The sequence below is a fragment of the Oryctolagus cuniculus genome, chromosome 18 (genome assembly GCF_051225735.1).
Source record: "Oryctolagus cuniculus isolate XC-2025 breed Fujian yellow rabbit chromosome 18, ASM5122573v1, whole genome shotgun sequence".
Classification (NCBI taxonomy): Eukaryota; Metazoa; Chordata; class Mammalia; order Lagomorpha; family Leporidae; genus Oryctolagus; species Oryctolagus cuniculus.
Window position 1 is genome coordinate 3,875,835 of NC_142884.1, and position 67,205 is coordinate 3,943,039.

Below are 67,205 nucleotides of genomic sequence, written 5' to 3' on the forward strand. Positions count from 1 at the left end.
ATAGCATTGGAACGCCCACCTGCGGCCAGGAGTCACAGGGCCCACAGGGAACAGGGCCTGGGACTGCGCACTAGGGTGTGGCTCTGAGCTCCGGGTCCTGGCAGCCCAGGGCGCCCCCTCTTCTGTCAGAATGAACCTGTGGAATCCCAGCTGGGAGCGGCACTGGAGGGTCACATTGTCCCCTGAGGTCACCACGGGGCTGGGCAGGGCCGAGAGGCTGGGCTTGCTGTAGGCTCCTGGGAGAGGAGGAGCAGTCATGTGAAGCAGGGCTCACCCCCCACGGTACCCCCAGGGCTGCGTGATGAGAGGGGGACCCCTGGGAGCAGACCCCTCCCTGAGGGCACAGCCTGTGGGGCAGGGACCCTGCGTGACCCTCACCTGACACCCGCAGCTCCAGGGCATCACTGGGCTCTGACCAGCCAGCAGTGCTGAGGCAGACACAGCTGTAGCGCCCCGTGTACACCTCAGCCATGAGAGGGATGGAGAACTTGACCTTGTTTCTGCGCTCCAGGGGCATCACTCTGTCCCAGGGCTCTGGGATTCCCTCTTTATACAGACGGCACTCCTGGGCCTCCAGGGTCCCCTGACACCACAGGGTCCCAGGCCTGCCCAGGGCGATCACAGAGCCTGGCTCAGCCCAGAGGCTGGGTCTGGGGAGGGTCCCTGGAAGGCAACCAGAGGCTGGGTCCCAGGACCACGTCCCCTCGTAGGCCAGGACCCTCCCAGACGCCCTCCACACCAGACAGGGCTGCTGTCCCCACCCAGGCTGCCCGGGGTGGCCCTTGTCCCATGGGGGGGGAGGGGACCGGCACAGTGGGGGCACGCTCACCTGCCTGCACTCGGGTCCTGGGGCCTGCACACAGCCCTGGAGGAGAGCTCCCCGTGAGAGGTTTGCCCCTGTGCCCGTCCTCTCCTCCCTGGGGCTGCTGAGCTTGGGGTCTCCAGGGAGCAGGGCCTGGCACTGGGCAGGGGCGGGGTCCCTCCCAGAGCAGGGTCTCCTCACCCTGTCTTCCAGTCTCACCCAGGCAGAGCAGGACCATGAAGGACGGGTTCATGGCGTCTCCTGACCAGCCCCGGCACAGCGCCCACGGCACGGGCACACACCGGGTGTGGAAGCTCGGAGGCTGGGTCTTCCCAGCATCACAGGGCTGTTCCACCCGCAGCCCCACAGGAAGGGGAACCGCACCTCACCCCCAGCCAGGCCCTCAGTCCCCAGGATGGGGAGGGCACAGGCTCCCTGCAGGGATGGGGCCCCGCCCCCGCCCTGTCAGCCGGCTCCGCCCTCCTCTCCCCAGGGCAGGACCCAGCACCAAGGACACGGGGCCTCCCTAGTGGGCTGACTCATGCCCCGGGGTGTCTTGTCTCCGCCTTCAGTTGCTGTGCACACAGCATGCAGGAACCAAGCCCCAGGCACATTTCCCGCCAGATGTTTCGCAAGGGCCAACTTCCTTCCTGCCGTGTCCGGGCACCACGTCCCCAGCGGGCACAGGGCGCCTGCACGTGTAGCCGTGTGCCAGGTGTGACATTTCATGGCTGAAACTGACAGGATCCTTCCTGGAATTCCCGGGCCCAAGACTCCTGCAGGGAGCTGTGACAAATACTCGGGTGGTGGGGGCTGGCGCTGTGGCGTAGTGCGCTGGCATCCCATATGGGCACAGCTTCCTGGTCCAGAGCTGCTCTTCCGACCCCGCCCCCTGCCATGGCCGGGGAAGCAGTGGAAGGTGACCCCAGTGCTTGGGCCCTGCCCCAAAAGCGGCTCCAGGCTCCTGGCTTTGGATTGGCCCAGCTCCGGCCGTTGCAGCCATTTAGGGGGTGAACCAGCGGATGGAAGACCTCCCTCTCTGCCTCTCTCTAACTCTGCCTTCCAAACTCATCTGTAACAAAAAAGATTCAGATGGTGGAGAACCCTCCTACGGTTTTGTAGGTTGCTGTGTCGGAGAAAGAGGGGCCTGGATCCACAAGAACAGGTGAGTGTGGGGGAGGGGCTTCCTGGGGGGGGGGGGCGGCCACAGGAGCCCGGCCGCATCCAGGGCTGAGCTGCTCGGAGCCCCAGTGTCCCCGCCTGGCAGGCATCTCAGGCTCTCAGGGGCGCTGAGACAGGAGCAGGCAGTGGGCAGTGGGCGGGCTGGGACACAGTCAGCTTGAGGTGGGAGGAGGGTGGGCGGCTGGGGGAAGCAGCAGGGTCCCAGATCCCCAACCCAACTGCTGCTGGTCAGCTCCAAGCCATTGGCTGCCGCCTGGCCACTTGGGCTAAGCCTGCACAAACAGCTCCAGAGCCACCAGGCCCTGCCTTCCCATGAGGAAACCACAAATTCCACCATGTTGTACATGCATACCTGCGCCAGCTGGAAACACCCAAGAGGGCCGCCTAAAGACACTCCCGGGACGACCATGGGGTCATCCCACGAAATTTCCGTGAGGGGTCCTCCCACTCCCATCATGCACCTCCACTCCCTGACACTTCCCCTTTTTCCAAAACAGAGCCTGGAAATGAGTGGTGCTCAAGCCCCACCCAAACTCCACCCACTTTGAATATTCAATCAAGCCACACCCAGAATGAGCACTTTGCCTCTGGCTGGCAGATGAGGCGTGGGGAGGAGGATGGGGCTGGGGACGTTGTTTCTCCCAAGGGCCGTTTGGATGTTGGCAGCATCATTCCGGGCCCGTCCTGATCATCAGCTTAAAGAATTCCCTGAGTTTGAGTCGCCTGTGGCTGCCGTGGCAGGGCCTGACCACGGGACTTCCTGGTCTCCCGTGGCCTGTAGGTTGCGTGCTCCCCTCCCCTGGATGACCTGGATGGCTGAGGCCCCCATGGAGGGTTTTCTCTATGGCGTGTGTGTTGTGCCCCTGTACTCACCTCTTTCTCTCGCTCCAGCTGGCCTGATCCTGGGGTACACTCACGAACCCTGTGTTCCTGCACCCCTCGAGGCCTCCACGTGCATCCTTCTGTGCATAATGGAGGAAGAAGCCGTGAGTCCAGTCTGGTGACCCCGCTGCCCGCCCCGCACGGAGCCGCCCACGAGGGGGCCGCCAACACCCCCAGTGTTCACATGGGCCCTGGACGTGGCTGTGGTTGGGTTTGCTATGGGGGCAGGGGCACGTGTGTGGGGGCTGCATCACCAGCAACGAGGGGCAGAGACACTGGTGTTTGGTTGGAGGAAGGTGCAGACCAGCGGTGAGATTCAGATCCGGGAAGGGGGGGGGTGGATACGACGGGGGTGGGGTGTGATGAAATAAAGTATTCACAGGGAGTGAGCAGGTGCACGGGGACTGGGGTGGAGCTGTCTGGCGGGGTTCACGGGGTTCACAGGTGGTGAGTGAGGGGCCCCTGCCTGCCCTGCTTCCACGCAGGCATCACGGGACCCCGAGGAGGGGACCCTGGGCAGGGCTTCTGTGACAGCCACTGACTCAGAGGGAGTTCCCACAGTCTGGGCGTGTGGTTTTGTTTCTCCCAGCCTCCTCCCTCTGACCTCCTCAGCACCTCCTCCTCCCTCCATCGCCACCTCCCGGTCATTTCTGCCCCTCAGTGCTCAGTCCCCTCCCTGTCTCAGACCCTGCTCAGTGGGCTCTGGATGAACTGGCCTCTGGGTCACTGTCAGCCACCCTGTGCCCCGGGAACTCAGACCCGGGTCTGCCTCAGGACCAGAGTTGAGCTGGGACCCCAGGTCTCAGGCTGAGAGAGAAGATGGCCCAGGCCAGTGAGGGCGGAGCCGTGGGCACTGCCTGCTCAGCCTGGGACACAGCTCAGCCCCTGCCCTGCCGAGTCAGCCCTGACCAGGACTCAGCGCTGGGCTCCGGGCCCACAGCTGGGGGAAAGGTTGGCGTCGGGGCTCCCGAGTATCAGGAGCTAGAGGGGACACGTCGGGGCTGCCACCCTCCCTGCACCTCAGCCAGTGCACCTGCTGCTCCGCCTCCCTTTGTCTCTGGCTGGCGCACAGCTGTGTTAGAAACACAGGCAGCACACACAGGTGAGTCGCGCTCACAGTGCCCCTCAGCCGGCTGCTGCCCGTGATGCACAAAACTGTGTGTGTGGGGCCGGCGCTGTGGCGTAGCCGATTACGCTGCCGCCTGCAGCCCGGCATCCCATATGGGTGCCAGTTCATGTCCCGATTGCTCCACTTCCGTTCTAGCTCCCTACTGTTGCACCTGGGAAAGCAGTGAGGATGACCCAAGTGCTTGGGCCCTGCACCCACGTGGGAGACCTGGAAGAAGCTCCTGGCTCCAAACACGCCCAGACCTGGTCGTTGTGGCCATTTGGGAGGTGAAACAGCAAATGTAGGACCTCTCTCTGTGTCTCTCCTCTCTATCTGAAAGATTTATTTATCAGAGGCAGAGTGCGTGCACGCGCACACACGCACACACACACACACCAGCCATCAGAGGGAGACCACGTTAGAAACTCGGCACCAGGTTCGATCCTGACAGCCAGACCCACGCCCTCCTGGGAGCGGAGCTCTGACTTAGACACACAGGGACAGAGGACCAGGCCGGTCAGGTGTCGGGGCCATGACGATGCTGTGATGGGGGTGCACGACACACGTCACACACGCAAACACCAACACGCCCCCAGCTCGTGACAGCCTGGATCCCAAGCACACGGGACAGAAGACGGCGCCAGGCTTCCTCTGTAGTCACGCATAAACTACACCCGCCCCAGATACGGGAGAGGATTTCCCACACTGACGCACCCAGTGCCCCCGGTGACCTCTGCCCGTGAAACGACTGCTGGGAAAGTCAGGAGCAGGGCTCCCCAAGCACAGGGGTGCACGGAACACGCGGGCTGGAGAGAGAGGACCCACACCTGCGGGCAGAGGCCCAGCGACTCAGGCGAGCAGGTGCACGGCCCCTCCTGGGCTTCACATGTGCCCCCAGCATGGAGGCCGCCAGGGGAGCTCCGCAGGGGCGGGGCCACAGGGACCCACAGCCCGGCGAACTTCTCCCTACAGCAGCAGGTCTGGGACCCTCCCTGGGCAGGGCCAGGGTCCACTGAGCCCGAGCAGAATCTGTCCTGCTCTAGAAGCCCACCGAGCCCCCGGGGTGTGAGTGAGACCCGTCCTGGGTGGGGTCCTGTCTAGTGCTGCATCTGCTCCCCCGCTGTGGGAGCCCGGCCTGGAGCAGCTGGCCAGGGCGCTGGGCAGACCCCGAGTCCCTGTGTGACCCTGTCAGGGCCTCTGCAGGGATCAACCAGGGCACTGCTGGGTCAGGAGGGAAGAGGGGCGGGGCTGCACCCTGGCTCCGCCCACACCCTTCTCCCTCCTGCCCTGCAGTCCCACCACCCTCACTCTGGGTGTCTGGCCCAGGAGCCCAGGCCCCGCACCCAATTCCCATCTACACCTCCTCTCAGCGTCTCCGTGACCTACCCAGCTCCTGCTCAGGTGTGGCTTCCTCACTGTCACCCCAGCTCCAGGGCGGCACTGGGCTCTGAGCAGCCAGCAGCGCTGAGGCAGACACAGCGGTAGCGCCCCGTGTACACCTCAGCCATGAGAGGGTGGGGAACGTGGCCTTGTTTCCGGGCTCCAGTGGCATCTGTGTGTCCCAGGGCTCTGGGATTCCCTCTCTATACAGACGGCACTCCTGGGCCTCCAGGGTCCCCAACACCACAGGGCCCCAGGCCTGCCCAGGGCGATCACAGAGCCTGGCTCAGCCCGGAGGCTGGGTCTGGGGAGGGTCCCTGGAAGGAAACCAGAGGCTGGGTCCCAGGACCACGTCCCCTCGCAGGCCAGGACCCTCCCAGACGCCCTCCTCACCAGACAGGGCTGCTGCCCCACTCCAGCTGCCCGGGGTGGCCCTTGTCCTATGGGGGGGTACCCTGCACAGTGGGGGCACGCTCACCTGCCTGCACTCGGGTCCTGGGCCCGCACAGCCCTGGAGGAGAGCTCCCCGTGAGAGGTTGCCCTGCCCCTGCGCAGGTCCTCTCCTCCCCGGGACTCCTGAGCCTGGGGTCTCCAGGGAGCAGGGCCTGGCTGTGGGCGGGGGCGGGGTCCCTCCCAGAGCAGGGTCTCCCCTCCCCGTCTTCCCGTCTCCCCCAGGCAGAGCAGGACCACGAGGGCGGGGTCATGGCGTCCTCTCCGCCGGCCTCGGCACAGCGCCCGCGGCACGGACACACACCGGGTGTGGACGCTCGGAGGCCGGGTCCTCCCAGCATCGCAGGGCTGTTCCGTCCACACCCCACAGGAAGGGGCACCGCCCCCACCCCAGCCAGGCCCTCAGTCCCCAGGATGGGGGCACAGGCGCCCTGCAGGGATGGGGCCCCGCCCCGCCCTGTCAGCCGGCTCCGCCCTCCTCTCCCAGGGCCAGGACCCAGCACCAAGCACACGGGCCTCCCGGAGCCGCCCCTCAGGTGGGCTGATGCGCCCCGGGGTGGGGTCGTCCCCGCCCTCAGCCCCTCCTGTGGGGTCGCAGCCCGGCCACTTCCGGAGGACGCAGGTGGGCACAGCCCCGCTCCCGCCCGGCCCGGAGGTCCCGGGGCCCGACCCAGGGCGGGGGAGGCCCGGACGCCCCCTCCGCCGCGGACGCCGCTCCCACGCCCCTCAGCCACAGCTTCCCCTGACCCGACCACCCCGCTGCGGGGCCCTGAGGCCTCCCAGGACCTGCGCCGCCCCCTCCCTGCCGCCTGCCCTGACTCCCGGGGGAGGCGCCCTCACTGCGTCCCCTCACACACCCCTCTGCCCTGAGCCTCAGCTTCCCCGTGTGGGCGGACACGGACTCACCTGAGGCGGCCTCGCGCAGATGCACACCGACTCTGGACTGCGCATGCGCACGTCAACAAGGGATTGCGCAGGCGCACACCGCCACTGGCCTCGGGGACACAGCCCAACACGTGACTGTACATATGCACAAGACAGGACTGCGCATGCGCATGATGACACGCTACTGCGCATACGACGACAAGTGACTGCGCAGGCGCACGCCGACATGCTGCGCTCACACGTCACTGAGGGGAGTGCGCGCTGCTTTGCCGCTGTCTCCGTGGAGGAAGAGTGCGGGTCCTTGTAGGAAACGTGAACCCTGACTGCTGCTCTGCGCGGCCCTGCAAGTCCTCGCCAGAGCAGGTGGGCGAGAAGAAGCCTCAGAAGCGTCCGAATTGGGAAGGAAGAAGCCATGTCGTTTCTCTTGGCTGATGACGCCATCTTACCTAAGACTACCTCTCTTTGCTGATGACGTCATCCTACCTAAAGACAACCCAAGGTCTCAACCAGAAACTGCCCTCACTGGTCACCGTCAGGTCGCAGGATCGCAGTCAACACACGAACTCCCGTCAGCGCTCCAAGGGAGATCCACACAGCTCCACTTAGCAGAGCCCAGACCTCCAACAGCCTGGAGTGCATTCCTCTGCTGCAGGAGGTGAATGCAGGGACCCCGCGTGGGTTCACAGCGTATCTGCGGCTCGGGAACAGGGGGATCAGTCCGAGGGGCGCACTCGGGGGGCGGCCCTGGGAGGTCACCGTGCTGTCCACATGCAGGGGATTAGAGGAAGGGAACTCAACCATGCTCCAGCGTGTGCACCGCTCGTGGCTGCTGTGCTGTGCCCAAGCCCACCTGGCTCAGCTGACCCCTTGTCCCCAGGGATACTGACTGGGGGAGGGCAGAGGATGTGAGCTGAATGTGGTGGGGGGGGGCGAGAAGCCATTCTCGTCGCATCCTTGCCCGAGTCGTGGTGCCCTCTACTGCATTCCCACGCTCCCCTTCACACCCCTGCTGTGGACAGGGCCCTGGACAGCCAGCCGCGATTCTCTGCCAAGGACACAGCGGGTCTGAGAGACACCTACCTGTGAGTACTAGCTCCAGGGCACCACTGGGGGCCGCCACACCTGGGGGCTGCCACGGTGGCAACTACAGAGATACGGGGGTTCTAGGACCAGAGCCAAGGGTCCCCGGCACCCCTGGTGTCAGCGCTGTGGCAGGGAGCCATTTCCCTCTGGGCTCACTGGAACTTATCCAAGAGGACGCTGGAGAGGAAATCACAGGAAAATGTTCTGTGCTGGCCTCACCCCAGACCCTGTTCCACGGCCAGGCAGGGCTTGTCACAGGAGCCTTAGAGAAGGGGTGAGGGCAGCACACTTTCTCCTTTTAAAGAATAGTTACTTTGAAGCCAAAGGTTGTATTTGTGTCTATTTGTCACGTAAACATAAAACACGCGCACACACACACACACGTGGAAGAGCTAACCCAAGCTAGATAACGTGTGCATTACCTCACAGAGTTATTGTGTGCTGGGAGCATCTGACACAGTTTTAAGCAATTTCAGCTGCCCATGCCGTGAGCGTTATTAACTACAGTCGCCATGACGCACACTACACCTCTAGACCTCTCCTCCCACGTGATTCTGTAGCTCTGCTCTCTGACCTGCGGATCCCACGCCCTCCCCTGGTGACCACCATGCTGTTCCCCGAGTCCCTCACAGCCCACACCTGAGTGACTTCCCGCGTGGGTTCTCCTCTGTGCCTGGCTTGTCTCACTCCCACAGTGTCCGCAGTGCCTCGGTTTCCTGCCAACGTCCTGGTTTCACTCGTTCCATGGCCGAGTCTTATTCCACTGTGAGACGCCTTGCTTCGGGCCCCATTTGCCTCGGTTGATGATGACAGCGATGCGAGCTGCGCCGCAGGAACGCGGGCGCGCAGGTGTCTAAGGGTCTCCTCCCCGTTAGCTCCTCCCCTGTGCCCGACCTGCGCTAGGAGAAGGGAGCGGTGGGGGTCTGGGCCCCAGGATCCCCTCTCTGTCCCACACTGTTGCGGACAGGTGAGCCAAGGAGCCGCCCACGCGCTCAGGGAGTTGGCACCATCGAGAAGTAAACCAGGAAGCGGGCGTGGTACCAAGGGCTCCAGGGGCCAGGTGGGGCTGAAGGGGGAGCTGCGGTGTAGAGAGAAGGTTAATGGACCGGAAATGCCAGACGCGCTCTTCTGGAAACCCGGGATCCTCGGGCGTGCATATAAAGACCCCAGTCCCCTCTGCCGGATAGCTGCAGTATCAGACACGCTCTTCCGGAGACCCCCACACACTATCTTTAGGAACCACAAAAGTTCTCTTCCGGAAACCCGGGAATCTCGGGTGCTCTCTGGAGACCCCACACACCAACTTCATGAAATTAAGAGACCCTGCACTTCTCTTCCGGAAACCCCAGACGTGCTGCTCCGGAAAGCAGGGGGCCTAGACGCCCCCTCCAGATACAGCAGGTTGGGCCGCCCTGGTGGTAGAGCTAGAGTGAAGGCTGGGCCGGAGCAGGTACGTTGCGCTCCACTTCTCAGGCGTGGGTTGACGTAGACTTCCTTCCACACAGAATGTGCCGGGAGGAAGGGTGACGCTCCCTTGGGAACCAGGTGCCCCAGATCCACAGCAGCAGCCAGGCTCCTGGATCCTCTGGGTCCCTGCTGGGCTGTGCTTGGGGCAGCCCTTTTCTGGCATCTTCTGCATAGTGACCCATCACCCAGTCCTGTCACACAGCTTCCCAGGGCAGGGCGTCCTTGAGGTCTTGCACATGTTCTTCAAAATTGTCATCAAGGTCAACACCTACAAGGGCATTGAAGGGCCTAAAGAGACAGAGAGAACCAGAGGCAGTGTGAGATCCTGGAGAAGATAAAGGATTAGGTTCCAACACAGGAAATCTAAATAAACCATGGACTAGTTGAGCTAAGGGTGCTGGGAAATGTCCCATATTAACCTACAATGCTAATGGGGAGCTGGGTGAAGGGTCTATAGCAACTCCATGTGGTAACTTCTCATTTGTTCCCTAAAACCGATCTCGAAGTCTATTAAAAATCAGGTAAAATTCCCACATGAGGGCTGAAGACCCTGGATGTCTCTTTACCCAGCACCACCAACTCTAGGGCAATACTGGGGGCTACCCAGGTGACGCTCCCTCTGTCGATACTGGTAACACCCTGGGGTGTTGTATCCATGGGAGTCCTCCCTCTGTCTCACTAGTAACACCCTGCAGTGTTGTATCCATGGGAGTCCTCCCTATGTCTCACTAGTAACACCCTGCAGTGTTGTGTCCTGTGAATCCTCCCTCTGTCGGCACTGATAACACCATGTAGTGTTGTAATTGTGCGAGTCCTCCCTATGTCACACTGGGAACACCCTGCAGTATTGTATTCATGGGAATCCTCCATCTGTCGGTACTGGGAACACCCTGCATGGTTGTATCCGTGGGAATCCTTTCTATGTCCCATGGTAACACCCTGCAGTGCTGTATCTGAGGGAGTCCGGATGAATCAGCCTCCTTCTGCAACCCCAGTTCCTTCTCCACCACCTCGAGTGTGGCTTCCCAGGATCTCCAGTTGGTACAAGGAACATACAGGGGTTTCCTGGCACGGGATCTTCACACACCCACTCAAGGGAATTGGTGAACCTAGTATGGCAGATATGATAGGACTGGCAATATCCCTTGGAAAAAATGCAGCCTAGACTTCGATGGACTGTAGGAGAGACACCATTTTTCCCTGTTCTTGGGGGAGGGGCAGAAATAAATTAAGATGAAAGGCCTATCATTTTCTTTTGAAATACTTATAATTTTATTTGATAGGGGAAGAGAGAGGGAGAGATCTTTTGTTTGCTGGTTCACCCCCCAAATGCTGGCAATAGCCAGGGCTGCGCTACGCAGTCAGGAGCCTGGAGCTGCAGCCAATCTCCCTCCTGGGGCAGGAACGAGCACTGAGCCACTGCCTGTCTCCTAGGTGTGCAGTAATGGAAGCCACCTCAGAGGCAGATCTGGACCTAACCCAGGCACTCAGCTGTGGGATTCAGGCATCCAATCAGGGACTTAACTGCTGTACCAACTCCCACCCTATAATTCTGTTCTCAAAAAGTGTTAATGAAACCCAGTCATTTGTGGAGAAATGGCTGGGACTGGAGAACATTAAGTGAAATACGCCTTCCCAGGAATCCAGTGTAAGTTCTCCCTTCTACGCGGAAGTCGGAAAAGTTGGTCTCATAGTAGCAGAGTAGGATGGTGATCACTTTCGCTGAAAAGGGTCTGGGGGGAGAGATGAGGGAGGGTTGGTCCCCGGGTCCCAAGGTGGAGTCAGATAGAGGAACGGCTCTGTCTGCACAGCACAGGAGGCACCCATGGCTCACATAACCTGTTGAGTGTTTCTACAAAGAACTCGAGGAGAGGAGCTGGGCCCAAACACAAGACATGACGAGATGGGAACGCCCTGGTGTGATCAGCACACCCTCAAATCCCATGCTGCACCTCCCAAATCATTATGTGTTCATTTAAAGGGAAAAATAGGTGACAAATATGTTTTTAGTGTTTGTGTCTTCCTCCTTTGTTGAGCTGAAATTCACAGAGCACAGATTACAGACCTAACAGAAATTTAACTCACTGCTGTAGCTGCCTCTCACATTCACTGTGTCGTGTACCCACCAGCACCTGTCACAAACATCTTCATTAGCAGAGACAGAAACCCCAGACCCACTCAGCAGGCACCTGCACGCTCCCTCCCCACACCCGAGTCCACATTCTGCCCTCTGAATCTGCACCCCCGGGCACCTCTCAGAGCAGAATCAGACCATGGTCTCTTTGTGACACCGGCTGATTTCTCCACGATTATCCAGACCCTCCTTCTTTTCTAACAGGAGAGTGTCAGCCGTGTCTACAAACACCGCCTGTTGTGGACCACTCACCTGTTGTGCTTCTTCTGGTTGCTGGCATCTTTGGGCTCATGTGAATGAGGCTGCTATGAACCCGTGGATGCAAACACCTGCTTGGGTTGCTGCTTCAATCCCTGTGGTTATATGTGCAGGAGGGGAACTGTTGGACTGTCAGGCACTTATGAGAAACAATGTTTTCCTTCTTTAGTGTGCCGAAATTCAAATAACATTAAACCAGCCCTTTAAAGTACATACTGTGCTGACTTACTACATTAACAATGTTGTACACCATTAACTCTTTAAAAATATGTTTTATTTATTTGAAAGAGTTACGGAGCTAGATAGAGACGAGAGAGAGAGAGAGAGAGAGAGAGAGAGAGAGAGAGACAGGTCTTCCATCTGCTGGTTCACTCCCCAAGTGGCCACAAAGTGCAGAGCCAGGGCTATCTGGGGCCAGGAACCAGGATCTTCTCCCCATCCCCCCTGCGGGTGCAGGGACCAGGGACTTGGACCACCTTCTGCTGCTCTCCCAGGTGCATTAGCAGGGAGCGGGAGCGGATGTGGAGCAGCTGGGACTCCAACCCTGGCCCCTATGGGATGGCAGCCCTGCAGGCTGGGATTGAACCTGCACTGCCACAGTGCCGGCCCCACATGAACTCTTCTAGCTCCATGGTCATCCCCCCAAATGCCCCACACTCACTAAGCTGCTCCCAGTCCCTCCTCGTCCCTAAGGCACTGCTTGGCCTCCATGGAGTTTGGAGTTCTGCTTCCCCGGGAATCCCTCCCCATGCCCGACTCTGCTCTGCACTCTCAGAGGGCGGGGCTGGTGCTTGGAGAACCCACACCACTCGCTCAGTACCACAGCTGAGACCACGCAAGCCCGGGCTGGAAGCTGGGGACATCTCAGTCCAGACTCTGAGCTTTCTACTCCGCAAGGGGGGAGCGCCCAGTCCTGGCACAGTCAGAACCACTAACACAGGGCCTGCACAAGTGTGATTCGCGCTTTGGGACAGGACAGAGGGTGGGGCGTGGGGACGGCACAGTTCCAGGAGCAGGATTCAGCCCGGGCTGCGGGAGGCCAGGAGGCAAGCAAGCAGCCTGGATTGAGTCATTCAAGCCGCCAGCCCTGAACAGGGACTCCGCGTCTTGAAGCCCTCTGTTCTCAGCTGGACCCCGACCCAGGGGAGACACCCGCCTCACGCTGGCTCCCCTTATCCACGTGCTTCTCTGTTAGCCCCTTAGCACCGAGCCCGACTGAGCTCTGTGCAGAGACCGAGGGCAGTGTGCCACGTGCCCCAGGACGGTTGGGAGGCAGACACACCTGGTGCAGGTGGGCCGACGGAGCCGACTTTATCCATCCAAGCAGGGGAGGACTCCTTGTACTTGGTGCCGTCACCCTGACTAGGAAGTAGCACTGCCTTCACGCGGCAGGAACCCGAGGTGCACAGCGGGACCCTGACGGAGGAGCCCCGGCACCCGGCAGGCAGCTGGGGGCGTCTCTTCCCAGCCCGCATCACAGACCTCACAGGGGCTCCTGGAGGGTGGCCGTATGACGGCTAGCGGCACCCCACAGAAAGCATGCTTGTTTCAGAGCGGCCGCTAAGCAGTGCCCAGACACCCGCCCGTCAGACTCCCGGGCACCGGTTCCCGTGTGACCCTTCTGAGCCCCCACACGCAAGGCGTCCCAAGCCCAGGGAAGGACTCGGGGCCTGAGAGGCCGTGAGCGTCCCGTGTGGGATGGACCTCGCCCACCCTGAAATCCGATTTCGCTCGTTTCTTCTGTTACTTGGCGCAAGCTCCGTGTTCTTGGCTGGAAACGCGGATTCTCACGCATGCGCACTGGGAATTGCATTCACCAGAAAGAGAGCCAAAGGCTCCCTGAGGGCGGGGCAAGGCGGAGGCGGGTGCGGGTCCACATGCGGCCTGCAGGTGGCGCTGTCCCACCGGAGAGCCAGGCGGGACAGGGCACAGCCACAGGGCAGAAGTCCACAGCTGAATAGAGAGCCCCTGATGCCCCCAGACAGATCCCAGCACCCACACCGTGGGGGACGGTTCCCCACTGTGCACCCGACTCCCCCCTCCCCGCCCCCAGGGAGCAGCCTCTGACCCAGGCTGTCCTCTCTCCAGGTCACTGCTGGCCTGCAGCCCGGGTCCTCTTGTGGCTGTACCAAGCATCTGCCAGCAGAAGCCCAATGCCCAGCAGGACCAAGCCCGCCACGCCTATGCGGATGAGGTTCTCCAGGGTGTGGTCCTCGGGCGCTGGGGCTGGGGGCGTACACGGAGGGGTCACCTAGGCTGGCTCACCGGAGTCCACCTCCCTGCAGCAGCCTGAGGCCTGGGTCAGGCCTGTAGCTCACTCACCAGTGGGGGAGCCTGGCTGGGGGCGCGAGGGGCTGCTGGGCTCCGGTCCTCCTGAGAACAGGGATGGGACGGTGAGGAGGAGGAGACCCCACCCTCCCCATGGACTCAGCACTGAGGACCTGGGACCACCGCTGGTGGAGGCCATCAGGGGCTCCTGAGTGTCAGAGACACAGAAGGGCAACGTCCAGGGTAGCCTCCCCTCCCCCACACCTCAGCCTGTGCACCCGCTGCTCTGTCCTCTTTATCTGTGGTCAACTAAGTCTTCATTATCTTGACACAGCCACCATGCGACACACACACACACACACACACACACACACAGTGTTTCCTAAGCGGTGGTGCTCCACTGTGTTCCACAATCAGTATTCCTGAGTGAGAAGACCTGGAACAACCAGGGCACAGTGTAGAGGTCGGTGACTATCGGTAGTTACAAGCTCAGGGACACAACTCATAGCGAACATGGACACAGACAGCACACATCACAGCGGGCACTGTGCAGGGACGCAGCTACAGACGTGCGCATACTGAAACAGGCCAGGCTGCCCAGGGATCGGGAAGCCAGGAAGTGAGATTTCCCTTCCCTCTGGGCTGATGGGAACTTTGTCAGGAAATCAGAGCCCAACCAGGGCCAGGGGAAGGAGTCCCCACAGGAACAAACGCTCCACTGCTGCTCCTCCACTGAGCTGCTCTTCAGGAGAATAAGGGGCCCAGACCGCCCTGAGGGTTGTCACAGGGGGCGGGGCTTGGGAGCCATTGCACCTGCAGGTCCCCACCCCTCCCCGGATGAGGGCGCAGAACTAGCGCAGAACTGGGCCTGGCTCTGCCAGTTCTCTGACCTGAGGCGCAGGGCAGGGAGGGCGTCTCCTGTGTCCAGGTGCCCTTGTGAGTGGGAAACCACCGTGCACTGAGCACTGCTGTGCCCCAGGCACACGCTGGGTCTCTGCATTCACCCCCTGAGCTGCCACCACCTCACAGCCCACACGGCCACCCCTCCCCTCTCCCCAGGGACCTGGACCCGAAGGAGTCCCCATCCAGGCCTTCCCCATTCCTCAGTGAGCCCACAGCCTGGGGCAGCAGGCGGCCAGCTCCACACCTGGTTTGGAGCCCACAAACTGCAGCTCCTAAGGCCCGCGCTCCCAAAAGACCAGGGAGCTGCTGGCAGGAGGAGCTCCCCAGTGTGTGCCCCCTCCCCAGGTGCTCCAGGCTGCTCCTCCTCGGGTGAGTGGAGAAGCAGGTGCAGAGAGAGGCCTCCGCACCTCAAGGTCAGGCACAGCGGAGCCCCTCCTCCTAGGACAGCCCCCCACTCTCCGCTCAGTGGGGCGGGCTCCATGGTTGTGAGCGGCTGACCCTCAGGGCCTCCTGGGGTGGGGACAGGCGGTGAGGCCTGGGGCTGCCATGCTCCCCACTCAGCCTGCTGCCTCCTCTCCCAGGCTGGGCCCAGCACCCCCTCTGCCTCAGCCTGACCATTCAGGCTCAGGGGGAGGACCCCTACCAGCAGAACCATCCAGCCCCCAGCGCCACAGTGGGTGACTTGGTCCCTGTGTTTGGAGTCTTCTGCTGTTACCCACTCCCTGGTGACCACCCCCAGGTCCCCTCCCCCAGGCCAGCCCTCTCCTGGGGACAGCCCTACACTGACCAGGATGACCGGGAGGGCTGGGGTCCTCACCTGACACCTCGACCTGCAGGGGGTCACTGGGCCATGACCACAGGTAGGGGTTGGTGCTGTGGGCACCATAGCACCTGTAGGTCCCTCTGTGGGCTGAGGTCACAGGCCCCAGCGTGAACATGGACTGAGCAGCTATTTCCTGGCCTGGGACACGCAGATGCTGGGGAGGGGCGCCCGAGCCCTCCCTGTGCAGGAGAAAGGTGTCCATCGCCTCCTGGGAGCCACAGTGCAGGGCCACCATTGCTCCCCAGGGCACTGAGGGCCCCGGCTGGGCCTGCAGGGAGGGTTTCCTGTACATTCCTGGGAGAGAGGACGGAGTGTGGAGGGAGCAGCCCCTCCCTCCCCTCAGGGCAGCATGGGTCTCCTGGGGTCTGTGTCCCAGGGATAGGACGTGGTGGGCAGGGGCTCCCCACCTGCAACCAGCACGTCCAGGGGGTTGCTGGGGGCCGACCATGCGTAGGGGCCCTGGCGTCCACCGTAGCACCTGTACCGGCCCCCGTGGGAGCCGCTCACGGGGCCCAGGAGGAAGTCGGGGCTGGGCTGCCCGGCAAGGTGCTGGGGGGACGTGTCCCCCTCGGGCCTGGTCAGCGCGTATCTGTCACAGCTGGGCTCACAGTGACACCGCAGGGTCAGGGTCTGTCCCAGGAGCAGCAGTGAGGCCGGCAGGGCCGAGAGGGAGGGCTCCCTGTGCAGCCCTGAGAGGGGGTGGGGCGAGGAGGGCAGGGTCTGCAGCCTTTCACCGCCCCCACGGGGTCAGAGTTCCCAAATCCCCGAACCACCCAGGCTCCCTGGGCACTGGGCCCTTCACCTGTGACCTGGAGCTCCAGGGAATCACTGGGCAGGGACCACACGTGGGGGTAGTTGGTGTCAGCGCGGTAGCACCTGTAAATGCCCCCGTGGGTGCTGTCCACGGGGCCCAGGAGGAAGGTGGCCTGCCACACCCCAGCCCCACGGGAGAACCTGGCTTCTGGGCTATGCAGGGGGCCAGCTCCACCCTCCTTCAGCAGATGGGCAGTGCCCCCTCTATATGAGCGACAGAAGAGGGACACGTTCCCTCCTGACGCCACCACGGGGCTTGGCTCGGCTGACAGGGAGGGTGCCGGGAACATCCCTGCAGGAGAGAGCAGAGCCATTTAGGGTGGGTGGCTGCTGTCCCATGCACCCACTTGGCTTCCTTCTGTGACCTGGAGCCTCTCTGGGCAGGGACACCCCTTACCTGTCACCACCAGGGTCAGGGGGTCACTGGGCTGGGAGAGGCCGAGCGGGGTCCGATACACACACCAGTACTGCCCTGTGTGGTAGGAGCTCATGGACATGGTGATGGGGAAGTCAGCCTTGTGTCTGGAGTCCTGCTGGGCCCGCACTTCCCAGGGCTGAGGGCTGCCCTCTTTATACATACGATACACCTCAGCCTGCAGAGACCCCTGGCACCAGAGGGTCACAGGGCTCCCCACGGCGACCAGGGGGCCTGGGTCGGCCCAGATGGAGGGCTTGGGGAGGGCCCCTGGAAGGGAATCAGAGCTGCAGACCCCAGGGTGCCGCCCCTCCCCCATCCCATTCCCCAGCTCCACTCCCAGCCCCTCCCAGCCATCACCATCAGCCCAGCCCCCCTGGGCTCCTTAACCCTGAGCTGCCTGGGCCCCTGGGGCTGAGCCAGGTCAGGGGAGGACTCACCCGCCTGTGCCCCATCCCCTGGCACCCGGCACAGCCCTGGAAGAGAGGTCCCCGTGAGAGCTGCTCCCCACTCCCCACCCCTGCAGAGATGCCCAGGCCTTCCCTGGTCCTCTGAGCCCTGGGGTCCCAGCTGGGGCAAGGCACTGTCCCCCCCGACCTGTGAGGGGTCCCCGTGTCCCCGGCTCACCCAGGCAGAGGAGGGCAGTGAGGGCCGGGGTCTGCGCCCCGGCGCCCATGGTCCCTGTGGAGCAGAGCAGCTGTGAGGGGCGCAGGCCCAGAGTCCGGCTGGAGATGAGCGGGGAGACGTCACGGGTTCCTCATCTGCGGCCTCACAGGAAGGGAGCAGCCCCTCCCCTGCTGTCCCTGAGGACGGGGCCCAGGACAGAAAAGGCTTTGGGGACCATGGGACCAGGCCTCCGCCACCGCTGCCCCCTGCGCTGTGCCTGCCTGGCCTCCGCCCCCCCTGCCCACTCCAGTTCCACCCAGGGGGTGCCCCTCATGGGCGGGGCCCAGGAGCTGCCCGGTTAGGGTTCTGGTTCTCCCTGCACAGGCCGGGTGGCCAAGGCAGGCACTTCCCCTTCCTGAGCTGCTGAGTGCAGTTGTGGGGGCTGGGGTAGGGGGGAGGGGAGGGGAGGGGGAGGGCTGGATCCCGTGGGGAGGGTGACGGAATCTTCCAGGCCTTTGGCGCTGACAGGAGGGCATGAAGAAGGTACAGACGCTGCAGAGGTGTGGCTGAGCTGCAGCCCAGCTGTGGCTGTGGCAGGTGCAGGAGGGCCCACAAAGAGGACCCGGCCTTGGGGTGGGGTCCTGCTGAGGGCCGGCGGGCCCAGGGCCTGGGAAGCAGCTGTGAGGCGGGGAGGGTGTCTGGGGGCAGAGGCCCCAAGCTACCCGAGGAACTGAGAATATGGTGGTGCCCTGACCAGCCCAGCCGGGGTCCCGTGCCGCACACCCTGTGCTGCCTGCACTGTACCGGGTTTCTCAGTAGGTAGAGGGGACTGGGAGCAGGGCACTGGGCCCGTGTGCAGATACACACTCACGTGGGGCTGGGGATTCCCGGCACCTGCTTCCTGAGCCCCCCACGGCCTCTCCTCCCCTGATCTGAGCACCTGGGCTCTGTGCTCCTGGATGACATGGGGGTGCCGCTTCCTGAGCGACCTGAACAGGTGACGTCGTCCCCCAGCGTCTCTGTGGTGGGGGGATGCCCGAGACCTCCCCTCTGGGTGGCCGTGGCTGCAGCACTCCGGTCTCAGGGTCCTGCAGTGTCCCTTCCAGATTCAGACGTGGGGACAGCACCGTTCTGGTAGGGGCCGCTCCTCAGAAGTCCCTAGGAGCGCCCGCTGACCCCAGAGGTGAATCAGAAGCGGTCCCGGGTCCCAGACAGAATGGAAGACCCCATCCTCAGCCGTGTTTGGGGTGGAGGGCAGAGGGCAGGCTCTCAGCTGCCTGCTCTGGGGTGGGGACCCAGGAGAGAACTATGGCGGCTCATCACAGCCTCTGGTTACAAAGGCACCCGCAGGCATCTGTCCTTTCCTTAGCCTGCGTCTGGCTGAGAGGAAGTCCCCCTCCCAGAAACAGGAGCTGGCAAAGCGTGCACTCAGTGGCATTCACAATAAAGCTGCAGAAATGGAACGACCCACAGCTTCGCTTCAGGAGGAAGCTGGCACAATGCAGCCTCCAGCCCCGCCCAGCCCCATGGCTCTGTGGGCTCCCAGCCCTGGGTGTTTCTGGGAACAGTGCTATGTGGGGCCGTTTGTGTGTGGCTGCACCTCCTGCCACACGCATCCTCACTTCACAGCTTCCTGGGGCTCTGCAGAGTTCCCACGGAGCCAGGGACCCACCACCCCGAGCCCCGCATCCCCGGTGCACATCTGGCTCCTGTCCCTGGCCGGCCGTGCTTGGATGGATGCCTGTGTGCACAGTCCCTGGATGGTTGTCAGAGCCTCCCCCTGGGCCCTCGGTGGTGAGAACGCTCCACAGAGCCTGCACTCAGTACACTGGTGGGCGCTGCACCTGACCCTGACCCTTGCCAGGATGTGGGTCAATGGGAGTGCCTGACTCCATGCAGGGGGTGGGCTGCTCCGTGCTGTGCCAAGGCTGGGTGTGGTGCTTTGAGGAACTCTGAGCCTCTTGCCGCAGTGGCCGAACCCTGTACATTCCAGCCGCGTCTCAGGGCTGCGATTTCCCCACACCCTGACCACACTCTGCCTGCTTTGTCTTCGAGAATTGACCAGTGTGGTGGGCGTGGGGGTGCCTCTCTGTGGCATTATTTTCACTTCCCTTCTCTTCCACTGTGTTGCACCCTTGCTTTTCCTACTGTGGCTTCCAGATCTTTACACCATGTGTTCGTTGTCTTTCTGTTCCCTTGATAGCTGTCCATGGTGCACAGACTTCTGAAGTTTTGGGGATGATCAATTCAGCCATTTTCCCATTTGTTCCTTGTACTTTCGGAATCACAGCTTAGACGCTGTGATGAAGTCTGAGGTCATATTTACCCAGGTATTTCCTTCTAGGAGTGCTTAAAATTTTTTTTAAAGACTGATTTATTTATCTCAGAGGGAGAGATGGAGAGAGGAGAATCAGAGGCAGAGGTTTCCCATCCAATGGCTCGCTCCCCATATGGCTGGGCGAGGCTGAAGCCAGGAGCCAGGCAGGAGCTTCTGGGTCTCCCATGTGGGTGCAGGGACCCAAGCACTTGGGTCGTTCTCTACTGCTTTCCCAGGCGCATTAGCAGGGAGCTGGATCAGAAGCGGAGCAGCCGGGACTCCAACTTGGCCATACCATATGTGATGCCGGCACTGCTGGTGTTGGCTTTACCCCCTAAGCTATGCTGTGGTGGGGTGGAGTCCCCAGCCCATAACTGGAAACACGGGAGAAGTATCCAGGCGCACCCTGCACCCGCCTCACTGAACTCTGTGGGAAACGCAGACTTGCACCGCACAGACAAGCAGAGTAATCAGCCATCAGAGGAAGCCGGGCAGGCATCCGCTCTCTTCCAGAACACCGGGTGCTGCCGTCCACCAGAGCCAACCGTGTTGTGGGGTTTATGTTAGATGTGCACTGAGAAATCCAGGTGACCTTGAACGTTCCGTGCCGGAAGAAACCCTGCACACACTTTCAGTCTTTCTCTTCTGAGTCGTCCTCTTGGAGGGCGGAGTCCCATGGTCATCTGGGATTTTACCTTAGAGTTTGATGAGCCACAAGCTTTTTAAAATATTTATTTGAAAGTCAGAGTTACAGAGAGAAGGAGCGAGAGAGGTATCCATCTGCTGGTTCAGTCCCAATGGGCCCTCACAGCTGGAGCTCGGCTGATCCCCAGCCAGGAGCCCCGAGTTTCATCTGAGTGTCCCACATGGATGCAGGGGCTCAAGGACTTGGGCCATCTTCTGCTGCTTTCCCAGGCCATAGCAGAGAGCTGGATCAGAAGTGGAGCAGGTGAGTGTCGAACCGGTGCCCACAGGGGATGCCGGCACCGCAGGTGGCAGCTTTTACCCACTACGCCACAGAGCCAGCCCAGATCCATTAATTGTGACCTCCCATATCTGACCCCACGTGTCATCGCCTCCTTTTGGTGAGTGGAATGGTAAATCCATCTTGAGTGACAGGTGTCCCGCCCACGTCCTGCCCACTTGCTGAAGGTCAAGGGGAGCGAATCCCGGTGTCGCCCTATCGATGGGCCGTTCGACCCCGCTCCTGTGGACACTCAGGGCCACTGAGCTGTGTGCGGTCCCTGGAGAGGAACAGGACAGAACCCCACGGGAGCCTGCAGGGCAGTGGGCAGGGCTGCGGGAGGCCAGGGCCCCTTCCCAGAATGCGCGTGGGAGCCCGGGGAAGCAGCACCACCAGTGGCCCACCCGGGTTCCTGCCCCTGAGCAGGATTCCTGCAACCCCAGGTGAGCTCCGCCCACTTCCCAAGGCTTCTCACCACTCATGTCCGGCCTCCCGCCTCCCCCGCCCCCGAGGCACAGCCTCTCTGACCCAGGGCTGTCCTCTCTCCAGGTCATCACTGGCCTGCAGCCCGGGTCCTTCTCTTGCTGTACCAAGCCTCCGCCAGCAGAAGCCCGAGGCCCAGCAGGACCAAGCCGGCCACACACATGCTGATGAGGTTCTCCAGGGTGTGGTCCTGGGGCACTGGGGCTGGGGGTGTGCACAGAGGGGTCACCGAGGCCGGGACAGACCCAGTCACCCGAGCCCCACCTCCCTGCAGCTGCCTGAGCCCTGAGTCCAGCCTGTAGCTCACTCACCAGCGGGGGAGCCTGGCTGGGGGTGCGAAGGGCTGCTGGGCTCCGGTCCCCCTGAGAACAGGGACGGGATAGTGAGGAGAAGGAGACCGGCCTGGTCCATACTCAGTGCTTCACGGCCCCCATGTCTCGCGACACAGCTCAGCATGGCTCTTGGGTGAGCTGCCTCCGGGTCTGTCGGGCTGCCCTGTGCTCCGGGGCCGCAACGGAGCTCTGCAGGGGCCGGGCCGCACAGCACCCACAGCCTGGCGAGCTTCTCCCTATAGGAGCAGTTCCGGGGCCCACCCTGGGCCACGGCCAGGGCCCACTGCCCTGAGCAGTCTCTGTCCTGGTCTAGAGGCCCACAGCCCCCGGGGTGTGAGGCCCGTCCTGGGCGGGTCCTGTCCAGTGCTGCATCTACTCCAGCCCCTGTGGGATCCCGGCCCGGGGCTGCCGGCCAGGGTGCTGGGCCGACCCCGAGTCCCTGTGTGACCCCATCAGGCCCTCTGCAGGGACCACCGAGGGCCTGCTGGGTCAGGAGGGAAGAGGGGCGGGGATGCACCCTGGCTCCGCCCACACCCTTCTCCCTCCTGCCCTGCAGTCCCACCGCCCTCACTCTGGGTGTCTGGCCCAGGAGCCCAGGCCCCGCACCCAATTCCCATCTACGCCTCCTCTCAGTGTCTCCGTGACCTACCCAGCTCCTGCTCAGGTGTGGCTTCCTCACTGTCACCCCAGCTCCAGGGCGGCACTGGGCTCTGAGCAGCCAGCAGCGCTGAGGCAGACACAGCGGTAGCGCCCCGCGTACACCTCGGCCATGAGAGGGTGGAGAACTTGGCCTTGTTTCCTGGCTCCAGGGGCATCTGTCTGTCCCAGGGCTCTGGGATTCCCTCTCTATACAGAGGGCACTCCTGGGCCTCCAGGGTCCCCAACACCACAGGGCCCCAGGCCTGCCCAGGGCGATCACAGAGCCTGGCTCAGCCCGGAGGCTGGGTCTGGGGAGGGTCCCTGGAAGGAAACCAGAGGCTGGGTCCCAGGACCACGTCCCCTCTCAGGCCAGGACCCTCCCAGATGCCCTCCTCACCAGACAGGGCTGCTGTCCCCACCCCAGCTGCCCAGGGTGGCCCATGTCCCATGGGGGGGGGGACCCGGCACAGTGGGGGGCACGCTCACTTGCCTGCACTCGGGTCCTGGGGTCCGCACAGCCCTGGAGGAGAGCTCCCCGTGAGAGGGTTGCCCCTGCCCCTGCGCAGGTCCTCTCCACCCCGGGACTCCTGAGCCTGGGGTCTCCAGGGAGCAGGGCCTGGCTGTAGGTGGGGGCGGGGTCCCTCCCAGAGCAGGGTCTCCCCTCCCCGTCTTCCTGTCTCCCCCAGGCAGAGCAGGACCACGAGGGCGGGGTCATGGCGTCCTCTCCGCCAGCCCCGGCACAGCGCCCGCGGCAGGGACACACACCGGGTGTGGGCGCTTTGAGGCCGGGTCCTCCCAGCATCGCAGGGCTGTTCCGCCCGCAGCCCCACAGGAATGGGCACCGCCCCCACCCCATCCAGGCCCTCAGTCCCCAGGATGGGGAGGGCACAGGCTCCCTGCAGGGATGGGGGCCCCACCCCCACCCTGTCAGCCGGCTCCGCCCTCCTCTCCCCAGGGCAGGACCCAGCACCAAGGACACGGCCCTCCCTAGTGGCCCTCCTAGTGGGCTGACTCCTGCCCCGGGGTGTCTTGTCTCCGCCTTCAGTTGCTGTGCACACAGCATGCAGGATCCCAGCCCCAGGCACATTTCCCGCCAGATGTTTCCAAGGGCCAACTTCCTTCCTGTCCAGGCACGACATCCCCAGCGGGCACAGGGCGCCTGCACGTGTAGCCGTGTGCCAGGTGTGACATTTCATGGCTGAAACTGACAGGATCCTTCCTGGAATTCCCGGGCCCAAGACTCCTGCAGGGAGCTGTGACAAATACTCGGGTGGTGGGGGCTGGCGCTGTGGCGTAGTGCGCTGGCATCCCATATGGGCACAGCTTCCTGGTCCAGAGCTGCTCTTCCGACCCCGCCCCCTGCCATGGCCGGGGAAGCAGTGGAAGGTGACCCCAGTGCTTGGGCCCTGCCCCAAAAGCGGCTCCAGGCTCCTGGCTTTGGATCTGCCCAGCTCCGGCCGTTGCAGCCATTTAGGGGGTGAACCAGCGGATGGAAGACCTTCCTCTCTGCCTCTCTCTAACTCTGCCTTCCAAACACATCTTTAACAAAACAGATTCAGATGGTGGAGAACCCTCCTACGGTTTTGTAGGTTGCTGTGTCGGAGAAAGAGGGGCCTGGATCCACAAGAACAGGTGAGTGTGGGGGAGGGGTTTCCTGGGGGGGGGGGCGACCGCACAAGCCCAGCCGCATCCAGGGCTGAGCTGCTCGGAGCCCCAGTGTCCCCGCCCGGCAGGCATCTCTGGGCTCTCAGGGGCGCTGAGACAGGAGCAGGCAGTGGGCAGTGGGCAGTGGGTGGCCTGGGGCTGAAGCTGCCACAGTCAGTTATGGTTGGAGGTGGGTGGGCGGCTGGGGGAAGCAGCTGGGGTCCGAGGGCCCCAACCCAACCGCTGCTGGCCAGCTCCAAGCCACAGGCTGCCTGCCGCCTGGCCGCTCGGGCCAGGCCTGCACAAGCAGCTCCCGAGCCACCAGGCCCTGCCTTCCTACAGGGAAACCACAAGTTCCACAATGATGCACAGGCAGAACTGGGCCAGCTGGAAACAGCCAGGAGGGCCGCCTGAGGGGACCCCCGGGACGACCATGGGGTCCTCCCACGAAATTCCTGTGTGGGGGGATCCTCTCACTCCCATCATGCACCTGGGCTCCCTGACACTTCTGGCTTTTCCAAAAGAGGGCCTGGAAATGGGTGGTGCTCCAGCCCCGCCCCAAACTCCACCCCTCTTTGAATATTCAATCAAGCCACACCCCAGAATGAGCCCTATGCCTCTGACTGGGGGATGGGCGTGGGTGAGGACGCTTTTTCTCCCAAGGGCCATCTGGATTTTGGCAGCATCATTCCGGGCCCTACCTGATTATCAGCCTGCTGCAGACTCACTGGAATTTGAATCTTGACCCCATGTGGAGGCCGTGGCAGGGCCCGACCAAGGGACTTCCTGGGCTCCCGCGGCCTGTAGGTTGCGTGCTCCCCTCCCCTGGATGACCTGGATGGCTGAGGCCCCCATGGAGGGTTTTCTCTATGGCGTGTGTGTTGTGCCCCTGTACTCACCTCTTTCTCTCGCTCCAGCTGGCCTGATCCTGGGGTGCACTCACGAACCCTGCGTTCCTGCACCCCTCGAGGCCTCCACGTGCATCCTTCCGTGCATCAGGGGAGGAAGCAGCTGGGAGTCCAGTCCGGGGACCCTGCTGCCCACCCCGCACGAAGCCGCCCATGAGGGAGCCGCCAGCACCCCCAGTGTTCACGTGGGCCCTGGGCGTGGCTGTGGTTGGGTTTGCTAGGGGGGCGGGGACATGCGTGTGGGGGCTGCATCACCAGCAACGAGGGGCAGAGACACTGGTGTCTCCGCTGGGGTGGAGCTGTGTGGCGGGGTTCACGGTGAAGCAGGTGTGAGTGAGGGGCCCCTGCCTGCCTTGCTCCACGCAGGGGTCCACGGGGCCCCCGAGGAGGGGACCCTGGGCGGTGCTGCTATGACAGCCACAGACTCAGAGGGCGTGGCGTGTGGTTTGGTTTCTCCCAGCCCCCTCCCTCTGACCTCCTCATCGCCTCCTCCTCCTCCCTCCATCGCCACCTCCCAGTCTTTTCTGCCCCTCAGTGCCTCTCCTGCCCTGCCCACGGCTCTGCTCTGGCTCCCTGGGCTCCTTCTCCAGGTCTGGGTGATAACGTTCGAGGGGACACACAGGTTTGCAGTCGGCCGTGGGGGTGACGTTCCCAACTGCGAGCCTGAACAGGTGCAGGCCCTCCCCAGTGTCTTCAACACAAGGAGGCTGTGATTGTAGGACACAGAGCTCCCGGGGCTCAGTGAGTCACCAGCACTTTGGTTTTTTTAAGATTTATTTATTTACTTGAAAGTCAGAGCTACACAGAGAGAGGAGAGGTGGAGAGAGAGAGAGAGAGAGAGAGAGAGAGGTCTTCCATCTGCTGGTTCACTCCCCACATGGCTGCAATGGCTGGAGCTGTGCTGACCTGGAGCCAGGAGCCAGGAGCCAGGAGCTTCCTCCAGGTCTCCCCTGCAGGTGCAGGGGCCCAAGCACTTGGCCATCTTCCACTGCTTTCCCAGGCCATAGCAGAGAGCTGGATCGGAAGTAGAGCAGCTGGGTCTCCAGAGCCCACACGGGATGCCGGCACTGCGGGCGGCAGCTTTACCCACTAGCCACAGCGCCAGCCCCTGAAATTGAGATCTTTTAAGAAGAAGAATGGCGGAAACTTGATAAATCTGAAGAGCAAGGTGAATGTCGGATCCACGAAGGAGCGGAACTAGGAGATGAAAGGCGGGGTCTCCGCTGGGTGTCCCCAGAAGCAGACTCTGCAGAGTGACAGACAAATGGAGATGGGAAAGCAGAGAGCAGCAACTGGCGGCCCCTCCCCCCGTGGAGCCCCTGCGAGATGCAAACAAACTTCTTAGCAACGGGGGCGGGGCGGGGGGGGAGGAGAATTCTGTGCCCAGCAAGGTTGTCCATCAGGAATACACAAGCGATAAAGGTTTCCCAGGTGAAAGCCAGGGAGCGAGCACATCACACTAGACCTGGCCTGCGTGGGGAGTGAGCGGGAGTCGGGGCAGCAGGACGAGAGCGCTGGCTGGGGCTGGTGCACAGGTTAGGCTGCCGCTTCCACTGGCGGCGGCCCTCGTCACTTCCACTGGCGGCGGCCCACGTCACTTCCACTGGCGGCGGCCCACGTCACTTCCACTGGCGGCGGCCCACGTCACTTCCACTGGCAGCGGCCCTCGTCACTTCCACTGGCGGCGGCCCACGTCACTTCCACTGGCGGCTGCCCGCGTCAGAGGGCCGGTTTGAGTGTCCGTGCAACGGGACCGAATACATCCATCTTTTCCTTGCCGCATCCTGAGCCTCGCTGATGCTGATGTGTATAAACAGAGAAGGCCTGCTTGGGACTCCAGGATCCGGCCTGCAGAGAGCCGGCTGTGGAAGCTGCGGGATCTGGCCGTAGCTCCCGGTCAGCGAGGCCGCGGTCCCAACGTGTCGGACCAAAACGCAAAGGGGTGAGCCAGGAAGGGCTCCAGGCTGGGAGGGCTTCGTCCCCACAGCCGGAACCTGGGATCTCCTCACTCGGTTCTTTGCGTCTCTCTGCTCTCAGCCAAGCCCACAAGCAAGATTCCTGCAGCTGTGCTGGCGCCTGAGACGGCCCTGTGGTCAGCCCCAGCCCAGCCACGCAGGAAGGCATCAGTAAGACGTCAGTCTCCCGTCGCCCTCATCTGATGACAGATTAAACTCTTCTTCCTTTACCCTCAACTCTTGCTCATGATTTTGACTTAGCACAGCGGACAGGGACCAAGCCTTTGGGAACACCGGCTGCTCCATTTCCCACCCAGCTCCCTGCTAATGTGCCTGGGAAGGCGGCAGCAGACGGCCCAGTGCCTGGGTCCCTGTACCCTCGTGGGGCCCTTGCATGGGGCTCCAGGCTCGGCCGTTGCAGCCTCTGGGGCGTGAACCAGCAGATGGAAGATCTTTCTGTCTCTTTCTCCCTCTCTCTGTCACTCTGAATTCAAATGAAAAGAAATAAATAAATATTTTGTCATAAAAACAGAATACATGCAATATGAAAACTAGAAGGTATGGAGCGCACCGCAAAGGTGAAATGCAGTCAGCTTGGGAACACCCTGACCGTGCATCACGGTGCCGGTACCGCTCTTACCTGGAACTACAAGTAAACAGACGAAAGTGCTGAAAAGTGACTGTAGCTGTTGTGTTTGTTAATGGGACACAATATTTTCTTTAAACATCACAGCAACTGCCCTTTTTTCTATTTACTTATTTGTTTACTTGAAAGAGATACACAGAGAGAGAAAGAGAAGCGCAGAGAGAGAGAGAGAGAGAGAGAGAGAGAGAGAGAGGTCTTCTGTCTGATGGTTCACTCCCCAGTTGGCCGCAAGAGCTGGAGCCGCACCAATCTGAAGCCAGGAGCCAGAGCTTCCTCCAGGTCTCCCACGTGGGTGCAGGGGCCCAAGCACTTGGGCCATCTTCCACTGCTTTCCCAGGCCATAGCAGAGAGCTGGATGGGAAGTGGAGCAGCCGAGACTCAAACCGGCGCCCACATGGGATGTCGGTGCTGCAGGAAGCGGCTTTACCTGCTGAGCCACAGCGCTGACCCCAACACAATACATTAAACATTCAAGTTGTGACAGCAGTAGCGTAAGATGTGGAAGGAGGGGAAGCTGAGGAGTAGGGTTCACGTGGTGGAAATGTACTTACGTTTATGAGATGTTTCATGGAAGCCTCACCATAACCACACACACACACCGCCTTGCACTAAATACACAAAAGACAAAAAGAAAGAAATCAAAACTTACTGTTACAAAAAAAATCACCAAATCACAATAAGGCAGCAAGAGAGGCAACATGGAACAAAGGTACCATGAAAATCTAACAGTTATGTTAAATACAAATGGATTAAACTCTCCATCAAAAGACGCACAGAACAGCTGACTGGGTTCAGACAAGAAGACACCGCTAGGCCGTCTACAAGAGACTCAGTTTACCTTCAGGAACACGCTTAGGCTCAAAGTGAGTGGGTGAACATTTTATTTCATGCAAACGGAAACCAAAGAGAGCGAGGAAGGCTATACTTGTATCAGAGAACAGAAAAGCCATCACTTGATGACAGAGAGCTGCACTCTGGGGCCGCTCCGACAGGTGTCACTCAGGGCTCTGAGTCACAAGGCCCCCATTCCCAGCAGCTGCAAATGTCCAGTGCCAGGAGGAGCGAGAGACGGGCGAGATTCCAGCGCGGGCGTCGCCTGCACAGCTGGGACAGGGACGCCCCAAGTGCTGATGCCACAGAGACAGGCGTGAGGACTGGGCGGGGCAGAGGGTGTCCCCCATGGGATGGGGAGGAGGTGAGACCCAGGAAGGAGTGGGCAAGGGGCTGTGGCGATGCCGAGGCACACGCTTGCTCAGGAGAGGCTGGGAGGCGTCGCTGCTGCTCTCCGTCTGGACTTGGCAGGTTCCCCTGGGGCACCCTGTCCCTGGCCCCTGGCCCAGCCAGAGCCCTTGGCTGTCCTTCCTGGAGCCCTGGGAGCTAAACTCCTTGGAGGGCGCCCTGCTGTGTCCATCCCAGACACCCCTGCCGGGCCCTGCGCAAGCTGTGCCAAGCTTCTGCCAGGATTGCCGCCAGGATCAGCAAGACCAGCCCGGCCAGGCCCAGGCGGACGCCGTTCAACACCGGGTACTCCTGGGAAGTGGGGGCTGGAACAAAAGGCGGGTGTTACTGAGCAGTGGGCGGCATCCGGCCGCTCCCAGGACTCCTGGAATAGGAGCTGGCCCCTGCCTTCTTGACTAGACTGCCCCCCGGGGCACATCCCCTGGACAGGGTCCCCAGGTGGCTCACCAGTCGGGGGCCCGCTCCTGGGGAGGGAGACCCCTGGGAGCCGGGCGGGTGAGGGGCTGACAACGGCTCCCAAGGCCGCGTCTTCATCGGGAGCACGTGGCCCAGCATGGCCTGGCTCTCTCCGCACCCCACCCCAGCACCCAGAGATCCCTGGGTTCCCAGCCCCAGGCCCACAGCTCGGAGCCAGAGTGGTTCACCCCCTCTTGGATCTCAGATTCTTCAGGAGTAAAGCGGGGCTGGGGGACAAAAGGACAGAGTTCACGGGTGGGTGGCGCCCACCCCCTCCGCGGGAGGCAGAGTCCCTGCTCCCCTCAGCGAGGAGGCCAGGCTTGGCCAGGGCCCCTCATGGCTCGGAGCCCGCGGGCCTGGCTCCGGGGTGCGGGGCGGGGGCGCCCCTGCCCTGCTGGTGCACTTCTGTCCCTCCTCCATCTCCTTGCCCCTCCCCCGGCTTCAGCTGTCAGCTTCAGCTCCTGGTGAGACCCCTGCTCACCCTCCCCTCGGGGACTCTTCCCCGTCCCGACATCCGGGGTCTCCTGGGAACATGGAGCCCAGGGCTGCGGTGGGGGGCGGCTCCTGAGCAGGGTCCCAGCCCCAGGGATGGCCCAGGAAGCCGATCCCGTGGGGTGGAGACCGTCACGAATCAGTAGGTCCTGCTCTGGCCTGAGGCCCCCCAGGGTGGGGGTGGGGGTGGGGGTGGGGAAGGCTCCCTTCCAATGGCACAGACGGCTGGGTAGGCGGTCTAGACGGGGGCCACTCCACCGCCAGGACACGGATAGGGAGGCGGTGTTCCTGTCACCCCCGTTCATGGTCTCTCCCATCTCTCCAGCATTGCGGTCTTTGTGCGGCTCCTCGTGAACTAAAAACGCACCTGTGCATCTGTACAGATGCAGAGATAGAGACGCAGGACGCACAGGCGCAGGGACAGGCGGCCGCAGGGACAGAGCCCCCCACCGCCCTCACTTCCGGCCCCTTCTGCTTTCTCCCCATTCCCACGCTTCGCCCCTCCCTCCGGACCTCACCCCCTGCTTCTCCCCAAGCAGCAGCCCGTCACGGCCAGGGGCTGTCCACCCCGGCACCCGCCCCACGGCAGAGGGGACAGAGTGCCCGGGCCGCCAAGGGGAACCAAGGCCTCGGCAGTGGGAAGTGCCGTTGACACATGACCCTGAGCTCAAAGACACGCGCTTGCTTGTGAGTGGGTCAGTCCCCGCCCCGTATCTGGAGACCCAGCCCCCGGGACTGTGAGAAGGGCCGGCCACAAGCCCACGCCTCTGGGCTGTGTCCAGGCCACCGCTGTGAGCAGAGGAGGGCAGGGCTCCAGCGTGGGAGGCAGAGCAAACACACGCGTGTACAAGGAGGGGACGACAGGCTGTGGAGCGGGGGTGGGGCGGGGAGGCTGCAGACAGAGGTGGCTGCTAGGACAGCCCAGGGCCCAGGACTGGACAGAGACCTGAGGGCACAGCTGAGACGGGGCCGGGGTCGGAGGCCCGGGGGACGTCCTCACGGGTCACCGCCAGCTCCAGTTCTCCACTGCGCTCAGACCAGGTGCCTGATTTATAGCAGACACAGCGGTACCGCCCAGCCGTGTCTGCGTCCCAGGTGAGGAGGGGAAACCGCGCCTCCCTCTGGTTAGGCGACCTGCTCCTCTCAATCTTGACCTCACTTCCTTCTTTCTCCAGGCGGAAGGTGTCAAACTCAGCAGGGCTCCGACACACGATGGTCACGGGCTGCCCCAGGAGGACCGTGGGGCCTGGCTCAGCGGAGATGGAGGGACTGGGCCAGGTCTCTAGGAGGGAGCAGACGGGAGCTCAGCACCCCTTGGAGGAAGCTGCCCGTCCCGCTCGTGAGGGGTGGAAGGGAAGGAGTGCACCCCATTCCTGCCCAGGGCTTTCCCAGGCCATAGCAGACAGCTGGATCAGAAGTGGAGCAGCTGAGTGTCAAACCGGTGACCACAGGGGATGCCGGCACCGCAGGTGGCAGCTTTTACCCACTACACCACAGAGCCAGCCCAGATCCATTAATGGTGAGCTCCCATATCTGACCCCACATGTCATCGCCTCCTTTTGGTGAGTGGAATTGTAAATCCATCTTGAGTGACAGGTGTCCGGCCCACGTCCTGCCCACTTGCTGAAGGTCAAGGGGAGCGAATCCTGGCGTCGCCCTATCGATGGGCCGTTCGACCCCGCTCCTGTGGACACTCAGGGCCACTGAGCTGTGTGCGGTCCCTGGAGAGGAACAGCACAGAACCGCACGGGAGCCTGCAGGGCGGTGGGCAGGGCTGCGGGAGGCCAGAGCCCCTTCCCAGAATGCGCGTGGGAGCCCGGGGAAGCAGCACCGCCAGCAGCCCACCAGGGTCCCTGCCCCTGAGCAGGATTCCTGCAACCCCAGGTGAGCTCCGCCCGCTTCCCCACAGCTTCTCACCGCGCATGCCCGGCCTCACGCCTCCCCCGCCCCCAGGGCACAGCTTCTCTGACCCAGCTCTGTCCTCTCTCCAGGTCATCGCTGGCCTGTGGCTCCGGTCCTTCTCTGACTGTACCAAGCCTCTGCCAGCAGAAGCCCGAGGCCCAGCAGGACCAAGCCCGCCACGCCCATGCTGATGAGGTTCTCCAGGGTGTGGTCCTGGGGCGCTGGGGCTGGGGGTGTGCACGGAGGGGTCACCGAGCTCGGGACAGCCCCAGTCACCCGAGTCCCACCTCCCCGCAGCTGCCTGAGCCCTGAGTCCAGCCTGTAGCTCACTCACCAGTGGGGGAGCCTGGCTGGGGGTGCGAGGGGCTGCTGGGCTCCGGTCCCCCTGAGAACAGGGACGGGATAGTGAGGAGAAGGAGACCCCGGCCTGGTCCATACTCAGTGCTTCCCGGCCCCCATGTCTCGCGACGCAGCTCAGCATGGCTCTTGGGTGAGCTGCCTCCGGGTCTGTCGGGCTGCCCTGTGCTCCGGGGCCGCAACGGAGCTCTGCAGGGGCCGGGCCGCGCAGCACCCACAGCCTGGCAAGCTTCTCCCTACAGGAGCAGGTCTGGGGCCCACCCTGGGCCACGGCAAGGGCCCATTGCCCTGAGCAGTCTCAGTCCTGGTCTAGAGGCCCAATTTCCCCGGGGTGTGAGCCCGTCCTCGGCGGGTCCTGTCCAGTGCTGCATCTACCCTAGCCCCTGTGAGAGCCTGGCCTTGGGCAGCCGGCCAGGGTGCTGGGCAGACCCCGAGTCCCTGTGTGACCCCGTCAGGCCCTCTGCAGGGACCACCGAGGGCCTGCTGGGTCAGGAGGGAAGAGGGGCGGGGCTGCACACTGGCTCCGCCCACACCCTTCTCCCTCCTGCCCTGCAGTCCCACCGCCCTCACTCTGGGTGTCTGGTCCAGGAGCCCAGGCCCCTCACCCAATTCCCATCTACGCCTCCTCTCAGCGTCCCCGTGACCTACCCAGCTCCTGCTCAGGTGTGGCTTCCTCACTGTCACCCCAGCTCCAGGGCGGCACTGGGCTCTGAGCAGCCAGCAGCGCTGAGGCAGACACAGCGGTAGTGCCCCGCATACACCTCAGCCATGAGAGGGTGGGGAACTTGGCCTTGTTTCCGGGCTCCAGGGGCATCGCTCTGTCCCAGGGCTCTGGGACTCCCTCTCTATACAGAGGGCACTCCTGGGCCTCCAGGGTCCCCCACACCACAGGGCCCCAGGCCGCCCAGGGCGATCACAGAGCCTGGCTCAGCCCGGACGCTGGGACTGGGGAGGGTCCCTGGAAGGAAACCAGAGGCTGGGTCCCAGGACCACGTCCCCTCGCAGGCCAGGATCCTCCCAGACGCCCTCCTCACCAGACAGGGCTGCTGTCCCCACCCCAGCTGCCCAGGGTGGCCCTTGTCCCGGGGGGGGGGACCTGGCACAGTGGGGGGCACGGTCACCTGCCTGCACTCGGGTCCTGGGGTCCGCACAGCCCTGGAGGAGAGCTCCCCGTGAGAGGTTTCCCCTGCCCCTGCGCAGGTCCTCTCCTCCCCGGGGCTCCTGAGCCTGGGGTCTCCAGGGAGCAGGGCCTGGCTGTGGGCGGGGGCGGGGGCGGGGTCGGGGTCCCTTCCAGAGCAGGGTCTCCCCTGTTCGTCTTCCAGTCCCCCAGGCAGAGCAGGACCACGAGGGCGGGGTCATGGCGTCCTCTCCGCCAGCCCCGGCACAGCGCCCGCGGCACGGACACACACCGGGTGTGGGCGCTCGGAGGCCGGGTCCTCCCAGCATCGCAGGGCTGTTCCGCCCGCAGCCCCACAGGAAGGGGCACCGCCCCCACCCCAGCCAGGCCCTCAGTCCCCAGGATGGGGGCACAGGCGCCCTGCAGGGATGGGGCCCCGCCCCGCCCGCCGGCTCCGCCCTCCTCTCCCAGGGCCAGGACCCAGCACCAAGGACACGGGCCTCCCGGAGCCGCCCCTCAGGTGGGCTGATGCGCCCCGGGGTGGGGTCGCCCCCGCCCTCAGCCCCTCCTGTGGGGTCGCAGCCCGGCCACTTCCGGAGGACGCAGGTGGGCGCAGACCCGCTCCCGCCCGGCCCGGAGGTCCCGGGGCCCGACCCAGGGCGGGGGAGGCCCGGACTCCCCCTCCGCCGCGGACGCCGCTCCCACGCCCCTCAGCCACAGCTTCCCCTGACCCGACCACCCCGCTGCGGGGCCCTGAGGCCTCCCAGGACCTGCGCCGCCCCCTCCCTGCCGCCTGCCCTGACTCCCGGGGGAGGCGCCCTCACTGCGTCCCCTCACACACCCCTCTGCCCTGAGCCTCAGCTTCCCCGTGTGGGCGGACACGGACTCACCTGAGGCGGCCTCGCGCAGATGCACACCGACTCTGGACTGCGCAGGCGCACATTGATAAGGGATTGCGCAGGCGCACACCGCCACTGGCCTCGCGGACACAGCCCAACACGTGACTGTACAGGCGCACAACACAGGACTGCGCACGTGCATGATGACACGATACTGCACACACGACGACACGTGACTGCACAGGCACACGAGGACACGCTGCGCTCACACGTCACTGAGGGGATGCGCGCTGCTTTCCGCTGTCTCCGTAGAGGAAGAGTGCGGACCTTGTAGGAAACGTGAACCCTGACTGCTGCTCTGCGCGGCCCTGCAAGTCCTCGCCAGAGCAGGTGGGCGAGAAGAAGCCACAGAAGCGTCCGAATTGGGAAGGAAGAAGCCACGTCGGCTCTTTCCTGATGACGTCATCCTACCTAAAGACAACCTTAAGTCTCTACCAGAAACTGCCCTCACTGGTCACCGTCAGGTCGCAGGATCGCGGTCCACACACGAACTCCCGTCAGCGCTCCAAGGGAGATCCACACAGCTCCACTTAGCAGAGCCCAGACCTCCAGCAGCCTGGAGTAAAGCAAAACTCATGATTTACATGGAAACACAAAAGCCCCATTTGAGCAGTGGGCAAAGGACTTGAATTGACGTTCCGGAGAGAAGATGTGATGACTGACAGGAGGATGCACAATCACTCAGACAAAACAGCTTTGTCTGTGTCTGATGAGCTGTGACTTCTGGTAATGTATTGAACGCCATCGATTCTTTAGTATCAAGCGGCCGGTGCCTGCCTTCACCACCACCAACCAACCGGTGTGGTCATGTCCCCTTCATTCTCTCTTCTCATAGGAACGAGTATTCTTTGTGAGCGTTTTCTTGGGAGTCTATTTATGGGAGCATCCGTCCCAGGATTTCCGCATATGATGTTTCCGTCTCTGGTTTTGATAGCACTCTCTCCTTGCCCGATAAAACGTTCCTTTTTCCTGTCCTCGGGAACAGTGTATGTAAATTTGGGAGTGTGTGGGCATGCGTGTTCATGTGTGTTTGCTACCTGCATAAATACGTGTGAGGAATTCCCATGAAGCTTTGCAGCCTGGCGTTTAGACTGAGGGAGAATGTTGGATTCCCGAGTCACGGCGTCGTCAGGTGTCAGGGCACGTTTTGGTCAGCCACAGTCGCCTGTACGCCGGCGCCCCCAACATTCTAATGAAGCTGACAGCTGCCGACCTCATCGCACTCTTGCTGCACGGCTTCTGGGGGCAGAGTCCTAGATACGCAGGTCTGCACCACTGCAGGAGGACGCCCGGCCCCCGGTGGACATTCTCATAGGAATACAGCAGCGAGCTCTGCCGTTCCCAGCCCAGGAGTGAACGGCGGAGTTCAGAGCCCAGAGTGAAGTAGGCGCCATCATGCAGGTGTGTGCCGGGACTCCTTGATGTCCCATGACCAGATTCACCCGGTACAGGGTTCCTAGAGCCGATTACCCACCAGTACAGGACATGTGGGTGGATTTACGACAACTCCCTGTTCCAATAGTTTGGTTCCTTTTATTTATTTATTAAAGATTTATTTATCAATATTTTTTAAAGGCAGTGTTACCGAAAGGGGGGGGCGGCGATGTGGTCTTCCATCCACTGGTCCACTCCCCAGATGGCTGCAGTGGTTATGGTAGACCAAGCTGAAGTCAGCGGCTTGGAACTCCATCCAGGTTTCCACATGGGTGCAGGTGCCCAAGACATGGACTTCTCCTGCTGCTTTCTCAAGTGCATCAGCCGGGAACTGGCTTGCTGTGGAGCAGCTGGGACTCGAACCCGTGCTCCCGTGTGTGATGCTGGCGTCTCAGGCAGCACCTTCACTCGCTGAGTCACAACGCCAGCCCAGGTTCAATTATTATTTTTCTCCCAAAGAAACCTTTCCTTTAATGAATACAAATTTCATAAGTACAACTTTAGGAATAGAGAGATTCTTCCCACACTCTCACTCCTCCTCCTCTACCCTCTCCCACTCCCAGTCCCATTCTCCACTAAGATTCATTTTCTATCAAATTTATTTTTTTAAAGCTTTATGTATTTAGTTGAAAGTCAGAGTTACAGGAGAGAGAAGGAGAAGCAGAGAGAGACAGACAGAGAGGTCTTCCATCCACTGGTTCACTCCCCAATTGGCCACAAGAGCTGGAGCTGCACCGATCTGAAGCAAGGAGCCAGGATCTTCCCCTAGGTCTCCCAAATGAGTTCAGGAGGCCCAGGACATGGGTCATCTTCTACTGCTTTCCCAGGCCAATGCAGAGAGCTGGATCAGAAGTGGAGCAGCCAGGACTTGAACCAGAGCCCATATAGGATGCTGGTGTTTCCGGCCAGGGCGTTAAACTGCTGTGCCACAGCGCCAGTCTCTCCAATCAATTTTATACTAAGACCAACTCTATACTAAGTAAATATTTCAACAATTTGCACACACACACGCGCACACACAGTGTGGAAAACTAGTTTTACAGTTAATTCTTATAATACAACTCATGAAGATCAGAGGTCCTGCATGGGGAGTTAGTGCACAGTGATTCCTGTTGTTGATTTAATAATTAACACTCTTATGTATGACGTCAGTGATCATCCGGGGCTGTTGACATGAGCTGCCTTGGCTATGAGAGCCTTTTGGAGGCCAGCGCTGTGGCATAGTGGGTTAGGCCACTGCCTGCAGTGCCGGCATTCCATATAGGCGTCAGTTCGAATCCCGGCTACTCCACTTCTGATCTGGCTCTCTGACATGGCCTGGGAAAGCAGTAGAAGATGGCCCAAGTCCTTGGGCCCTGCACCTGCATGGGAGACCCGGAGGAAGCTCCTGGCTCTTGATTTCAGATCAGTGCAGCTCCAGCCATTGCGGCCAATTGGGAAGTGAACCAGTGGATGGAAGACCTCTCTCTCACTGCCTCTCCTTCAATATCCATGTAACTCTGACTTTCAAATAAATAATCTTTCTTTTTTATTTAAATAAAGTCTTTTGAGTCTGCAAAAACGGTCTGAATTTAGACAGGGCCATCAGCAAAATGGGAGTTCTCTCCTCCCTTCAGGGAAAGGCGCATCCTTCTTAGATGGTCCCTTCTTTCCACCAGGATCTCACCCACAGAGATCCTTCATGTAGGTCATTTTTTGTTTCATTTTCAGTTCTCTGAATCCTGAGGTGTTCGCTCTTCCTGTGACGACCTGCGTCCCTGAGGTCACCCTGTGTGTGCACAGGCAGGGTTTTGTTGCTGCACGCAGAGAACAGACCCTGCTACAGAGGGGAGTGGGACCGGATGGGCATCTCTCACATAGAGAACCGACCCTGCTACAGAGGGGAGTGGGGCTGGACGGGCATCTCTCACACAGAATCAAGCGCCCACAAGGAGGGAGAGGATGCCAGCTCCAGGGGAGCCACTGAGTCCCACCCAGCAGGAGGGCTGCCACGGGCGAGGACATGTGTGCCGGCGTTGGTGCGGAGGAGAGGGAAGCCTCGGGCGCTGCTGAGGGGACCTGGGATGGCTCAGCTGCTTCGGGAAAGAGCTTGCAGCTTCCTGCAAGAATTTAAGTGGGACCACGCTCGGACTCCCCAGTCCCATTCTGGGCGCTGAGATCAAGGGGCTGGCGCTGGATGCAGCAGGTGAAGCCGCCGCCTACAACACCAGCATCCTGTACCAGAGCTCGGGGAGGGGTCCCGGCTGCTCCACTTCCGATCCAACTGACCAGAAGCCAGGAGCCGGGAGCTTCTTCCGGGTCTGCTACGTGGGTGCAGGAGCCCCAGCACTTGGGCCATCCTCTGCTGCTTCCCCCAGCTGCATAGCAGGGAGCTGGACTGCAGGCAGAGAGGCTGAGACTCCTACTGGTGCTGCACTATGGGGCGCTGGTATTGCAGGTGACAGCTTTAACCTGGGCCACGACCCCGTCTCCAGGCCCCACATTCTTTAACCACTCAAGGCTCATAAAGCTACCGCCCAGGAACACTCCCCAGGAGGGTGCAGGCTAACCCCAAACAAGCAAGGCCTAGATGGCACGCCCCACGGTGGGTCCACGTTGGCCATTCACTCCCCAGGGGCTGCCTCTGTGTCTCCGCCCTCCTCCCAACATGCAGGTCACAGGTGCAAAGTGACCCGATCCTGTGAGCAGGAGGAGGGAGTGCCGGTGGCCTTGGCCAGGGCAGCCTGCTCCTTCTCACTCTGTGTAGATGAGAGAGGCTCAGAGCAGATGGATCTGAGGACACGGGCCAGAACCTGAGATGCAGCTCTCCTGCTGCGCCCTGAGCTCGGAGAGGCACGCAGCCTCCAGGGAGTGGGTGAGGCCCAGCCCCCCATAGCTACCAGCCTGAAAGGAGGGCGATACAGGTGCAAATGGGGAGGGAGCCTTGCGGGAGGGCCAATGGGGGTCACTGTGGACCGGGATGCGGGCCTAGTTTCTGGCTTCCTGCTTGCCCATCGGGAGGGTCCTGAGCTTGGGGGGCTTCTGGGGCGGTGCTGCCCTCCAGCACCCACGTGCGCGCCTGTCCACGGCCCGGAGTGCCCCCGAGCCCTGGACTGCATTTCCCAGGCGCTTCCTCCGGTGGGCACGTTGTGACCACCCCAGCCTCTGTGCCCTCTCGGAGGTCGGGGCTGGAAGGTCCACGCGCGAGCAAGGAGGGCCCAGCGTGCCGTGGCTCCTCAGGCTTTGCAGACCCCGCCATCAACCTCTCCCGCGTGGGAGACGAGGAGACGGCCTCTCCCCCGCCGGCTCTGGAGCTGTCCCAGACCCGAGAGCAGACGCCACCCGGTGAGCGAAAGGTTCCTCCCAGCGCCTCAGAAACCACAGGGTGCGGGAGACAGAGTCACTGAGAGCCGAGCGCCCATTGGCTACCTCTCACCATGGCCGCATATACCCCCAATACCCCGGGCGGCCTGGGGGTGGGGTTGTACCTCAGCCCCACCCCCGAACTAGGAAGGCGGGGTCTGAGGGCAGGGCCAGAAACGTCAGCGGGTCTCATAGCAACGGCTGAGCCCACCTCCTGTTAAAGATGGGACGAGCTCATTCGGCCCCTGAGCAGGAAGTCCTGCCCCCTGCGGCATCCTGGGAGCCAATCACAGAGCTCGGGGGAAGTCCACTTCCTTTGGCCCAACCATGCACAGGCCGGAAGTCAATCCTAACCCGAAGGAAGTTTGTCTTCTAAGTTGAGCGTGGTTGGTGTTGGGTGTTTCCGGGAGTACATGTTCGCTCTGGAGTTTCTGGGAGGATTTTCTGAGTCTTGGACCAGAACTGCCTTTGTAAGCGCCGGTTTGGAGATGATCTGCCAGCGGCTCTATGCAATGTTCTTTCCCTTCTAATATTTTCTAAGGTGCTTCATTAAATGTAACTTATATCCCATAGAACCTACCCTGCACAGTGCTGACCCACAGAGCAGGTCCGTCACCTGTCAGCATCCCTTGGGCCCCCCGTGGAGACCTGCCCACCCCACCCAGTGATTTGGGAGGAGGGGCTGCCCTCGCTCAGCCTCGCGCTGCCAGAGCACTCAGGTGCCAGTCATGGAAGCTAAGGCTGGGCCGCACGGCTCACAGTTTATCGTCTGGTGTCCACGTCCACCGCGTGCCGGCAGACACAGCCTGGGGGCCACTGCAGAGCCACCTGCTGCTGCCGCTCCGTGTGGCAGGGCCAGAACCCGTCGCCTCCAGCTGGGCCTTTGCCCTTCATTCTGGGTGGATCAGCCCCGTAGGCGTGCTCAGAGAGAATGGCCTTGGCCAGAGGGTGCTCCCTGCTGCCATGGCTCCCTGCACGCAAAGGCCTGGCAGTGGGAACCGGAAGCATCTGACCCTGTGAGCACCGGAGGTTAATTAAAATCCCCCACCAGCGATCATATCCAGGTGACGGGGAGGCACAGGGAGGGAGGACTCAGTGGCTGTCCACGGGGCGGCTCTGGGGCAGACCAGGAAACCAGTGCTCCCCAGATCCTGTGCCCACGGCTTGTCTTTGCAAGACCGAAAGAAGCCTTTGGAATCTGGAGCAAAACAGCATACGGGCCGGGACGCTTCGGGTCCGTGGGCTCAGCAGGGGTGGTCTTTGCCTCCTGTGGGACACCGGGTGGTGCTTGCGGATGCTAGTGGGCTGCTGCTACCCACGCCTCAGTGCACAGAAGGCCCTGGCCAAAACCACAGCCACACGTAAGGTTCCAGAAACCCTGTTACAGAATGTGACAGTGGTCCTCAACCAGGGACACTTCTGCTCCCTAGGGGGTCACTGTTGGAGACAGGTTTTGTGGCAAAACAGAACAGGAGATTCGCCACACTCAGGGCTTCAAGGTGAGCAGTGGGACATTAGGCGTTCGCAGCACAGCTCCACCGCCCCCGCCCACTCTGAGAGCGTCTGCATCCAGCACAGGAGCCCCCCTCCCCAAGCGGCCCATCTGCCCCCACCCTCACCCCACCCCCTGAGTCTGCCAGTCTCTCTGTCACTAGGAATTCAACCAGTGAGATTGCACCTGGGACAGTGAGACCCCACCCACATCGGTGAGACCTCTCCCACACAGGTTGGTGACACCCCAACCATATCGGGGAGACCCCAACAAGATAGTGAGACCCCACCCGGGATGGTGAAACCCCACCCACTATGGTGAGACCTTCTCACCCACGTCAGTGAACCCCACCTGGGGTAGTTAGACCCCACCCAGGTCAGTGGGACCCCACCTGGGGTAGTTAGACCCCACCTAGGTCAGTGGGACCCCACCCACTATGGTGAGACCCTTCCCACCAGGTCAGTGACACCAAACCTGTAACAGTAGGACCCCAGCCAGGATGGTGAGACCCCACTCACGTTGGTTGGGCCATACCACTGTCGGTGAGACCCCGCCGGGGTGGGAGAAGCTCCGGCACTTGGGCTGTGCCAGGGTTGCAGACTCCAGGGCCACCAGGTAACTCCGTTCCCCACCTCATTGGGCAGAAAGGGCCCTGGAGGACGGGTTTGGGGTCCAGAGCTGTGGTCTCAGCACAAGGGGAGGAGGGAGGCCCCAGTCTCAGGTAGTCCCAGGGTCCATCCCTTGCCCTGGGTGATCATCACTGGACTTCCAGGGTAGCAGCTAAACGAGCCTCTGTCCATCTCCCAGCCTGTGGCCCTCGGGTACAGCGGTGGGAAAGAGACTTGGGGGGGCACCCCGCAGGCCAAGGGAGGGAGAGATCAGGACATAGCGCATGACGGGAAGCAGCGCTGAAGCGACCTCAAATACTTCACGGAAACCCAAACTGCGTTCTGAGTGTGCGTGAAGTTTCAGCCGCAGCCTTGCTATGGAGGACAGGGCTGTTTGCTTTGTCAGGGGAGACCAGAGTGGGGCAGCGGTGGCCGAGCAGGTGCACACGCCAAGGAGCGGATCTGCCTCAGCAGGCCGTCACCTCCACCCCCGCCCCCCAATCCGTGCAGGTGACCCCTGCTCTGCAGCACAGCCCAGACGTCTCAGTCCATGCCGGCCTGGGCACGGCCAGCTCCCTCCCGGGTCCTCCACCTGCAGAGCCAGTCTTCAGCCAGGAGCCACGTCAGAGCCACCAGGACCAGGACAGCCAGGCTGATCCGCAGGAGGTTCTGGGCGGTGTGATCCCAGGCGGCTGGGGCTGGGGCAGAGGGGCCGCTGATGGGATGCAGCACTGCACCCACCCGCTCCTCTCCCCTCACCTCCCAGACCTTCCTCCTGCCCCCACCCCGCGGGAGCCCGGCTACTCACCGTCCTGGACTCTGGACACTGTGGTTCCGAGATGGGGTTCCCGAGAGCCTGCTGTGGGAAGGGAGGGTCGGCTTTGGCTTCTGCCCCCCCAGCCTCTCCTTCCTCAGTCCAGCCCCCCCACACCCCGCGGCTGTCCAAGTCTCCACCCCATGCCTCACAGGGGTCCCAGCGGCCTCACCCCGCGGGCAGGGCCCCCAGGCCCCAGGCAGAAGCTGGCGCTGCACTATTGCGCATGCGTCTCCATGCCTCGCACCCCGACGGGGGCTCTGCGCCCCCCTCACGCGGGTATTTCTCCACACATGGCGTCAAATCCAAAGCCTGGCGGTCCCCTGGGTGTCCTAGGCCAGCCCCCTGCCCACCAGCCTCCTGCCCAGTCCCTTGTCACCGGGTCCCCTTCCTGACTTCCGGCACTGCTGGGTCGCCCCGTCTCTTTCTGGAAATCTCTTCGTTCTGAGAACCAATCGACTAAGGGGCTCCATCAGCCAGTGTTCACCCAGATGTCTCCTGCGTGTGCCCAGCCAGGCGGCCCTGCTTAGCCCTCCAGGGTCCCCCTTCCAGGTCACTACTGCTCCTTGTGTGTGATACCAGGGGGCTTCTAAAACTTCACAGGACACGGAGTTAAAAGAGAAGTTTATGGGGCCAGCGCTGTGGTGTAATGGGCTAAAGCCTCCGCCTATAGCACCAGCACCCCATATGGGCACCGGTTCGAGTCCCCGCTGCTCCACTTCTCTCCAGCTCCCTGCTAATGTGCCTGGGAAAGCAGCAGAAGGTGGCCCAGTCCTTTTACCCCTGCACTTTCCATGAGCTCTCTGAACTGCCCTCATATAACACATTTCTCTCTCCCGACATCCACCCATGGACGTTCCATCCACTCCAGCCAGGACGCTTGTGCCCCAGAGACCAGGAGGTTTTTCTGGCTGATGGGCGCTGCTGTATGGGTTTCCCGTCCCTTATCCAAAATGCTAGGGACCGGAAGTACTCCAGATGGGCTTATCCTGGGATTTGGAATATTCCCATACACACAGTGAGGTCTCCTGGAGACTGTGCCCATGTCTTAAACCCAAGATTCCCTGCGTGTCACTGGCCCCGGGGACACAGGCTCTGGGTAACTTCTCATCATGTCCCTAGTGCACCTGCGTTCTGCATATGGACCAGCATGAGAGGGAGGGTGCGGGTTTCACTCTCGGCAGCTTGTGGGCACTGAACACCACCACACCTGGGGCACCTGCACTGCACTGTGCAGGCGGGGAAGCCCACGGCTCCCACAGGCATGCACAGAAAGGCTCCAGCTCTCCTGAGTGTGGAGGAGCAACCTACTCACCGGGAGCAGGGGCGGGGTCTGTGGGTTCCAGGCTGGGGTCTCCCACATCTGGAGACAGAGATGAAGAGGACAGGTCGGGTCTGGGGGCTTCCTCTGCCCCCCCCCCATTCTCCTTCCCTGGCACCCTGGGGTGGACGTCCCTTCGACACGACCCTGGGGTTTCTTTAGGAGCCCAGGGAGGACCTGGGAACTGGGGGCTTCCTCACCTGTGACCAGGAGCTTCACGGGCTCACTGGGGAAGGACCACACATGGTCACTATAGGCGCCAAAACACCTGTACGTGCCTGTGTGTGCCGAGGTCACAGGGCCCACGGGGAACTCCGCTGGCACCGCCCCATGGCTGCCCTGTGGGTGGCTGGGCCCGCCTTCCTGGAGCAGGAAGAAGGTGTTGGTCACCGTCTCTAGCCGGCAGTAGAAGGTCACATTCTCTCCCGAGGTCACCGTGGGCCCTGGTTGAACCCATAGGGTGGGCGTGTCGTACATTCCTGCACAAGAAGGTGGCCAGTGTCTTCCTGCCTCCCAGGCTACACCCCTGCAACCTCAGACCCTCCTCCTCCCCCCACACCTACCCCATCCACAGACGCACCCTCCCCAACCGTGCTCCCAGGTGAATGCGCTCAGTGCCAGGAGCGAGGATCAGACTCTCTGGGAGCCGCTGTCCACGGGGTTTTCCCAGAGTTTGGCTGCTAGAACCACAATCCCAGCACAGCCTGGGGCAGCCGATGGCCAGGGGCCACCTCAGGGCCACCAGTCAGAGACTCGGGTGGGGCGGCCGTTTGCTTATGTCTTTGGGGGAAACATACATAATATAGAATTCAGCATCTTAACAGCTTTAATCGTCGCCCCGTGTCTCAACTTCTTTTGCAAGCTCAGCCGGTTCCCTCGCATGCGGTGCAGCCCACGTTTGCCACGCATTCCCCAGGGGACACTCGGCTGCTTGCAGCTCTCGGCCCTTCTGATCCAGGCTGCCGTGACTCGGGGCCAAAGCTCTCTGTGTTTGTCATGAGCCCTCCTGCAGATGCTACCAAGTGCTTCAGTTGAGACACAGGTCCCCGGCTGTAGGGAGCGCCCTGGCCCAGACACCTTCCCTCCGTGGGAGCCGCCCTCCCACAGGAGAAGCCTCTCTCTCTTTCTGGCCTGCTTCTCTCCCCTGTCCCAGGGACCCGGGTGCCGTCCTAAGTAGGAGTCCTGCACCGATGCCCTGCTGGGCTTCCCTCTCCTACAGGCTCCTCCCAGAGGAAGCAGCCCCCGTTCTGATCCCTGCAGAGCATGGCCGGGTGGGGCTGCCCCCCGTCCCCTGCCCCCCACCACTGCATGGCAGCGGGCAGACTCACCGGTGACCACCAGATCCAGGGGCTCGCTGGGCTCCGACCAGAGCTCCCCGCTGCGGCAGAAGCAGCGGTAGCGCCCTGCAGTGCGCGAGGTCATGGCCGCAATGGGGAACCGGACTCCGCCCCTCACTCTGGATCGCTGGGGTCTCCCCCAGGCAGAGAGGCCCCCCTCAGAGCCCAGCTGGTACTCCTCGGCCCCGGGGGGCCCCTGGCACCAGATGGCTGCTGGCTTCACCTCTGGAATCCTGGAGTCGGGCTCTGCCCAGATGCTGGGCCTGGTCAGTGCCTCTGGAAGGGAATCAGAACCTAGGTTTCCGGAAGGACCCCACCCCAGTCCCCTCCCACCGGCAACAGCCCCGCCCACTCCCAGTTTTCCCAGTGGTGGTGACTTCCTGGGGACCTCGAGGGTGACCCTGGGGCAGTGAAGGGAGGACTCACGCTTCTGGGTGCTGATTCTCCAGCTCAGACACAGCCCTGGGAGGCAGGAACCATGGGTCATGTTGCCCCCCAACCCGTACCCCCGGCCTCCATTGCCCTCCCGTACCAGGACTCACCGAGGCAGAGCAGGGCCGTGAGTGGGGAGGACATGGCACAGATTCGGGCGGGAGGTGTGTGTGGCCGGCCGGCGAGGGGCACAGGATGTGGTGGGTGAGGCCCCACGCCGCTCACCCTGGGGATTTCACACTGACTTTCTTACAGGCGGGGTCACAGCCCTCCCTCCGCCACCTGATCACGGCCCCACGGACATCCAACCACACCTGCGCCCTCGGTGTTCCTGTCAGCTTCAACACCACACCACTCCCTCCCCAGAGCTCCTGTCCATTGCTGGCCTGGGTGGCTCCTGTCATCTCTGGGTGCCCCAGGGCCGGGTCTGGGTGGGTTCACAGCGCATCTGCAGCTCCGGAACAGGGGGGAAGGCAGATCGAGGAGCCCAGTCCCGGGGCGGCCCTGGGAGGTCACCGTGCTGTCCACATGCAGGGGAGACGAGGGAGGGCACAGGGTTTCATGTCCCCCACTTAAACTCCTCACGGCCGTGGAGACACGTGGGACTCCCCCCGTCTGGAAAGGGAGCGTGGGCTCTGTCTCCTTTCTGAGCAACAGAACCGGGAGGACCATGTCCATCTCCCTGCAGGTGCAGGAGCGAGGGTGGGGACTAGAAGGCGGGTTTTCTGTGCTCCCAGGAAGTGACAATGAACAAGGCCCCGCCTGTGTGACCTGGCTGGTGCCCCCAGGGCCCTGATCACATCCGTGCCTGTGAGTACTCGCCTTGGGGGAGATGGCAGTGGCTGGATTTCAGAGACAGCATCGGGACCGAGGCAGGGCCGCTCTGGCTCCGGGGATCGACACCTGGGGTGGGTTTCTTCTCCTGTCCTGGGTTACTGGGACCGGCTCACCCCGAGCTCCTCCAACACAGCTTTCTGCAAACACCGACCACGGAACTCGAGTCAACCCTGGTGTCGTGAGGATGAAGCCAAAGTCCCCACGGGGTCTCCCGGGGTGGGGGTCCAACTCTGGCTTTCACCTGAGTTTCTGATCTTCTCTTTTTAAATTCAGAAAATTTGGGAGGGAGGGAGGGAGGCAGAGAGAGAGAAAGAGAGAGAGAGAGAGAGAGGGAGAGAGAGAGAGCTCCATCTGCTGGGTCACTCCCCAAATGCCTGTGATGGCTGGGGTGAACAGGGCCAATGCCAGGGGCTAGGAGCTCCATCCACATCCCCACACGGGAGGCAGGAGCCCAGCTACCCAACCCGGGACCACGGCTCCAGGACCTGCATGAACAGGCAGCTGGACCCAGATCTGCAGCCGGGAATCGAACCCGGGCCTCCCGTTGCATCATGGGAGGTGTGTGTGTGTGCGTGTGTGTGTGTGTGTAAGTGTCATGTTTACATGACAAATAGACACAAATACAACCTTTGGCTTCAAAGTAACTATTCTTTAAAAGGAGAAAGTGTGCTGCCCTCACCCCTTCTCTCAGGCTCCTGTGACAAGCCCTGCCTGGCCATGGAACAGGGTCTGGGGTGAGGCCAGGACAGAACATTTTCTTGCCATGTTGTAACTCCTCCAGCATCCTCTTGGATAAAGCTCCAGTGAGTCCCCAGTGAGGCCCTCCCTCTGCCACCTGATCACGGTCAGTGATGGGGTTCCAGTTAGCCCCCGCCCCGGGGTGGGGGGAGGGCTCTTTGTTTCCTCCTGAGGCCGGTTGTTCTCTCTGAGGTTTCAGCTGCAGTGGGTTCTACTCCCCGTGGAGGGCCCCAGCACCCTTTCTGTGGTCTCCCCCAGTTCCCCCGGGGCTGGGTGCCCAGTAGGCGGCAGCTCTCCGGTGGACGCTGTGGGTGTGCAGGTTCCCACCCAACTCGGTCAGACTCAGCCTCATGCACTCGTGAAGGCCGCGGGTGTTGGGTTTTCAGGACTTTGCTTCCAGATCTGCAGGTGCAGGCTCCCTGCATGTGGCCGGCTGGGGTGGTGACCGGAGCTTTTCCCTGAGGGCCGAGGGTCCTGACCGCTTTCTCTCCACAGCACCCGCTCTCTGGAGCTCTGTGGAGACCTTGGTTCAAAGCCCCCTCCTCAGGGACTTGGGGCGGGGTCTCTGTTCCCTGGGAGGTGCTAAACCCCATCAGGGCCAACCTCCTGGGCAGTGTCTGCCGAGTACCCGCACTTCCGCTCCCACTCGAGCCAGAAGGCTCTCAACTAAGTCTTCGTCTCCACCACTGGCTCTTTATTTCTGTGCCCTTGAAGCCAGATACCTATGGGATTGTTTCTAATATGTCCTGTTGATGTGTGTACATATGTGTATGCATGTGTCTCTGTGTGGAGGTGTGTGCACCCATGTATGTGTGCATGTGTGTATGTGTGTCTTCGGGTGTAGGCATCTGTGTATGTCTGTGTGCATCTGTGTGTCTGCATGTGAGTGTCTGCGTGTGTGTGCCTGCGTGTGTGAGTGTGCTGATGGGTGCAGTTCTGTGCACGGCCTGACCAGCACTTCCTCTCGTGCAGCTGTGTGCCCAGCAGAGCTCAGCACATCCTGCCCCAAGGACCAGAGCCAGCCCATGGCCTCTCTGTGGATGGCCCGTGGGCTTAGCATGTTTTCACATTTTCGCGTGTCTGAGAGGAATCGAAAGAAGGCTGCTCCGGGTCGAGTGGACATGCTGTGACACGCAAACATCAGCTCTCACCTGGCTCACTGGGACTCGACCATGCTCCAGCGTGTGCACCGCTCGTGGCTGCTCGGCTGTCCCCATCCCACCTGGCTCAGCTGACCTCCTGTCCCCAGGGATACTGCCTGGGGGATGGCAGAGGACGAGAACTGAATGTGGGGGGTGGCGAGAAGCCACTCACGTCTCATCCTTGCCCGAGTTGTGGTGCCCTCTGCTGTGTTCCCATGCTCCTTTGCACACCCGTGCTGTGGACAGGGCCTTGGACAGCCAGCCAGGAGCCTCTGCTGAGGACACAGCGGGGCTGAGAGACACCTACCTGTGACCACGAGCTCCAGGGCACCACTGGGGGCTGCCACACCTGGGGGCTGTCACGGTGGCAACCACAGAGACGCAGGGGTCCCCAGGACAAGAGCCAAGGTTGCCTGGCCAACCTGGTGTTAGCACTGTGGTAGGGAGACATCCCCCCACCCCGGGGGCTCACTGAAACTTATCCAAGAGGACGCTGGAGGAGGAACAACATGGCAAGGAAATGTTCTGTCCTGGCCTCACCCCAGATCCTGATCTCCCGCCAGGCAGGGCTTGTCACAGGAGCCTGAGAGAAGGGGTGAGGTCAGCCCACTTTCTCCTTTTAAAGAATAGTTACTTTGAAGCCAAAGGTTGTATTTGTGTCTATTTGTCACGTAAACATGAAACACACACACACAGAGTAGAAGAGCTAACCCAAGCTAGATAACGTGTGCATTACCTCACAGACTTATTGTGTGGTGGGAGCATCTGACACAGTTTTAAGCAATTTCAGCTGCCCATGCCATGAACGTTATTAACTACAGTCGCCATGACGCACACTACACCTCTAGACCTCTTCTCCCACGTGATTCTGTAGCTCTGCTCTCTGACCTGCGGATCCCACGCCCTCCCCTGGTGACCACCATGGTGCTCCCCAAGTCCCTCACAGCCCACACCTGAGTGACTTCCCTCGTGGGTTCTCCTCTGTGCCTGGCTTGTTTCACTCCCACAGTGTCCGCAGTGCCTCGGTTTGCTGCAAACGTCCTGGTTTCACTCGTTCCATGGCCGAGTCTTATTCCACTGTGAGACGCCTTGCTTCGGGCCCCATTCGCCTCGGTTGATGATGACAGCGATGTGAGCTGCACCGCAGGAACGCGGGCGGGCAGGTGTCTAAGGGTCTCCTCCCCGTTAGCTCCTCCCCTGTGCCCAACCTGCGCTAGGAGAAGGGAGCGGTGGGGGTCTGGGCCCGGAGGGGTGGTGCAGCCCAGGATCCCCTCTCTGTCCCACACTGTTGCGGACAGGTGAGCCAAGGAGCCGCCCACGCGCTCAGGGAGTTGGCACCGTCGAGAAGTAAACCAGGAAGCGGGCGTGGTACCAAGGGTTCGAGGGGCCAGGTGGGGCTGAAGGGGAGCTGCCGTGTAGAGAGAATGTTCATGGGCCGGAAATGCCAGACGCGCTCTTCCGGAAACCCGGGATCCTCGGGCGTGCATATAAAGACCCCAGTCCCCTCTGCCGGATAGCTGCAGTATCAGACAGGCTCTTCCGGAGACCCCCCTACACACTATCTTTAGGAACCACAAAAGTTCTCTTCCGGAAACCCGGGAATCTCGAGTGCTCTCTGGAGACCCCACACACCAACTTCATGAAATTAAGAGACCCTGCACTTCTCTTCCGGAAACCCCAGACGTGCTCCTCCGGAAAGCAGGGGCCTAGACGCCCCCTCCAGATACAGCAGGTTGGGCCGCCCTGGGGGTAGAGCTAGAGTGAAGGCTGGGCCGGAGCAAGTGCGTTGCGCTCCACTTCTCAGGCGTGGGTTGACGTAGACTTCCTTCCACACAGAAAATGCCAGGGAGGAAGGGTGACGCTCCCTTGGGAACCAGGTGCCCCAGATCCGCAGCAGCAGCCAGGCTCCTGCATCCTCTGGGTCCCTGCTGGGCTGTGCTGGGGACAGCTCTTTTCTCCCATCTTCTGCATAGTGACCCATCACCCAGTCCTGTCACACAGCTTCCCAGGGCGGGGTGTCCTTGAGAGCCTTGCACATGTTTTTGAAAATTGTCATCAAGGTCAACGCCTACAAGGGAATTGAAGGGCCTAAAGAGACAGAGAGAACCAGAGGCAGTGTGAGATCCTGGAGAAGATAAAGGATTAGGTTCCAACACAGGAAATCTAAATAAACCATGGACTAGTTGAGCTAAGGGAGCTGGGAAGAAATGTCCCATATTAACCTACAATGCTAACAGGGAGCTGGGTGAAGGGTCTATAGCAACCCCATGTGGTAACTTCACATTTGTTCCCTAAAACTGTTCTAGAAGTCTATTAAAAATCAGGTAAGATTCCCACATGAGGGCTGAAGACCCTGGCTGTCTCCTTACCCAGCACCACCTACTCTAGGGCAACACTGGGGGCTGCCCAGGTGACGCTCCCTCTGTCAATACTGGTAACACCTGGGGTGTTGTATCCATGGGAGTCCTCCCTATGTCTCACTAGTAACACCCTGCAGTGTTGTATCCATGGGAATCCTGCCTCTGTCGGCACTGATAACACCATGTATTATTGTAATTCTGCGAGTCCTCCCAATGCCACACTGGGAACACCCTGCAGTATTGTATTCATGGAAATCCATCTGTCCGTACTGGGAACACCCTGCATGGTTGTATCCGTGGGAGTCCTGATGAATCAGCCTCCTTCTGCAACCCCAGTTCCTTCTCCACCACCTCAGGTGTGTCTTCCCAGGATCTCCAGTTGGGACAAGGAACATACAGGGGTTTCCTGCCACGGGATCTTCACACACCCACTCAAGGGAATTGGTGAACCTAGTATGGCAGATATGATAGGACTGGCAATATGCCTTAGAAAAAATGCAGCCTAGATTCGATGGACTGTCAGAGAGACACCATTTTTCCCTGTTCTTGGGGGGTGGGGCAGAAATAAATTAAGATGAAAAGCCTATCATTTTCTTTTGAAATACTTATAATTTTATTTGATAGGGGAAGAGAGAGGGAGAGATCTTTTGTTTGCTGGTTCACCCCCCAAATGCTGGCAATAGCCAGGGCTGTGCTACGCAGTCAGGAGCCTGGAGCTGCAGCCAATCTCCCTCCTGGGGCAGGAACCAAGCACTGAGCCACTGCCTGTCTCCTAGGTGTGCAGTAATGGAAGCCACCTTAGAGGCAGATCTGGACCTAACCCAGGCACTCAGCTGTGGGATTCAGGCATCCAATCAGGGACTTAACTGCTGTACCAACTCCCACCCCATAATCGTGTTCTCAAAAAGTGTTAATGAAACCCAGTCATTTGTGGAGAAATGGCCGGGACTGGAGAACATTAAGTGAAATACGCCTTCCCAGGAATCCAGTGTAAGTTCTCCCTTCTACGCGGAAGTTGGAAAAGTTGGTCTCATAGTAGCAGAGTAGGATGGTGACCACTATCGCTGAAAAGGGTCTGGGGGAGAGATGAGGGAGGGTTGGTCCCCGGGTCCCAAGGTGGAGTCAGATAGAGGAACGGCTCTGTCTGCACAGCACAGGAGGCACCCATGGCTCACATAACCTGTTGAGTGTTTCTACAAAGAACTCGAGGAGAGGAGCTGGGCCCAAACACAAGACATGACGAGATGGGAACGCCCTGGTGTGATCAGCACACCTTCAAATCCCACACTGCACCTCCCAAATTATTACGTGTTCATTTAAAGGGAAAAATAGGTGGCAAAAATGGTGTCTCTGTCTTCCTCCTTTGTCGAGCTGAAATTCACAGAGCACAGATTACATACCTAACAGAAATTTAATTCATGCTGTAGCTACCTCTCACATTCACTGTGTTGTGTACCCACCAGCACCTGTCACAAACATCTTCATTAGCAGAGACAGAAACCCCAGACCCACTCAGCAGGCACCTGCATGCTCCCTCCCCACACCCGAGTCCACATTCTGCCCTCTGAATCTGCACCCCCGGGCACCTCTCAGAGCAGAATCAGACCATGGTGTCTGTGACACTGGCTGATTTCTCCACGATTATCCAGACCCTCCTTCTTTTCTAACAGGAGAGTATCAGCCGTGTCTACAAATACTGCCTGTTGTGGACGCACTCATCTGGTCTGCATATTCTGGTTGCTGGCATCTTTGGGCTCATGTGAATGAGGCTGCTCTGAACCCGTGGATGCAAACACCTTCTTGGGTTCCTGCTTCAATCCCTGTGGTTATATGTGCAGGAGAGGAATTGTTGGATTGGATGGTAATTCCAAGGAACCATGTTTCCTTCTTTATTGTGTTGAAATTCAAATAACATCAAACCAGCCCTTCAGAGTGTATTATTTGCTGACTTGTAGTACATTACCAATGTTGTACACCATTAACTTTTTAAAAACATATATTTTATTTATTTGAAAGAGTTACAGAGCTAGATACAGAGAGAGAGAGAGAGAGAGAGAGAGAGAGAAAGTCTTCCATCTGCTGGTTCACTCCCCAGATGGATTGACCCCGCCCACCCTGAAATCAATTTCGCTGGTTTATTCTGTTACTTGGCGCAAGCTCCCTGTTGTTGGCTGAAACGCGGATTCCCACGCATGCGCACTGGGAACTGAATTAACCAGAAACAGAGCAAAAGGCTCCATGAAGAAAGAGCTAAGTGCGAGGCGCACATTTGGTCTGCAGGGGGCGCTCTCGCACCTCAGGGCAGGAGAAGTCCATGGCTGAATAGAGGAAGAGCCCCTGCTGCCCCCAGACAGTTCCCGCAACCGAATGCTGGAAGACTGTTCCCCACTGTGCTCACGCTCCCCCCTGCCCCGCCCCCAGGGCTCGTCCTCTCTGACCCAGCGCTGTCCTCTCTCCAGGTCACCGCCGGCCTGCAGCCCGGGTCCTTCTCTGGCTGTACCAAGCCTCCGCCAGCAGAAGCCCAAGGCCCAGCAGGACAAGGCCCGCCACGCCCATGCGGATGAGGTTCTCCAGGGTGTGGTCCTCGGACACTGGGGCTGGGAGTGTGCACGGAGGGGTCACCTAGGCTGGCCAGCCCCAGTAACACAGGACCCCACCTCCCCGAAGCAGCCTGAGCCCAGGGATGCACATCTTTGTGTCTAGGGAGACCCCTCGCCCAGCGTGGGCTTTGTGAGAGGCCTGTGCACCCAGCCCAGTTCCCTTCCCAACTCCAGCGCCCCTGTTCCATCCACTCCACTTCCCACACAAACCCTGTGCCACACAGGGTGACCGGGCCCCAGGGCTGAGACCTCTGCTGTTTCTCACTCCCTGTGACCTCCCCCAGGTCCCCTCCCCCAGCCCAGTCCACCTGTGGGGACAGCCCTGCACTGACCATGAGGACTGATGAGACAGGGCTGGGGCCCTCACCTGACACCTCCAGCTGCAGGGGGTCACTGGGCAGTGACCACACACGGGTCTTGTTGGTGTCAGCACGGTAGCACCTGTAGATGCCCCTTTGGGTGCTGTCCACGGGGCCCAGGAGGAAGGTGGCCTGCCACAGCCCAGCCCCATGGGAGTATCGGGCTTCCAGGCTGTGCAGGGGGCCGGCTCCACCCTCCTTCAGCAGATGGGCAGTGCCCGCCTCATCTGAGCCACAGGAGAGGGACACGTTCTCTCCTGACGCCACCACGGGGCTTGGCTGGGCCGACAGGGAGGGCGCCGGGAACATCCCTGCAGGGGAAGCAAACCAATGTCTGGGCTGCTGCTCCGTGAAGTCCATGTTTCTTCTTCTGTGGGCAGGGGAAAAACCTTACCCATCACCACCAGGGTCAGGGGGTCACTGGGCTGGGAGGGGCTGAGCGAGGTCCAATACACACAACAGTACTGCCCTGTGTCATGGGAGCTCATGGACGTGATCACGGAGAAGCTGGCCTTGTGTCTGGAGTCCTGCTGGGGCCTCGCTTCCCAGGGATGACGGCCGCTCTCTGTATACATATGATAGACCTCAGCCTGCAGAGAGCCCTGGCACCAGAGGGTCACAGGGCTTCCTACGGCGACCAGGGGGCCTGGGTCGGCCCAGATGGAGGGCTTGGGGAGGGTCCCTGGAAAGGAATCAAAGTTGCAGACCCCGGGTGCAGCCTCTCTCCCACCCCATTCCCCAGCTCCACTCCCAGCCCCTCCCAGCCATCACCATCAGCCCAGCCCCCCTGGGCTCCTTAACATGAGCTGTCTGGAGCCCCTGGGACTGAGCCAGGTCAGGGGAGGACTCACCCACCTGTGCCCCATCCCCTGGTACCCGGCACAGCCCTGGAAGAGAAGTCCCCGTGAGAGCTGTTCCCCACTCCCCACCCCTGCAGAGATGACCAGGCCTGCCCTGGTCCTCTGAGCCCTGGGGTCCCAGCTGGTGCAGGGCGCTGTCCCCTCCCGCACCTGTAGGGGTCCCATTCTCCCCGTGTCCCCAGCTCACCCAGGCAGAGGAGGGCAGTGAGGGCTGGGGTCTGGACCCCGCCGCCCATGGTCCCTGTGGAGCAGAGCAGCTGTGAGGGGCGCAGGCCCAGAGTCCGGCTGGAGATGAGTGGGGAGACGTCACGGGTTCCTCATCTGTGGCCTCACAGGAACAGGGGCAGCCCCTCCCCCACCTCCCCCGCTGTCCCTGAGGACGGGGCCCAGGAAGCAGCGGGCACTAGGGACAGCTAGGACCAGGCCTCCGCCTCCGCTGCCCCCTGTACTGTGCCTGCCCTGCCTCCCTCCCCCACTCCAGCCCCCGCCCGAGGAGTCCACTTTCTGTCCAGTTAGGGTTCTGGTTCTCCCTGCACAGGCCGGGTGGCCAAGACACGCACTTCCCTTTCCTGAGCTGCTGAGTGCAGTTGTGGGGGCTGGGGCGGGGGAGGGGAGGGGAGTGGAGTGGGGAGGGCTGGAGCCTGTGGGGAGGGTGACAGAATCTTCCAGGCCTCTCAGAGCTGATGAGAGCAGATGAAGAAGGCAGACCCTACAGAGGTGTGGCTGAGCTGCAGCCCAGCTGTGGCTGTGGCAGGTGCAGGAGGGCCCACAACAGGGGACACGGGCCTGGGGTGGGGTCCTGCTGGGGGCTGGCGGGCTTGGGTCCCTGCTAGGGGCTTGAGGAGGGGAGGGTGTCTTGGAGCACAGGCCCCGAGCTCCTCTGGGAACTGAGAGCATGGGATACCCTGGCCCCGGGCCAGCTGGTGACCCATGCCCCACACCCTGTGCTGGGTTTCTCTGATTGAGGGGGACTTGGAGCAGAGGACTGGGCTCGTGTGGAACCACACTCCACGTGGGGCTGGGGATCCCCGGCACCTGTGTCCTGAGCCCCCCACGGCCTCTCCTCCCCTGATCTGAGCACCTGGGCTCCATGCTCCCAGATGACATGGGGGTGTCGCTTCCTGAGCAACCTGAACAGGTGACGTCGTCCCCCAGTGTCTCTGTGGTGGGGGGATGCCCGAGACCTCCCCTCCTTGGGTGGCCGTGGCTGCAGCACTCCAGTCTCAGGGTCCTGCAGTGTCCCTTCCAGATTCAGACGTGGGGACAGCACCGTTCTGGTAGGGACCCCTCCTCAGAAGTCCCTAGGAGCGCCTGCTGACCCCAGAGGTGAATCAGAAGACAGAATGGAAGACCCCATCCTCAGCCGTGTTTGGGGGTGGAGCTCTCAGCTGCCTGCTCTGGGGTGGGGGCCCCATGAGAGAATGCACGGTGGCTCGTCACAGCCTCGGGTGCAAAGGCACTGACAGGCATCTGTCCTTTCCTTAGCCCTGCGTCTGGTTGAGAGGAAGTCCCCCTCCCAGAAACAGGAGCTGGCAAAGCGTGCATGCAGTGGGGTTCACAGCAGAGACGCAGAAATGCAACGACCCCCTCTGGCCTCCACAGCCCTGCACAGCCCCAGGGCTCTGTGGGCTTCCAGCCCTGGGTGTTTCTGGGAAGGGTGCTATGCGAGGCCCATTGTGTGTGGCTGTGCCCCCAAGCCCCACGCATCCTCACTCTATGGCTTCCTGGGGCTCAGCAGAGTTCCCACGGAGCCAGGGACCCACCACCCTGAGCCCCGCATCCCCGGTGCACATCCGGCTCCTGTCCCTGGCCGGCCGTGCTTGGATGGATGCCTGTGTGCACAGTCCCTGGGTGGTTGTCAGGGCCTCCCCCAGGCCCTCGGTGGTGAGAACGCTCCACAGAGCCTGCACTCAGCACACTGGTGAGCGCTGCACCTGACCCTGACCCTTGCCAGGATGTGGGTCAATGGGAGCGCCTGACTCCGTGCAGGGGGTGGGTTGCTCTGTGCTGTGCTAAGGCTGGGTCTGGTGCTTTGAGGAACTATGAGCCTCTTGCCGCAGTGGCCAAACCCTGCACATTCCAGCCGCGTCTCAGGGCTGCGATTTCCCCACACCCTGACCACACACTGCCTACTGTGTCCTCGAGAAGTGACCAGTGAGGTGGCGTGGGGGGTGCCTCTCTCTGGCATTATTTGCACTTCCCTTCCCTTGCGCTGAGTGAGTTGCACCCTTGCTTTTCCTACTGTGGCTTCCAGATCTTCATACAATGTGTGCGTTGTCTTTCTGCTCCCTTCATAGCTGTCCACGGTGCACAAGAGTTCTGAAGTTTTGAGGATGATCAATGCAGCCATTTTCCTGTTTGTTCCTCGTACTTTCAGAATCACAGCTAAGACGCTGTGATGAAGTCTGAGGTCATATTTACCCAGGTATTTCCTTCTAGGCGTGTTTAAAATTTTTTATAAACTCTGATTTATTTATTCGAGAGGTAGGGACATAGAGAGGAGAGACAGCAACAGAGATGTGCCACCTTCTGGCTCACTCCCCAGACGGCTGGGCCAGGCTGAAGCCAGGAGCTTCTTTTGGGTCTCCCACGTGGGTGCAGGGCCCCAAGCATTTGGGCCATCCTCTGCTGCCTTCCCAGGGCATTAGCAGGGAGCTGGATCAGAAGTGGGGCAACTGAGATTCAAACTGGAGGTCATATGGGATGCGGGCGCTGCAGGTGTTGGCTTTACTCCCTAAGCTACGCTGTGGTGGGGTGGGGTCCCAGCCCATAACTGGAAACACTGGTGCAGAATCCACAGCACTCTCTCAAACCCCCTCCCTGAACTCTGTGGGAAACGCAGACTTGCACCACACGGACAAGCAGAGTAACCAGCCACCAGAGGAAGCCGGGCAGGCATCCGCACTCTTCCAGAACACCGGGTGCTGCCGTCCGCCAGAACCGCCGTGTTGTGGGGTTTATGTTAGTTGTGCATTGAGAAATCCAGATGACCTTGAACTTCCCGTGCCTGAAGAAACCCTGCACACACCTTCTTTCACTTCTGTGTGGTCCTCTCAGAGGGTGGATTCCCACGGTCATCTGGGATTTTACCTTAGAGTTTGATAAGCCACACGTTTTTAAAAATATTTATTTAAAAATCAGAGTTACAGAGAGAAGGAGAGAGAGAGGTATCCATCTGCTGGTTTAATCCCAATGGGTCCTCAAAGCTGGAGCTTGTCTGATCTCCAGCCAGGAGCCAGGAGCCAGGAGCCAGGAGCCAGGAGCCAGGAGCCAGGAGCCAGGAGCCAAGAGCCAGGGGCCAGGAGCTTCTTCTGGGTCTCCCAGATGGATGCAGGGGCCCAAACACTTGGGCCATCTTCTACTGCTTTCCCAGGCCACAGCAGAGAGCTGGATTGGACGTGGGGCAGCCAGGACTTGAACCGGTGCCCACAGGGGATGCCGGAACCGCAGGCAGCAGCTTTTATCCATTAAGCCACAGCACCAGCCCAGATCTATTGATTCTGACCTCCCACATCTGGCCCCACCTGTCATGGCCTCCTTTTGGTGAGCAGAATTTTAAATCCATCCTGAGTGACAGGTGTCCCACCACATCCTGGCCCACTTGCTGAAGGTCAAGGGGAGCAAATCCTGGTGTTACCCTCTCCGTGGGCGGCAGAGCTCGGGCTCCTGTGGACACTCAGGGCCACTGAGCTGTGTGCGGTCCCTGGAGAGGAACAGGACAGAACCCCACGGGAGCCTGCAGGGCGGTGGGCAGGGCTGCGGGAGGCCAGAGCCCCTTCCCAGAATGTGCATGGGAGCCCAGGGGAGCAGCACTGCCAGCAGCCCACCAGGGTCCCTGCCCCTGAGCAGGATTCCCACAACCCCAGGTGAGCTCTTCCCACTTCCCACAGCTTCTCACCACTCATGCCCGGATCCCCCCTCCCCCGCCCCCAGGGCACAGCCTCTCTGACCCAGCTCTGTCCTCTCTCCAGGTCACCGCTGGCCTGCAGCCCGGGTCCTTCTCTGGCTGTACCAAGCCTCTGCCAGCAGAAGCCCGAGGCCCAGCAGGACCAAGCCCGCCACGCCCATGCGGATGAGGTTCTCCAGGGAGTGGTCCTGGGGCGCTGGGGCTGGGGGTGTGCACGGAGGGGTCATCAGGCCGGCCAGCCCCAGTAACACAGAACCCCCTACTCCCCTCAGTAGCCTGAGCCCTGGGTCAGGCCTGTGGCTCACTCACCAGCGGGGGAGCCTGGCTGGGGGTGCGAGGGGCTGCTGGGCTCTGGTCCTCCTGAGAACAGGTACAGGACAGTGAGGAGGAGGAGACCCCGGCCTGCTCCACACTCTGTGCTTCCCAGCCTCTCGTCTCGCGACGCAGTTCAGCGTGGTCCTCGTGTAAGTCGCCCACACATCACTCTGTCTGTGTTCTGGAGCCGCCAGGGAACTCCGTAGGGGAGAGACATGTGGCAGCCAAGCCTGGCGAGCTTCTCCCTACAGGAGCAGGTCCCGGGCCCACCCTGGGCCATGACCAGGCCCCACTGGGCTCGATAGTCTCTGTCCTACTCTAATAGACACCCCGGGGTGTGAGGCCCGTCCTGGGTGGGTCCTGTCCAGTTCTGCAATGCTCGCCCGCTGTGGGAGCCCGGCCTGGGGCTGCCGGCCAGGGCGCTGGGCAGAACCCATCAGGCCCTCTGCAGGGACCACTGAGGGTCCTGCTGGGTCAGGAGGGAAGAGGGGCGGGGCTGCACACTGGCTCCGCCCACACCCTATCCCTCCTGCCCTGCAGTCCCACCGCCCTCACTCTGGGTGTCTGGCCCAGGAGCCCCAGGCCCCTTGCCCAGTTCCCATCTACGCCTCCTCTCAGTGTCTCCATGACCTACCCAGCTCCTGCTCAGGCTGTGGCTTCCTCACCTGTCACCCCCAGCTCCAGGGCGTCACTGGGCTCTGACCACACAGAAGGATTCTCCCTGTAGGAGCCATAGCATTGGAACGCCCACCTGCGGCCAGGAGTCACAGGGCCCACAGGGAACAGGGCCTGGGACTGCGCACTAGGGTGTGGCTCTGAGCTCCGGGTCCTGGCAGCCCAGGGCGCCCCCTCTTCTGTCAGAATGAACCTGTGGAATCCCAGCTGGGAGCGGCACTGGAGGGTCACATTGGCCCCTGAGGTCACCACGGGGCTGGGCAGGGCCGAGAGGCTGGGCTTGCTGTAGGCTCCTGGGAGAGGAGGAGCAGTCATGTGAAGCAGGGCTCACCCCCCACGGTACCCCCAGGGCTGCGCGATGAGAGGGGGGCCCCTGGGAGCAGACCCCTCCCTGAGGGCACAGCCTGTGGGGCAGGGACCCTGCGTGACCCTCACCTGACACCCGCAGCTCCAGGGCATCACTGGGCTCTGACCAGCCAGCAGTGCTGAGGCAGACACAGCTGTAGCGCCCCGTGTACACCTCAGCCATGAGAGGGATGGAGAACTTGACCTTGTTTCTGCGCTCCAGGGGCATCACTCTGTCCCAGGGCTCTGGGATTCCCTCTTTATACAGACGGCACTCCTGGGCCTCCAGGGTCCCCTGACACCACAGGGTCCCAGGCCTGCCCAGGGCGATCACAGAGCCTGGCTCAGCCCAGAGGATGGGTCTGGGGAGGGTCCCTGGAAGGAAACCAGAGGCTGGGTCCCAGGACCACGTCCCCTCGTAGGCCAGGACCCTCCCAGACGCCCTCCACACCAGACAGGGCTGCTGTCCCCACCCAGGCTGCCTGGGGTGGCCCTTGTCCCATGGGGGGGGAGGGGACCGGCACATTGGGGGCACGCTCACCTGCCTGCACTCGGGTCCTGGGCCTGCACAGCCCTGGAGGAGAGCTCCCCGTGAGAGGTTTGCCCCTGCCCCTGCCCCCATCCTCTCCTCCCCGGGGCTCCTGAGCTTGGGGTCTCCAGGGAGCAGGGTCTGGCAGTGGGCAGGGGCGGGGTCCCTCCCAGAGCAGGGTCTCCTCACCCTGTCTTCCAGTCTCACCCAGGCAGAGCAGGACCATGAAGGACGGGTTCATGGCGTCTCCTGACCAGCCCCGGCACAGCGCCCACGGCACGGGCACACACCGGGTGTGGAAGCTCGGAGGCCGGGTCTTCCCAGCATCGCAGGGCTGTTCCACCCGCAGCCCACAGGAAGGGGAACCGCACCTCACCCCCAGCCATGCCCTCAGTCCCCAGGATGGGGAGGGCACAGGCTCCCTGCAGGGATGGGGGCCCCGCCCCCGCCCTGTCAGCCAGCTCCGCCCTCCTCTCCCAGGGCCAGGACCCAGCACCAAGCACACGGGCCTCCCTAGTGGGCTGACTCCTGCCCCGGGGTGTCTTGTCTCCGCCTTCAGTTGCTGTGCACACAGCATGCAGGATCCCAGCCCCAGGCACATTTCCCGCCAGATGTTTCGCAAGGGCCAACTTCCTTCCTGTCCAGGCACGACATCCCCAGTGGGCACAGGGCGCCTCCATGTGTAGCCGTGTGCCAGGTGTGACATTTCATGGCTGAAACTGACAGGATCCTTCCTGGAATTCCCGGGCCCAAGACTCCTGCAGGGAGCTGTGACAAATACTCGGGTGGTGGGGGCTGGCGCTGTGGCGTAGTGCGCTGGCATCCCATATGGGCACAGCTTCCTGGTCCAGAGCTGCTCTTCCGACCCCGCCCCCTGCCATGGCCGGGGAAGCAGTGGAAGGTGACCCCAGTGCTTGGGCCCTGCCCCAAAAGCGGCTCCAGGCTCCTGGCTTTGGATTGGCCCAGCTCCGGCCGTTGCAGCCATTTAGGGGGTGAACCAGCGGATGGAAGACCTCCCTCTCTGCCTCTCTCTAACTCTGCCTTCCAAACTCATCTGTAACAAAAAAGATTCAGATGGTGGAGAACCCTCCTACGGTTTTGTAGGTTGCTGTGTCGGAGAAAGAGGGGCCTGGATCCACAAGAACAGGTGAGTGTGGGGGAGGGGCTTCCTGGGGGGGGGGGGCGGCCACAGGAGCCCGGCCGCATCCAGGGATGAGCTGCTCGGAGCCCCAGTGTCCCCGCCTGGCAGGCATCTCAGGCTCTCAGGGGCGCTGAGACAGGAGCAGGCAGTGGGCAGTGGGCAGCCTGGGACACAGTCAGCTTGAGGTGGGAGGAGGGTGGGCGGCTGGGGGAAGCAGCAGGGTCCCAGATCCCCAACCCAACTGCTGCTGGTCAGCTCCAAGCCATTGGCTGCCGCCTGGCCACTTCAGCTAAGCCTGCACAAACAGCTCCAGAGCCACCAGGCCCTGCCTTCCCATGAGGAAACCACAAATTCCACCATGTTGTACATGCATACCTGCGCCAGCTGGAAACACCCAAGAGGGCCGCCTAAAGACACTCCCGGGACGACCATGGGGTCATCCCACGAAATTTCCGTGAGGGGTCCTCCCACTCCCATCATGCACCTCCACTCCCTGACACTTCCCCTTTTTCCAAAACAGAGCCTGGAAATGAGTGGTGCTCAAGCCCCACCCAAACTCCACTCACTTTGAATATTCAATCAAGCCACACCCAGAATGAGCACTTTGCCTCTGGCTGGCAGATGAGGCGTGGGGAGGAGGATGGGGCTGGGGACGTTGTTTCTCCCAAGGGCCGTTTGGATGTTGGCAGCATCATTCCGGGCCCGTCCTGATCATCAGCTTAAAGAATTCCCTGAGTTTGAGTCGCCTGTGGCTGCCGTGGCAGGGCCTGACCACGGGACTTCCTGGTCTCCCGTGGCCTGTAGGTTGCGTGCTCCCCTCCCCTGGATGACCTGGATGGCTGAGGCCCCCATGGAGGGTTTTCTCTATGGCGTGTGTGTTGTGCCCCTGTACTCACCTCTTTCTCTCGCTCCAGCTGGCCTGATCCTGGGGTACACTCACGAACCCTGTGTTCCTGCACCCCTCGAGGCCTCCACGTGCATCCTTCTGTGCATAATGGAGGAAGAAGCCATGAGTCCAGTCTGGTGACCCCGCTGCCCGCCCCGCACGGAGCCGCCCACGAGGGGGCCGCCAACACCCCCAGTGTTCACATGGGCCCTGGACGTGGCTGTGGTTGGGTTTGCTATGGGGGCAGGGACACGTGTGTGGGGGCTGCATCACCAGCAACGAGGGGCAGAGACACTGGTGTTTGGTTGGAGGAAGGTGCAGACCAGCGGTGAGATTCAGATCCGGGAAGGGGGGGGTGGATACGACGGGGGTGGGGTGTGATGAAATAAAGTATTCACAGGGAGTGAGCAGGTGCACGGGGACTGGGGTGGAGCTGTCTGGCGGGGTTCACGGGGTTCACAGGTGGTGAGTGAGGGGCCCCTGCCTGCCCTGCTTCCACGCAGGCATCACGGGACCCCGAGGAGGGGACCCTGGGCAGGGCTTCTGTGACAGCCACTGACTCAGAGGGAGTTCCCACAGTCTGGGCGTGTGGTTTTGTTTCTCCCAGCCTCCTCCCTCTGACCTCCTCAGCACCTCCTCCTCCCTCCATCGCCACCTCCCGGTCATTTCTGCCCCTCAGTGCTCAGTCCCCTCCCTGTCTCAGACCCTGCTCAGCGGGCTCCGGATGAACTGGCCTCTGGGTCACTGTCAGCCACCCTGTGCCCCGGGAACTCAGACCCGGGTCTGCCTCAGGACCAGAGTTGAGCTGGGACCCCGGGTCTCAGGCCGAGAGAGAAGATGGCCCAGGCCAGTGAGGGCGGAGCCGTGGGCACTGCCTGCTCAGCCTGGGACACAGCTCAGCCCCTGCCCTGCCGAGTCAGCCCTGACCAGGACTCAGCGCTGGGCTCCGGGCCCACGGCTGGGGGAAGGGTTGGCGTCGGGGCTCCCGAGTATCAGGAGCTAGAGGGGACACGTCGGGGCTGCCACCCTCCCTGCACCTCAGCCAGTGCACCTGCTGCTCCGCCTCCCTTTGTCTCTGGCTGGCGCACAGCTGTGTTAGAAACACAGGCAGCACACACAGGTGAGTCGCGCTCACGGTGCCCCTCAGCCGGCTGCTGCCCGTGATGCACAAAACTGTGTGTGTGGGGCCGGCGCTGTGGCGTAGCCGATTACGCTGCCGCCTGCAGCCCGGCATCCCATATGGGTGCCAGTTCATGTCCCGATTGCTCCACTTCCGTTCTAGCTCCCTACTGTTGCACCTGGGAAAGCAGTGAGGATGACCCAAGTGCTTGGGCCCTGCACCCATGTGGGAGACCTGGAAGAAGCTCCTGGCTCCAAACACGCCCAGACCTGGTCGTTGTGGCCATTTGGGAGGTGAAACAGCAAATGTAGGACCTCTCTCTGTGTCTCTCCTCTCTATCTGAAAGATTTATTTATCAGAGGCAGAGTGCGTGCACGCGCACACACGCACACACACACACACACCAGCCATCAGAGGGAGACCACATTAGAAACTCGGCACCAGGTTCGATCCTGACAGCCAGACCCACGCCCTCCTGGGAGCGGAGCTCTGACTTAGACACACAGGGACAGAGGACCAGGCCGGTCAGGTGTCGGGGCCATGACGATGCTGTGATGGGGGTGCACGACACACGTCACACACGCAAACACCAACACGCCCCCAGCTCGTGACAGCCTGGATCCCAAGCACACGGGACAGAAGACAGCACCAGGCTTCCTCTGTAGTCACGCATAAACTACACCCGCCCCAGATACGGGAGAGGATTTCCCACGCTGACGCACCCAGTGCCCCTGGTGACCTCTGCCCGTGAAACGACTGCTGGGAAAGTCAGGAGCAGGGCCCCCCACGCACAGGGGTGCAAGGAACACGCGGGCTGGAGAGAGTGGACCCACACCTGCAGGCAGAGGCCCGGCGACCCAGGCAAGCAGGTGCACAGCCCCTGCTGGGCTTCACATGTGCCCCCAGCATGGAGGCCGCCAGGGGAGCTCCGCAGGGGCAGGGCCACAGGGACCCACAGCCCGGCGAACTTCTCCCTACAGCAGCAGGTCTGGGACCCTCCCTGGGCAGGGCCAGGGTCCACTGAGCCCGAGCAGAATCTGTCCTGCTCTAGAAGCCCACCGAGCCCCCGGGGTGTGAGTGAGACCTGTCCTGGGTGGGGTCCTGTCTAGTGCTGCATCTGCTCCCCCGCTGTGGGAGCCCGGCCTGGAGCAGCTGGCCAGGGCGCTGGGCAGACCCCGAGTCCCTGTGTGACCCTGTCAGGGCCTCTGCAGGGATCAACCAGGGCACTGCTGGGTCAGGAGGGAAGAGGGGTGGGGCTGCACCCTGGCTCCGCCCACACCCTTCTCCCTCCTGCCCTGCAGTCCCACCACCCTCACTCTGGGTGTCTGGCCCAGGAGCCCAGGCCCCGCACCCAATTCCCATCTACACCTCCTCTCAGCGTCTCCGTGACCTACCCAGCTCCTGCTCAGGTGTGGCTTCCTCACTGTCACCCCAGCTCCAGGGCGGCACTGGGCTCTGAGCAGCCAGCAGCGCTGAGGCAGACACAGCGGTAGCGCCCCGCGTACACCTCGGCCATGAGAGGGTGGGGAACGTGGCCTTGTTTCCGGGCTCCAGTGGCATCTGTGTGTCCCAGGGCTCTGGGATTCCCTCTCTATACAGACGGCACTCCTGGGCCTCCAGGGTCCCCAACACCACAGGGCCCCAGGCCTGCCCAGGGCGATCACAGAGCCTGGCTCAGCCCGGACGCTGGGTCTGGGGAGGGTCCCTGGAAGGAAACCAGAGGCTGGGTCCCAGGACCACGTCCCCTCGCAGGCCAGGACCCTCCCAGACGCCCTCCTCACCAGACAGGGCTGCTGCCCCACTCCAGCTGCCCGGGGTGGCCCTTGTCCTATGGGGGGGTACCCTGCACAGTGGGGGCACGCTCACCTGCCTGCACTCGGGTCCTGGGCCCGCACAGCCCTGGAGGAGAGCTCCCCGTGAGAGGGTTGCCCCTGCCCCTGTGCCCGTCCTCTCCTCCCCCGGGCTCCTGAGCCTGGGGTCTCCAGGGAGCAGGGCCTGGCTGTGGGCGGGGCGGGGTCCCTCCCAGAGCAGGGTCCCCCCTCCCCGTCTTCCTGTCTCCCCCGGCAGAGCAGGACCACGAGGGCGGGGGTCATGGCGTCCTCTCCGCCGGCCCCGGCACAGCGCCCGCGGCACGGACACACACCGGGTGTGGACGCTCGGAGGCCGGGTCCTCCCAGCATCGCAGGGCTGTTCCGCCCGCAGCCCCACAGGAAGGGGCACCGCCCCCACCCCAGCCAGGCCCTCAGTCCCCAGGATGGGGGCACAGGCGCCCTGCAGGGATGGGGCCCCGCCCCGCCCTGTCAGCCGGCTCCGCCCTCCTCTCCCAGGGCCAGGACCCAGCACCAAGGACAGGGGCCTCCCGGAGCCGCCCCTCAGGTGGGCTGATGCGCCCCGGGGTGGGGTCGTCCCCGCCCTCAGCCCCTCCTGTGGGGTCGCAGCCCGGCCACTTCCGGAGGACGCAGGTGGGCGCAGCCCCGCTCCCGCCCGGCCCGGAGGTCCCGGGGCCCGACCCAGGGCGGGGGAGGCCCGGACGCCCCCTCCGCCGCGGACGCCGCTCCCACGCCCCTCAGCCACAGCTTCCCCTGACCCGACCACCCCGCTGCGGGGCCCTGAGGCCTCCCAGGACCTGCGCCGCCCCCTCCCTGCCGCCTGCCCTGACTCCCGGGGGAGGCGCCCTCACTGCGTCCCCTCACACACCCCTCTGCCCTGAGCCTCAGCTTCCCCGTGTGGGCGGACACGGACTCACCTGAGGCGGCCTCGCGCACACGCACACCGACTCTGGACTGCGCATGCGCACGTCAACAAGGGATTGCGCAGGCGCACACCACCACGGGCCTCGGGGACACAGCCCAACACGTGACTGTACATATGCACAAGACAGGACTGCGCATGCGCATGATGACACGCTACTGCGCATACGACGACAAGTGACTGCGCAGGTGCACGCCGACATGCTGCGCTCACACGTCACTGAGGGGAGGGCGCGCTGCTTTGCCGCTGTCTCCGTAGAGGAAGAGTGCGGGTCCTTGTAGGAAACGTGAACCCTGACTGCTGCTCTGCGCGGCCCTGCAAGTCCTCGCCAGAGCAGGTGGGCGAGAAGAAGCCTCAGAAGCGTCCGAATTGGGAAGGAAGAAGCCATGTCGTTTCTCTTGGCTGATGACGCCATCTTACCTAAGACTACCTCTCTTTGCTGATGACGTCATCCTACCTAAAGACAACCCAAGGTCTCAACCAGAAACTGCCCTCACTGGTCACCGTCAGGTCGCAGGATCGCAGTGAACACACGAACTCCCGTCAGCGCTCCAAGGGAGATCCACACAGCTCCACTTAGCAGAGCCCAGACCTCCAACAGCCTGGAGTGAATTCCTCTGCTGCAGGAGGTGAATGCAGGGACCCCGCGTGGGTTCACAGCGCATCTGCGGCTCGGGAACAGGGGGATCAGTCCGAGGGGCGCACTCGGGGGGCGGCCCTGGGAGGTCACCGTGCTGTCCACATGCAGGGGATTAGAGGAAGGGAACTCAACCATGCTCCAGCGTGTGCACCGCTCGTGGCTGCTGTGCTGTGCCCAAGCCCACCTGGCTCAGCTGACCCCTTGTCCCCAGGGATACTGACTGGGGGAGGGCAGAGGATGTGAGCTGAATGTGGTGGGGGGGGGGCGAGAAGCCATTCTCGTCGCATCCTTGCCCGAGTCGTGGTGCCCTCTACTGCATTCCCACGCTCCTCTTCACACCCCTGCTGTGGACAGGGCCCTGGACAGCCAGCCGCGATTCTCTGCCAAGGACACAGCGGGTCTGAGAGACACCTACCTGTGAGTACTAGCTCCAGGGCACCACTGGGGGCCGCCACACCTGGGGGCTGCCACGGTGGCAACTACAGAGATACGGGGGTTCTAGGACCAGAGCCAAGGGTCCCCGGCACCCTGGTGTCAGCGCTGTGGCAGGGAGCCATTTCCCTCTGGGCTCACTGGAACTTATCCAAGAGGACGCTGGAGAGGAAATCACAGGAAAATGTTCTGTCCTGGCCTCACCCCAGACCCTGTTCCACGGCCAGGCAGGGCTTGTCACAGGAGCCTGAGAGAAGGGGTGAGGGCAGCACACTTTCTCCTTTTGAAGAATAGTTACTTTGAAGCCAAAGGTTGTATTTGTGTCTATTTGTCACGTAAACATAAAACACGCGCACACACACACACAGAGTGGAAGAGCTAACCCAAGCTAGATAACGTGTGCATTACCTCACAGACTTATTGTGTGCTGGGAGCATCTGACACAGTTTTAAGCAATTTCAGCTGCCCATGCAGTGAGCGTTATTAACTACAGTCGCCATGACACACACTACACCTCTAGACCTCTTGTCCCACGTGATTCTGTAGCTCTGCTCTCTGACCTGCGGATCCCACGCCCTCCCCTGGTGACCACCATGCTGTTCCCCGAGTCCCTCACAGCCCACACCTGAGTGACTTCCCGCGTGGGTTCTCCTCTGTGCCTGGCTTGTCTCACTCCCACAGTGTCCGCAGTGCCTCGGTTTGCTACAAACGTCCTGGTTTCACTCGTTCCATGGCCGAGTCTTATTCCACTGTGAGACGCCTTGCTTCGGGCCCCATTCGCCTCGGTTGATGATGACAGCGATGTGAGCTGCACCGCAGGAACGCGGGCGGGCAGGTGTCTAAGGGTCTCCTCCCCGTTAGCTCCTCCCCTGTGCCCAACCTGTGCTAGGAGAAGGAGCCGTGGGGGTCTGGGCCCGGAGGGGTGGTGCAGCCCCAAATCCCCTCTCTGTCCCACACTGTTGCGGACAGGTGAGCCAAG

General features: G+C 61.8%; 4 protein-coding genes and 1 long non-coding RNA gene across 16 annotated transcripts in view; all 5 read right to left on the minus strand.

The window, feature by feature from the left end:
- Positions 1 to 1,223, minus strand: part of LOC103346238 (leukocyte immunoglobulin-like receptor subfamily A member 5) — a 3,078-nt gene extending 1,855 nt beyond the window's left edge. For 4 of the 9 annotated variants that reach the window (XR_016224982.1, XR_016224981.1, XM_089319678.1 and 1 more), the window contains exons 1-4: positions 1,004 to 1,221; positions 830 to 865; positions 379 to 663; positions 1 to 236 (exon numbers count right to left, since the gene is read on the minus strand). The exon at positions 1 to 236 is cut by the window's left edge and continues 67 nt beyond it. Coding sequence is in view for 4 of the 9 variants with exons in the window: in XM_089319678.1 (XP_089175804.1) it covers positions 1 to 236; positions 379 to 663; positions 830 to 865; positions 1,004 to 1,055 (609 nt within the window). In the remaining 5 variants the exon portion in view is untranslated. Of the gene's footprint in view, positions 237 to 378; positions 664 to 829; positions 866 to 1,003 lie in introns of all 9 variants that reach the window. The other 5 variants (XR_016224983.1, XM_089319677.1, XR_016224984.1 and 2 more) reach the window with 4 other exon arrangements.
- Positions 1,224 to 13,351: 12,128 nt separating this feature from the next.
- Positions 13,352 to 17,839, minus strand: LOC138846780 (leukocyte immunoglobulin-like receptor subfamily A member 6). 4 transcript variants are annotated; one of them, XM_089319664.1, is made up of 8 exons: positions 17,481 to 17,839; positions 17,294 to 17,329; positions 16,836 to 17,123; positions 16,428 to 16,730; positions 16,033 to 16,314; positions 15,620 to 15,919; positions 13,954 to 14,004; positions 13,352 to 13,857 (listed from the first exon to the last, which is right to left on the minus strand). In XM_089319664.1, exons 1-8 carry the CDS (start codon positions 17,527 to 17,529, stop codon positions 13,721 to 13,723), a joined length of 1,446 nt encoding a protein of 481 aa, XP_089175790.1. In that variant the 5' UTR covers positions 17,530 to 17,839; the 3' UTR covers positions 13,352 to 13,720. The 4 variants fall into 4 exon arrangements, with proteins under 4 accessions (XP_089175790.1, XP_089175791.1, XP_089175792.1 ...); XM_089319665.1 differs by lacking the exons at positions 15,620 to 15,919; positions 16,033 to 16,314 and having other exon boundaries at positions 17,481 to 17,835; XM_089319663.1 differs by lacking the exons at positions 13,352 to 13,857; positions 13,954 to 14,004 and having other exon boundaries at positions 14,014 to 15,919.
- A 7,668-nt stretch (positions 17,840 to 25,507) lies between these two features.
- Positions 25,508 to 26,790, minus strand: LOC149120703 (uncharacterized). The gene is made up of 2 exons (XR_016224989.1): positions 26,212 to 26,790; positions 25,508 to 25,992 (listed from the first exon to the last, which is right to left on the minus strand). It is a non-coding gene; the product is annotated as an uncharacterized LOC149120703 (long non-coding RNA).
- Positions 26,791 to 27,985: 1,195 nt separating this feature from the next.
- LOC138846408 (leukocyte-associated immunoglobulin-like receptor 2) lies at positions 27,986 to 34,618 on the minus strand. The gene is made up of 6 exons (XM_089320109.1): positions 34,607 to 34,618; positions 33,801 to 33,837; positions 31,771 to 31,821; positions 31,562 to 31,663; positions 30,481 to 30,837; positions 27,986 to 28,891 (listed from the first exon to the last, which is right to left on the minus strand). The coding sequence occupies exons 1-6, from the start codon at positions 34,616 to 34,618 to the stop codon at positions 28,725 to 28,727; spliced, it is 726 nt and encodes a 241-aa protein (XP_089176235.1). The 3' UTR covers positions 27,986 to 28,724.
- Positions 34,619 to 38,000: 3,382 nt separating this feature from the next.
- On the minus strand, positions 38,001 to 59,430 carry LOC103346239 (paired immunoglobulin-like receptor B). Its single transcript, XM_089320110.1, has 15 exons — positions 58,818 to 59,430; positions 58,373 to 58,675; positions 57,702 to 57,752; positions 57,462 to 57,594; positions 53,673 to 53,792; positions 53,481 to 53,512; positions 53,020 to 53,307; positions 52,634 to 52,936; positions 52,131 to 52,263; positions 44,700 to 44,815; positions 44,584 to 44,619; positions 44,149 to 44,433; positions 42,939 to 43,299; positions 38,659 to 38,743; positions 38,001 to 38,126 (listed from the first exon to the last, which is right to left on the minus strand). Exons 1-15 carry the CDS (start codon positions 59,347 to 59,349, stop codon positions 38,001 to 38,003), a joined length of 2,904 nt encoding a protein of 967 aa, XP_089176236.1. The 5' UTR covers positions 59,350 to 59,430.
- Between the last annotated feature and the right edge of the window lie 7,775 nt (positions 59,431 to 67,205).

Bases quoted from the DNA above. Each gene is read 5' to 3' on its own strand.
- LOC138846780 (XM_089319663.1), bottom strand. From the start codon at position 17,529: ATGGGCGCCGGGGCGCAGACCCCGGCCCTCACTGCCCTCCTCTGCCTG. The intron at 17,124-17,293 runs GTGAGTCCTCCC...ATTCCCTTCCAG, and splicing joins AGGGGATGGGGCACAGGCGG to GGGCCCTCCCCAAGCCCTCC. The intron at 15,920-16,032 runs GTGGGGAGCCCC...CCTCTCTCCCAG, and splicing joins CCTGGACGTGCTGGTTGCAG to GAATGTACAGGAAACCCTCC.
- LOC138846408 (XM_089320109.1), bottom strand. The intron at 31,664-31,770 runs GTGAGTGAGCTA...GCACACCCCCAG, and splicing joins CCAGCCAGGCTCCCCCACTG to CCCCAGCGCCCCAGGACCAC. The intron at 30,838-31,561 runs GTCAGAGAAGGA...AGGGGTGCTGAG, and splicing joins GCTGGCAGAGGCTTGGTACA to CTCCCGTCTGCTCCCTCCTA.
- LOC103346239 (XM_089320110.1), bottom strand. From the start codon at position 59,349: ATGGGGGCAGGGGCAGGGGCAAACCTCTCACGGGGAGCTCTCCTCCAG. The intron at 57,753-58,372 runs GTGAGGAAGCCA...ACCTGTTCTCAG, and splicing joins CCTGGAGCTGGGGGTGACAG to GAGGACCAGAGCCCAGCAGC. The intron at 53,793-57,461 runs GTGACCTGGAGA...GAGGAACCCGTG, and splicing joins ACCCGGGCTGCAGGCCAGCG to ACGTCTCCCCACTCATCTCC.